The sequence below is a fragment of the Lampetra planeri genome, chromosome 2 (assembly GCF_965212315.1).
Source record: "Lampetra planeri chromosome 2, kcLamPlan1.2.h2, whole genome shotgun sequence".
NCBI lineage: Eukaryota > Metazoa > Chordata > Hyperoartia > Petromyzontiformes > Petromyzontidae > Lampetra > Lampetra planeri.
The window spans coordinates 3801319-3873407 of NC_136108.1; positions in this window are offsets into that span (position 1 = coordinate 3801319).

The window sequence follows — 72089 nt, forward strand, 5'->3', positions numbered from 1 at the left end:
TGTATTTCTTCTATGTCATTTGTAAGTGTTCGAATCAGTGGCATCTGCATTTTGAATCAAACTGCGTTGCTAAGCACTGACACTCTTTTAGCGACGGTGCGCTTTGAAGTCACATGACAATCACTTTGTATTCTGCAAGAAACGTGACATTCACAGAACCGGTGACTTCAAACCGAATGCTGATAGATGTGTTCTGCTCAGCCTCGCAGAGACTGCTTGGGGCATTAAGTCTGCAAAACAGCTATTACGCGGTGCGGTGTAATAAGGTTTGGACAGAATTTTACATCTACATCGCGTGTTATACACATTGCTTTGCTCGCCTCTCACAACAACACTGATCATTTCCACCGGGTCAGCTGAGCTCGGAAGAGGTCACTTCTGCCTCTGCTTAAGTGACAGAGTATTGTCAGCTCACACAATGAAGTCACAATTGATTAGAAATAGTCAATGGTCTAAGGTGCATTTCTCTGAATTCAATTTTAATTGTGTGTCTCTTACATTAATGTCGTAATTGTAATCTATTAGAATAGTATACACTATTGGTTAATACTCCAATAGTGCATGCATTACATTGATTCTATCTCCTTTCTTTTTCATTCATATCCTCAGCAGTGTTCCGCCACTTGGGGCCTCAGTAATGATCAACAATACATGGCGCTCTGGCTTTGCCGAAAAAACAATGAGCTAAAAAGCACATTTCTCTGCAAGAAGCATAATTTTGTTGTAAACAAGTCACATTTTTTTCTTTTAAAGGAAGCACATCTATGAAATACGAGAGCAGACACAGCGTTGTTAGTGTGGACACATCCCCGTTGCACTGGGGTCTACTTCCATGGTGTGATGGTAGCACACTGGTAGTCTGGAGGTCACCGGTTTGATTCGATCTCCTGGCGTCGCAGCTGATGCAATGGGGGCGATTTTTTTTGTTAATCCCGCAGCCCCTGTTCACTCGGCGGTATAAATGGGTCCACCAGTGTTTGGTCGATCGGCAGGTCGCGTGATGGTCCAACGTGCGGGAACGTCCACCTCTTCTCAGCTGTACGGCCAGTGTGAAAGGTGAAAGGGTAAGATAAATATTCTCCTGATCGATATCTGGAGCTCTATTTTGGCGGAGGTCTATCTGCCAGCAGCAGTGCCATGAGAAAGACATTTCAGGGCTGCACCTTTACATTGTTTTGACGATTACATTGAACGGTTACAAAAAAATATGTTGTGATACAACATTTTCCAGCGGAGAAACATTCTAATAAAGTCATTATTTAGAATGAATACGTCCAAGGAGCTTTGCTTTCATTTTAAATGTAGGTTTTTTTTGTATGATTTTTACTTGTGCTTGCAAAACAAGCACCATCAACATCGGCAATTGCGGTTGGTTTATTTTGCAATTTAGGCAGGGCAATACTGCTTACACAACGCAACCACTTTTCGTCCTAATTAACCTAAAAATAAATACGATTATGTCGGTCTGGGCTTCTTTAATTCCACTCCTGGCACCCCACCACTGTTCATGTAACAGTGTTTACAATCATCAGACGCATGACGATTGTAAACACTGATTCGCAGGTAAATTCGAGAGACTTGGGCCAACAAGGAAAGCCGCGATATGGCACGAATACTCCTAACCCCTGAAGAAGTCGTACATTTCACGTGGAACTTCAATATCTTCTCTGCCATTGCATGTCGTGTGAACGTCAGCCACCGACAATCGCACGCGCAAGAACGTCAGTTGATGTTCGGCAAAAACAGTGGCCACTCGCACCTCCGATTAGCACGGTTGGCTACAAAGTAGATTTTTTTCCTCCCTCCACGTTGGCGTGGAGAGAGACGTACGGCACAAGAGCGAAAAAAAGCCTCACCCTGGTTGAGGCACGTTTGTCCTCGCCGACTTCATTTGCTTGGCACGCGGGGTGATGTCGCGGGAAAACCGAAGAGCGAGCGAGCGAGCACCACCGCGCCGGCTGGAGGAGGCAAGGAGAGACGAACCGTCTTGCTTGGACTGGACGTCCACACGGATTAGATATGCAAGTTGCCTTCTCGCAATATTCAAATTGACAGTGAGGAAACGCTATCGAATTAAATAGCTCGATTCCATTTCACCGCATGCAATATGCTCTGTCGGTGGCCCTGAAGTGTAAAATCATGGCAGAAAAAAAGACATTGATGTCAAATGTTATTTTGCAAAACTAATATATATATTTTTTTTATTTACAAAGGTAACGATAATAGTGACATCGGAGACAATATTTGCGCGTCAATCCACCGACACAAATTAAAGAGATATTTGCCTTGAATTAAATATCGATGTTGTGTTTTTTTGCTGATGCAGACATTACGTATAACGATTTTGAATTGAAGGTTACCTCCCCAAGACATTTGTCTTTTCCATTGACTTTTCGTCCAGAGAACAATGGTGTACAGCCGTAGTTTGTGGGGAAACAACCACTGCACCAACTGTCTCTACGGCACTCGCATAGATTTATGGCGTAATGACAAATTGCTTTTTTCTGGAGTAAGTGCGGTTGTTGTGGGACTGATTGAAGCCCGCTCAGTTGTGCCAGGCAAAGCTTGAACATTATAAGATTGAATAAAAAGCACCCCCCTTAACCGGTTCATTTCGACTTGGTGACAACACTTTATCCGTGATAATTTTCTTTTTGGCACCATTTATTTACCCTTTTTAAGGGAAGGGGGTTTAGATGGAACATCACAGTGGGATATTTGTTATAAGAAAGCAGTGTACGGTAGTAGCTACACCTGCCCTCTGTGCCGGTTGCAAACACGTTTCATATTCACCGCAGCCAGAACACTGTGGCTTTGTACACGGCTGAGTTGAAATAAACTCCGAGCTGATATGATTGTTCTTTTTCTCCTGCTCAGGCAAGCAGTGACTGCTGAGCCAATGGCTGGATTTTTTTTTGTACGTAGAGTAAGAGAGGTGAATATACATTGCAGCGGTCTCAGTGTCCCGCATCTCTCGCCGCGTTATTGAATGCTGGTAGCTCAGGCTAATGGCGCGGGATTAATGCTGCGGCCTGCTCTTTGGAATAAACGACGACGTGTTAGCATCGTCTGCCTTCGTAGAAGTTCGCACAATGCCGGCGCACACTCAAGCCTCTCCGTCCATCTGTCATTCTAATGGGCACGAGTGTTCGCAGTTCCACGCAACAACCGTGCACGCATTGCCACGTGTTTTGCGCCACGCGCGTCTCTGTCCGTGCGCTGCCCGGGTGTTTAGTCAGGCTCCGGGATGAATAATTGCATTGCCCATTTCACTTGTGTCGTCTTGAAATAAAAAAAGGCTTGAAATGTAATTAAAATTATAGGTTACATTTGAAAACATTTTCTCTCAGGGCTGACAAGCTGCGCTGCAGCGGGGCACCATTGATTACTAATAACCCGCATGTGAAAAATAACCGTAATTGTGCATTAAATATTTTAAATCAAACGCGAGGACAACAAACCTTGATGCACAGCTGCAGTCGCTGAATGCAAAATCGGCGGTTTATTAACCGCAAGGAAATGTGTGTATTTTTGTTACTGGGGGCCGGACAGTTTTCCTCTTGAGGCAACCTCTTCAACCTTGTCACGTCACCGGAATGGTAAACACGCGACAATTTTCGTAAGTGACTGATGTGTGTGTGTGTATACAAAAAAATATAATGAAAACATGAATTGATCTGCACCCAGCTGCAATGCAATGCGCGGTGAAAGAGTGTCGGTGCTAAGGACAAATCTGTCCTTTACATCACCACCACACCTGACCTTTTGCGCAATGTCACACAGGCACTAAAATTTGCATTCAGCATGGGTGAAGGTTTGGTGGTGTGAACAGCTCATATTGCTCACATGAAAATACTCAAATTAGATGGCATCAACAGTGGCATGCTGCGCTCTGCACTCCATACAAAACAACGACGAACGATTCCACGATGCTTAAATACTGTGGTGTCTCTGAAAAGCTAGGTGTAATTGTATTAATTGGAATACACGTTATTGTTGTTTTTATGTTATAAAACGGCTTCATGAATTATTCATTTTAAAAAGCAGTGATGTGGATAAAAGAATGTTTATGTGCATGTTTACAAGAAGCCAGTCTAGCGTCACCTGATTCTCTTAGATGTTGCACAAAACTGAGGGAATGGATGTAAACACTTCACAACACTGGCTTCTGTTGGAGGCAAACATCTGATAGGAGGAAGGGCTAAAGAGATACGGAGCCCCGCACAGACTCACCCTGGGAATGACCTTCACAAGTTTCCAGGCCTTAGCTGTGCACACACACTATTGGCACTTAATCGCAAAAGCACCACTTTGAAAAATCAAATTGTGTGCTCACATGTTTTGGTGAGTTATTACAACCAACAAAAAGCTCGTAATTTAAATAAAATCCTTGTTATAGTCTTGCGTAGGTTTTCTTGGTTGCGCTGTTTAAGCTCTTTGCATGCGTTTTCGGGTTTTCCCATGCGTCGTTTGGCATGATGTCCGACGTTTCGTTCCACGTGCTGGAAGCTTTTTTGGAAGCTCTTTTAGAAACTGTCTGTGTGTAAATGCCAATGCAGAATGGCAAAAAATGACAAGGCATCTGGAATACCTTATATATGTCAGAATGTGCAGTGCGGTTATGTAAATACCGTCGTGCTAAAGGACAGAGAGATACCTGCAACGTAGCGGCGCGCGTGCATCGCACGGTCACAAACTAAGGCAGTGCAGAAAATAGTAATGGCAAAAGTGATCGAGCATCTTACAAGATACCATGGCCAACGGCGAAAGAATATAATGGCAGTAGAATGATCCGGTTGGTGGTTTCAAATTACAGTGCAACCCACAGAGTTTGTATGAAAGTAGATTACATGGGTTGGCTCTTTGAAGCCAGTTTTTTCGAGCAGCCAAGCCATTCACATTTTATGAGTATTGATTAGGATGAGCTCATCCTTCTGAAAAGGTATGCGTGTTCGGTTGGGAATGCGAGTTCCCGTATGTGCGCGACTTTCTCCAGGGCTTGCATACAAAGACAAAGATCCCCCATACAGCCTTAACAGATTGCTGGGGCAAGGGCTGTTGCCAGCAGCGCCTATGAAGGAGGCGGACTTACTCATGCCCACACACACACACGCACGTGGGTGTGTGTGTGTGTGCATGCACACACAGGCTTCTCCCTTAAGTAGTGGTTGCATTTGGCCCTCAGGCATGAAAGTTTGCTTTTGGCATGGACTAATTACTGCATATATACACACGCTTTAACCATACATGTGGAAACGTAGTATAACACGGTGGAAGAAAACAGAGGGGTCTTGTTTTTACATTTACAGTTGTTGAAGCACACTGCTAAATATTTATTGATGTCGCTGTGGGCTGTTATTTGAGCGCAGTAGTTATTTAACATCAACGAACACACATTTCACTCTGACAACTGCATTTTTTTAATTACGAATCTCCAACAAGGCAGAACATTGTTAGTATATGAGGTAGATCTATGACAATATCAATCTGCACGAACTGCAACACTGTGTATCTAGTACAAGTGGGTGTCTTATTTGCCAACGTCCATATGAGTAAGAATACAGACAAAAAGAGCTCACCTGAAAGAGACTCCAATTTTGGGTGCCTTGCGTTTTTAATGATGTCATTTTTTGATGCATGCTTTATTACTGAGAGGAAGCTATTTAAATATATTTTCAAAGTACACATGCAGAAAAACTTAAGCATAGCAATTTTAGATTTTAGAATGGTTTTTTTTCTCAAGAAGCAAACAATTAAGTGTGAGAAATGTATACCCTGCCAGGGAATTAGATTGTTTGAATACGATAATCTTGGGTGAATATTTGGTGTTCTCAATGCATGTTTACGACAATTATTTTTGCCACTTATTCACCCAGAAAAATGTCAATGAGTATTATAACCAATATTTTTTTCCCCTCAAGATGGTCCTCCATTTGCGATTTTTGGCCAACATCATTTACGAGTGGTTGGCTTCATGCCAGGTGAAACTGGAGTAGTTTAGAGAAAACCCATGTACATGAGGTGTTAAAACTTCGCACTGCCATCTCCTGGTCATCTTCTGATCATATTGACCGCCCCCACACCTCCACCACTGGACTTGACCCCTGCATGTGCTTTCCAGGCAAATTTCCCTGCTTAGATTTCTTACATAAGAAAAGATCGGGCACATTAAGTGTGATTTAGTTGTTCAAGATTTAATAACCAGCTATTTTACTGCACGGTCAATGTATTTGAATGTTCCCTTAGTGTGCCACGTGTGTATCCTTTTAAGATAATCAAAAACTGATGTTGAATGAATATCAAATGTTCACGTTGCGTGATCGATGACCATGAAAACATCTCAACAAAATTCTAGATTTGAAGTTTTCGTGACTGCAAGGATTCATACTCTTAGGTTTTTTCGGAAAAGTCACATAGGGGAAAATAAATTAGTTTAACACGTAGGCTTTCGCGACCAATATTGTTCATAATCAACGATTTTTGGGTTTAGATCGCGTTATTTATAAATGTGTCGTAACCCTCCACCACCCGACACGGCCACAACATTTACAAATTGTAAATGTTGTGGTTTCACGCTTCAACACACCGGTGGGCTAAAGCAGTGAACTATTTGTCTTTTGTCAACGTGACACTTTTTTTACTGATTGGCCGTGTCGGGTGGTGGAGGGTTACGACACATTTATAAATAACGCGATCTAAACCCAAAAATCGTTGATTGGGAAAATAAATTATAAAAATCTATAATAAAATGATAGAAATAATAAAATATGTATTATTTTATTTCTATTAAGATTTCTATCATTTTATAATTTATTTCAAGATGTATTATTTTATTTCTATTATTATTTCTATCATTCTATTACTTATTTTTATTATTTATTTTTACCTACGTGACTTTACCGAAAAAACCTAATCGTATCTCAACAAAAATACAGTCTGAGCTGAACACGTGTCTGTCAATTATTCTCGTGGTTGCGATGGCGTTGTGAAGGTGCTATTGGTGCTGTTGGTCACGATATCTCTGTACCGCCACCCTCACTTTTAACTCTCCAGACGGTGACATCGCAGCCCAACGGCAACACAAAGTCCGCTAGAGCGAGCACAACACAGCGATGGAAAACCGTGGATGGAAACCTACCATGTGCACTCGTGCAACGTAGACACTTTTAGAACTCGCGTTTTGTTGCATCGGTGCGAAATTGTAAATGCAGTGCCTGTGTGAAATAACGTTTGCGGCGAATCTCCACACACACAGCCGTGAATTACGTAAAAGCAGCATTTTGTGTACGTCAACAACAAATCACACCTTCGCACCAAGGCGTCTAGATTGTAAACTAATTTCTCGAGAACTGCCTCTTGTTGTGTTTAGTTTGTCATCCTGTCACCCCGCACCTCCGATTGGCACGGTTGGTTATGTACGGTGTGAAAGCGGTTCAACATACACACACGCGCATACGTTTCACTCTCTCATCCGGTGAATTACGGGCAATTCTCTATCATTTACATATCATACGTTTTAAAATGCCCCCGATGGAGCAGGTAGAAATTAGTAAATAATCGAAACTTTAAATTTCGATTTAAAGCTTTCGTGACTGCAGGGATTCATCTTCTTGGTTCTTTCGGTAAAGTCACGTAGAAGGGAAGTAATAAAATAATAAAAATAAAACATAATAAAATAATTCTCACGACGTTTCGGCCACAACGCAAGCAGCCGTCCTCAGGCGAAGACCAGGTCTGTCGGGGAGACAGCGTCTGAATGAAACACCACCACGCTTGGAGCGTATATTTAAGCTGGGTTGGAAGGGGGGAAGGGCGCCTTTACAAAATAATTTGCATATCAAGAGGAATTTAGCATATTTATGGGAAATGCAGATATGTGATTAATACTACTTGTGAAATGCGTAGGAGGTGTGCGGGGGGTTTTAAAGTCATATTATGCCCGTGCATTATGCAGGATTAGCAGCATCAAACTTTGTCCAAACGGCACTGACGTTACACACAAGGCCAATCTTGGCCCTAAGCAACAGCGTGTCTGCACGCAGTTACGGTAACGCAACCTGCGTGCAACCCAACCCACGTCTGTCTGGATGGCTGGCACATCCTGCAGAAGGGTCTAAGTACTCTAAGGAGTCCAGCGTCCTTCATGAAACGGGGTCGGCGGCTGGGGGGGAGGGGTCCTTTGAGATTGCCGGCTGAACGCATCCTGCAGTCGTCCTCACAAGAAAGAGAGAGAGAGGGCCCCATTGTGTGGTGGGGTGCGAGGGTAATCATTAATCATCCATGATGACAATTTAAGCATTTGTACATTTTGTCTGCGGCATTGATGCAGCTTGCGTCTCAAAATGAGCGGTCTGTTGACTGCTGCAGTATTTACTTTTTGTTGTTGTTGTTGATGTTGTTGTTGTTGATGTTGTTGTTGTTGATGTTGTTGTTGTTGATGTTGTTGTTGTTGATGTTGTTGTTGTTGATGTTGATGTTGTTGTTGATGTTGATGTTGTTGTTGTTGTTGATGTTGTTGTTGTTGTTGATGTTGTTGTTGTTGATGTTGTTGTTGTTGTTGATGTTGTTGTTGTATCCGCACCCGCACGTATTGAGCTTTGAGCGGAATGAAGAGGCGCAGACTGAAACTGAAAGGCTACACGTGGCAAGCTGTGCGCATTTGAGCAAAAATGCCAGAAACGGTTCAGGTGATTACATTAAACGTGTGCTTGTAATCTAAAAGTGTTGATAATTATTAAACATGCGGTGCAGTATCTTGTTCCGCGATGTGTACGTATACATTCGAGTGTCTCTGCATGCTATGACTACTGCTATTATTCTTATAATCCAAGTTTGATTCCTGTGCACGATGGACAATCCCAGCTGTAAATGGATATCTGAATCTTGCCTGGGTCTCCGCTAAGTAAAACTCAACCCAAGATGAGCAGCTGGTGGCCGCTTGAACATCACCAGTCATAACTGGGCATAGTATTGGCCACAATACACCTAGATGTACTAGCATATCTTTAACACGTGCCTGCTAACGGCAATTACCCCTCCAATCGTTATATGTGTGTGTGTGTATATGTACGTACATATGGGACATGCGTGCCTAACCTGAATATATGTGGAATATTTACATACATTTCTCGCGGCCAATGCGAAGTTAAACTGCAGCAAGGATTTGACGGGGCTTAGCATTTCACAAAAGTGGCACTTCTGTCTTTGAGGACTCCAGGAAAAAAACGTCCCAGTGGGTCGTGTCTGGTTACTATCTGCCGGTCTGTCCCGGTGCCTGCTATTTTCTGAGGAGTTGTGCTGCATTGAACTGCCTCTCTCTGTATTATTCATGCAGTCTGGGTTACAGTAACGCTAATTTAGCCTAATGGCTCTCAGTGTTTTAAAAGGGCCCCGAGTATTGATGTAAAGAGCAAATTAACTTTTCCAGATGCCTGTCTGTTTACTGATATTGATAATGACGCCATTGAACCCATTGTTGCGATGAATGCCACGAAGTTTTCAAGCGAAGCAAAACAACACGTAATGTAATTTATTATTGATTAACTTAGTCATGAATGCTTTATGAAAATTTGTTTAAATTATGCACCCTAATTAATATGCATCACACGAAATCCAATTAAGAGTTTGGAGGTTGTACTCGGTATGCTGCATGTTATGCTATTTCGGAGTCAAACACGACTATTGTCAATTACATTTCCATAAAAAAATATATTTGGGGTGGACAAACATTTTCAGGAATGGCCCATCTACGGTGCAGTGAGAGAACGTCAGTAGAGGATTGTGATTTGCGGATCTAAGGCGGTGTTTAATGATGATAGGGGTCAGAATGATAATTCGGCAAACCGCTCCCTTGTAGGCCCCTGACAATAAACATACATTGTTTACAGAGTAGTCTTTATACAATGAGCTTCAAATTAAATAAAATGGCTCAGCTACTTAATTCACTCTACATGCATGAGTGGCACTGAAAGGCTTTGCGAACGAGACCCAATAATAATCGCCCCCACTCCCTCATCCCCACCCACGCCTCTTCCCAAGTCTCCATGAGAGTGTTGGCTTTTTTTTTCGAGCATTCAACTCTCAAAATATTCCTCGTACGCAAGGTAAATAACAAACAGAAGAAATTGTGAAGCCTTCTGCTGTATTGCCTCGTTACCATGCCCTACCCTCGTGTAGCTTGTAAATTATTCTGCCAAGAAACATGGTATGCTGTCTCCTGAAATTTATAACGACGCAAAAATGTGCTTTCATTCCTATTTGCTTTGACATGCATATCAGGAGGCAATGCCTATGGGTAGCTTCAAGGATGTGCCTGACCCACCCGTCATGCCTTATACAAGCACGCCATTGATTTAGCTATCCATTTGTAAAATGCACGTGGTTGTGCAAGACTTTGCTCATAAATGACTGAATATAACCAATTATGGCCTGATTGGTACCAGAATGACCAACAGAAGGTTGCAGGACACTAAAATAGATTGAAATGTGCTGTCAGCCTTAGAACTATCAACCTGTAAAAAATAAATGTGAGAATGTTTGGAGTTAACCAACTTTGAACACTACAACAACACTCATTTTGCTCTCTATTACCAGCCTCATGGAACATTCTGCCTGCTCGTATCGTCGTAAAAGTCCTGGCAATGACAGCTGGTGTTGGGCATATCCCCTCGCTGAACATCATCTCGGAATGGAATGCATCCAAGAGGATGCGCACCCAGGCGATGGAGCGCTGAAATCATCAGCTTATGTGCAGGTGATAGATGCATGTTTTGCAACCTCGCATGGTTGTGATTTGAAGGTAACAGCTTGGGGAGACGTTCATCCAGCGGTGGATTGATCATGGCTGCTGCTGCTGATGATGATGATGTACATATTTGGTAAGCATCCGGAATGATGATCACCTCCGCTGTGATAATTGTCTAAGCTGCTCAGGTGATGACGCCGGGTCTTGTTTCGCTTTTTCAAACCATTCCAATGGAGGCGCGCTGCCTCAGATGTGTTCAGTTTAGAAGTACACTAATGTGAGAAAGACGAGCAAAATCAACCACGATTAAATATGTAATGTTGATAACTCGACATGGCAAAGTGGCACCTATTGCACAGGATTCTTATAACTTAATATTCTTTCACGTTCCAGAACACAATAAAATGTTGAGGTATGCTTATACTGTGTATTGAAAATAATGCATCAATAATGAAAACGTTTTTGAATGTACAGTATTTAAAAGTCTAAGCGATGTGGAATTCCCCTCTCCACACTGCCAAAATGCACAAGACATTTTGAATATGACTTTTCACGAAAGGGATGATCATCTCAGGTGAGTCATGGGATCCGGCCAATCGTAGATGTAACTTCCCCTTTCCAATTCAACAGTTATCGGCTCAATATGCACGCACAATTTAAGATAGTGTGCAGGACTAGGACTTGAAGAGGGAAATGTGTGTAAGAATTGAGCTTTCAGATGTATTGGCATGCATGTTTATGGTTGTTCTACCTGGCATGCCTCCATCCCTTTGTCGAGAAAGGCAATAGATTCGATTGCATGTTATTCTGTAAATGTCCATGTGTGCCTAAAGACGAAAATACGACAAAGTCTTATGACGACGACAATATCTTTCCAGCGTAGAGACAAATATTTGGGCCGGCGTGAAATTATTAACACGCGCAGGAATGCGCAGTAAATGTTCGAGCGATGTACAAAACCCCTATGAGAAGCAGAACCTATGAAGCGAGGCTATAAATAATGCGGGAATATGAATCCATAGTGTGTGCTGCGTCGTGATTAATGATAGTATAGCATAAATACTACAGTGCTTGTAATACACATTTTAATTAAATTTTTTAAAAATATAAATCATCATCGCAGATTAATTTACCTATTGAATAATAAATCAACTTTTATATATCTGTACACACTATATGACACGGATAGCAGAGGTAACTTCTTTGTAGAGGATGAAGGGTGCCTGGAAATGCTAAGAATGTGTTTTGGGCATATTCTGTTTGACAGAGATGGCCCTCGATTGAGGCGTTAAAATGCTGGTGGCAGAGTAAACTGATTGATATACTGTATTTAACAAAAATAGGGACCAGAAATAACTTCTGCACCCCTTCCGGGAAAAAACCAACCTACCATTTGGGTGACTCGGTCACAAATAAGGCACTGACGAAGAAGATGACTCCATTTGAGCTCTTATGGGCGACCGCCACTCAGTGTGCAAGGGACATTGTAGAAGGGGTCGCTTGGGAAATTCTAGTCTCCATGGGAAGAGCTAAGATTGTTTTTTTTTTAATGGGCCGTAAAAAGTCAAAAGTTCAGTGGCTTCTCGCCCCCAAAGGATGTTCTAGCCTGCTGCCCTGAACCTGTGGCGGAAATTCGACATTCCAATCTCAGAGGCACGGCTATTGACGCGAGAACCATTGTCAACTCCACACCAAGTGGTTCTGTACACACTTTACCCCTGACTGGATAGGAACAAATGTCCTGCATGGCAATAATGTGGGAAACCTTTGGTTTTTTTTCTTCTTTGAAACAGTTGCAAAGCACAACACGTGCGATGTACGTTGAACTTATTTCGCACCGTACGTAGACAACCGCCTTAATCGGAGGTTTGATGCGGCACGAGTACCAATGATGTGACTCCACCTGGCAGGTTGTTTGACCTTTTTCTTCATCGTAATAATAATGATGAGAATTATAGTAATATGGTAATTAATCATAAAATATTTTTGGGTTAGATCGCATAAGTAAAAATGTCTCGTAAGAATATTGGTCGTGAAAGCCTACGTTTCAAGATGATAACAATACTACTAATAATGACAATGTTCATAATGATACTAATATCGATTATAATAATGCAGACGAGAGGAATATATCGTGATAGGTAATAAGGAGAGTTAACATTTTTAGGCACCAATCGGTGTAAATCTCGGAACAAAGTGAAAAATTTTTTCTTCCAAAAACAAAAGTTAGTGCAGGAACTGGGCATTCGAAGCTTAAGTGGGGGTGAACAGGTCAGCTGGACAACGCAGAGAGAGAGCAGCTGGTGGTGTTTTTCTTCAACGCGTATGCATTCCAGCTTTTACAAAGCACACATTAGAAAGGAGATGTGTCGAGATTGCAAGTGGGTTCTTCGCCTGGTAATAAACGAATGTCACTACATTACGGTGCGGTGTGGCAGAGTTTAAATGGACGCCGCGTGCTAAATAACGGCGGCAGCGTCTCTGCTCGATACAACGGCACGAAAGTCAAAAGTGTTCGCAAGCGTGCTGACACTTGATGCAGCAAATCTGGCTGTGACGGTCCCACCTGATGACGGAGACTTGTGTTGCCTCCGAAACGTCATGATTTTATTATTTAATTTTTTAATTAATTTTAATTTCTTTTTTTACCTACGTGACTTTACCGAAAGAACTAAGAGTACGTGCTGACACACACACAGGCTCGACGCGCCCACGACTGGCACAAGGAATTTGCGACTGGCCATGCGGAGCAAAAGCCGCCTTCGTTGCGCTGTGCGGCGATGACGCTCGGCCAATGACATTCGCTCGGGGCGTCGCATGCAGACTGGGTGTCCAGTGGTGTCAGTTGAGGGCCGAGGCGGTATCATGGGAACAGGCTGCACCTCCACTCCCTCCCAAACCTTCCGTTTTTACCGATTCCCAGCCGCCTCTCTGACTGAGCAAATTGATCCACTGAGCTTTGGGTTCAATGGGCAATTTTCCACATGTGGCTATGAGAATGTCGGGTGACGATTGCGAGGTATTGTAGTCTGGGAACCGAGAGGTGGATCGTGTAGAAATAATAATCACAAGCAGAGTTTATAACACGCGCATTATTTCACAAATCGGACGCGATGCTCGACCGAGAACTTGGATCATGTCCACGAGGTCCCCAAGCCTGTAAGAGAAATGTGTGGTGCCTTTAGGATGTGGTACAGAAAATAGGTTGCAAGTCTATTTGTGTAGAGTTTTCGTGTTCTTCCTCATGCGTGTGAATTTTCTCCAGTTTTCCAGCTGTGAGAGCGCAGTACTCAAACAAGGAATGTGTCAAGTGTCTCTTGACAAAGTATCTTGAGCCTCAGAGATGCTTCAGTGAACTATGAATTGCTTTCATGGGAATAATACGTACTGCTTTGAATGTATTTATCTATCCTCGCGTATGGCAAAATGTTCAGGAGTTTGATACCTTTTGTAAGGGTTTCATAGAAAAAAAAACTAGTTTACATTAAATGTCACCACTTTTTAATACTGATCTCTACTCTCGTACATAGCGTGAGCTATTTTTTCGTTAGGTTTTGAAAATGACGTGTGAAAAACTCAAAGGGATTTGTTTTGACAATTTATCCCGTGAGATGTTAATGAATTATGGCATTGAATGCTTATTTTGACACACTACTATGGCATATGCCAAGTTTGCTGTTGTTGCTGTTGTTGTTTAAATATTGTCGTCTTAAGATGTGTTAATTTTTCATCAACTCCTGTTACAATGGCAATCGGTGTCTACTCATATAGCACGGCAAGACGCGCGATTGTAAAGGACAGTGTTTTTGAACTCCGAATGGGAATGTTCACTCTCTCCTGTTGTTTTATTCAAATTTATTTTGTCTTACGTGCTCATACGAAGCACCCGACCCTCAAGAGAGGGCGCCTAAAAAAATTTCCTCGCAAATGAAAACAACATACCGCAGCAGAAACATGAATTTTTCATTTCCCCCCTAGCTGCAGCATGCATTATTAATAAGCTATTTTCAAGTGAGATGGGCCACAGTTTTGTAAGGCACGTGATGAATAATGCCTCCGGTAACACTTTAAATAAAGCCCACTCGAAGCAGGAAACTTCTTAGAAAAAAAATCTGAAAACACTATGGTAATGATATTACACAATTGGGCAAAAAAAAATACCGTTAACATTTCACAAATAAAAATAAACGTTCATAAGTGCAGAGAATAAATACATAACCTTCCTGCTATTGATAATAAAACAATAGCACTTGATTGGGTGAGGTAACATTAAACCCACAGAGTTTGGGTGAGGTACGACACTGCCATTAAACCCACAGAGTTTGGGTGAGGTACTACACAGCCATTAAACCCACAGAGTTTGGGTGAGGTACTACACAGCCATTAAACCCACAGAGTTTGGGTGAGGTACTACACAGCCATTAAACCCACAGAGTTTGGGTGAGGTACTACACTGCCATTAAACCCACAGAGTTTGGGTGAGGTACTACACAGCCATTAAACCCACAGAGTTTGGGTGAGGTACTACACAGCCATTAAACCCACAGAGTTTGGGTGAGGTACTACACAGCCATTAAACCCACAGAGTTTGGGTGAGGTACTACACAGCCATTAAACCCACAGAGTTTGGGCGAGGCACTACACAGCCATTAAACCCACAGAGTTTGGGTGAGGTACTACACAGCCATTAAACCCACAGAGTTTGGGCGAGGCACTACACAGCCATTAAACCCACAGAGTTTGGGTGAGGTACTACACAGCCATTAAACCCACAGAGTTTGGGCGAGGCACTACACAGCCATTAAACCCACAGAGTTTGGGTGAGGTACTACACAGCCATTCAACCCACAGAGTTTGGATAAGGCACTACACACCCATTAAACCCACAGAGTTTGGGTGAGGTACTACACAGCCATTAAACCCACAGAGTTTGGATAAGGCACTACACGGCCATTAAACCCACAGAGTTTGGGTGAGGCACTACACGGCCATTAAACCCACAGAGTTTGGGTGAGGTACTACACGCCCATTAAACCCACAGAGTTTGGGTGAGGTACTACACACCCATTAAACCCACAGAGTTTGGATAAGGCACTACACACCCATTAAACCCACAGAGTTTGGATAAGGCACTACACAGCCATTAAACCCACAGAGTTTGGGTGAGGCACTACACGGCCATTAAACCCACAGAGTTTGGGTGAGGCACTACACAGCCATTAAACCCACAGAGTTTGGGTGAGGTACTACACAGCCATTAAACCCACAGAGTTTGGGTGAGGTACTACACAGCCATTAAACCCACAGAGTTTGGGCGAGGCACTACACAGCTATTAAACCCACAGAGTTTGGGTGAGGTACTACACAGCCATTAAACCCACAGAGTTTGGGTGAGGTACTACACAGCCATTAAACCCACAGAGTTTGGGTGAGGTACTACACAGCCATTAAACCCACAGAGTTTGGGTGAGGTACTACACAGCCATTAAACCCACAGAGTTTGGGCGAGGCACTACACAGCCATTAAACCCACAGAGTTTGGGTGAGGTACTACACAGCCATTAAACCCACAGAGTTTGGGCGAGGCACTACACAGCCATTAAACCCACAGAGTTTGGGTGAGGTACTACACAGCCATTCAACCCACAGAGTTTGGATAAGGCACTACACAGCCATTAAACCCACAGAGTTTGGGTGAGGTACTACACAGCCATTAAACCCACAGAGTTTGGATAAGGCACTACACGGCCATTAAACCCACAGAGTTTGGGTGAGGCACTACACGGCCATTAAACCCACAGAGTTTGGGTGAGGTACTACACGCCCATTAAACCCACAGAGTTTGGGTGAGGTACTACACACCCATTAAACCCACAGAGTTTGGATAAGGCACTACACACCCATTAAACCCACAGAGTTTGGATAAGGCACTACACAGCCATTAAACCCACAGAGTTTGGGTGAGGCACTACACGGCCATTAAACCCACAGAGTTTGGGTGAGGCACTACACAGCCATTAAACCCACAGAGTTTGGGTGAGGTACTACACAGCCATTAAACCCACAGAGTTTGGGTGAGGTACTACACAGCCATTAAACCCACAGAGTTTGGGCGAGGCACTACACAGCCATTAAACCCACAGAGTTTGGGTGAGGTACTACACAGCCATTAAACCCACAGAGTTTGGGTGAGGTACTACACAGCCATTAAACCCACAGAGTTTGGGTGAGGTACTACACAGCCATTAAACCCACAGAGTTTGGGTGAGGTACTACACAGCCATTAAACCCACAGAGTTTGGGCGAGGCACTACACAGCCATTAAACCCACAGAGTTTGGGTGAGGTACTACACAGCCATTAAACCCACAGAGTTTGGGCGAGGCACTACACAGCCATTAAACCCACGGAGTTTGGGTGAGGTACTACACAGCCATTCAACCCACAGAGTTTGGATAAGGCACTACACACCCATTAAACCCACAGAGTTTGGGTGAGGTACTACACAGCCATTAAACCCACAGAGTTTGGATAAGGCACTACACGGCCATTAAACCCACAGAGTTTGGGTGAGGCACTACACGGCCATTAAACCCACAGAGTTTGGGTGAGGTACTACACGCCCATTAAACCCACAGAGTTTGGGTGAGGTACTACACACCCATTAAACCCACAGAGTTTGGATAAGGCACTACACACCCATTAAACCCACAGAGTTTGGATAAGGCACTACACAGCCATTAAACCCACAGAGTTTGGGTGAGGCACTACACGGCCATTAAACCCACAGAGTTTGGGTGAGGCACTACACGGCCATTAAACCCACAGAGTTTGGGTGAGGTACTACACGCCCATTAAACCCACAGAGTTTGGGTGAGGTACTACACGGCCATTAAACCCACAGAGTTTGGGTGAGGTACTACACAGCCATTAAACCCACAGAGTTTGGGTGAGGTACTACACGGCCATTAAACCCACAGAGTTTGGGTGAGGTACTACACGGCCATTAAACCCACAGAGTTTGGGTGAGGTACTACACGCCCATTAAACCCACAGAGTTTGGGTGAGGTACTACACGGCCATTAAACCCACAGAGTTTGGGTGAGGTACTATACGGCCATTAAACCCACAGAGTTTGGGTGAGGTACTACACAGCCATTAAACCCACAGAGTTTGGGTGAGGTACTACACGCCCATTAAACCCACAGAGTTTGGGTGAGGTACTACACGCCCATTAAACCCACAGAGTTTGGGTGAGATACTACACGGCCATTAAACCCACAGAGTTTGGGTGAGGTACTACACGCCCATTAAACCCACAGAGTTTGGGTGAGGTACTACACAGCCATTAAACCCACAGAGTTTGGGTGAGGTACTACACGCCCATTAAACCCACAGAGTTTGGGTGAGGTACTACACGCCCATTAAACCCACAGAGTTTGGGTGAGGTACTACACGGCCATTAAACCCACAGAGTTTGGATAAGGCACTACACACCCATTAAACCCACAGAGTTTGGATAAGGCACTACACAGCCATTAAACCCACAGAGTTTGGATAAGGCACTACACGGCCATTAAACCCACAGAGTTTGGGTGAGGTACTACACGCCCATTAAACCCACAGAGTTTGGGTGAGGCACTACACGCCCATTAAACCCACAGAGTTTGGGTGAGGTACTACAAGCCCATTAAACCCACAGAGTTTGGGTGAGGCACTACACGCCCATTAAACCCACAGAGTTTGGGTGAGGCACTACACGGCCATTAAACCCACAGAGTTTGGGTGAAGTACTACACGCCCATTAAACCCACAGAGTTTGGGTGAGGCACTACACGTCCATTAAACCCACAGAGTTTGGGTGAGGTACTACACGGCCATTAAACCCACAGAGTTTGGGTGAGGCACTACACGGCCATTAATCCCACAGAGTTTGGGTGAAGTACTACACGCCCATTAAACCCACAGAGTTTGGGTGAGGTACTACACGCCCATTAAACCCACAGAGTTTGGGTGAGGTACTACAACACCATTAAACCCACAGAGTTGGGTGAGGTACTACACGGCCATTAAACTCACAGAGTTTGGGTGAGGTACTACAAGCCCATTAAACCCACAGAGTTTGGGTGAGGTACTACAACACCATTAAACCCACAGAGTTGGGTGAGGTACTACACGGCCATTAAACCCACAGAGTTTGGGTGAGGTACTACAAGCCCATTAAACCCACAGAGTTTGGGTGAGGTACTACACGCCCATTAAACCCACGGAGTTTGGGTGAGGCACTACACGGCCATTAAACCCACAGAGTTTGGGTGAGGTACTACACGGCCATTAAACCCACAGAGTTTGGGTGAGGCACTACACGCCCATTAAACCCACAGAGTTTGGGTGAGGTACTACACGGCCATTAAACCCACAGAGTTTGGGTGAGGCACTACACGCCCATTAAACCCACAGAGTTTGGGTGAGGCACTACACGGACATTAAACCCACAGAGTTTGGGTGAGGCACTACACGGACATTAAACCCACAGAGTTTGGGTGAGGTACTACAACACCATTAAACCCACAGAGTTGGGTGAGGTACTACACGGCCATTAAACCCACAGAGTTTGGGTGAGGTACTACAAGCCCATTAAACCCACAGAGTTTGGGTGAGGTACTACACGCCCATTAAACCCACAGAGTTTGGGTGAGGCACTACACGGCCATTAAACCCACAGAGTTTGGGTGAGGTACTACACGGCCATTAAACCCACAGAGTTTGGGTGAGGCACTACACGCCCATTAAACCCACAGAGTTTGGGTGAGGTACTACACGGCCATTAAACCCACAGAGTTTGGGTGAGGCACTACACGCCCATTAAACCCACAGAGTTTGGGTGAGGCACTACACGGACATTAAACCCACAGAGTTTGGGTGAGGCAATACACGGACATTAAACCCACAGAGTTTGGGTGAGGCACTACATGCCCATTAAACCCACAGAGTTTGGGTGAGGCACTACACGCCCATTAAACCCACAGAGTTTGGGTGAGGCACTACACGTACATTAAACCCACAGAGTTTGGGTGAGGCACTACACGCCCATTAAACCCACAGAGTTTGGGTGAGGCACTACACGCCCATTGAACTCACAGAGTTTGGGTGAGGTACTACACGCCCATTAAACCCACAGAGTTTGGGTGAAGTACTACACGCCCATTAAACCCACAGAGTTTGGGTGAGGCACTACACGCCCATTAAACCCACAGAGTTTGGGTGAGGCACTACACGCCCATTGAACCCACAGAGTTTGGGTGAGGTACTACACGCCCATTAAACCCACAGAGTTTGGGTGAAGTACTACACGCCCATTAAACCCACAGAGTTTGGGTGAGGCGCTACACGGCCATTAAACCCACAGAGTTTGGGTGAGGTACTACACAACCATTAAGCCCACAGAGTTTGGGTGAGGTACTACACAACCATTAAACCCACAGAGTTTGGGTGAGGTACTACACAACCATTAAACCCACAGAGTTTGGGTGAGGCGCTACACGGCCATTAAACCCACAGAGTTTGGGTGAGGTACTACACAACCATTAAACCCACAGAGTTTGGGTGAGGTACTACACAACCATTAAACCCACAGAGTTTGGGTGAGGCACTACACAACCATTAAACCCACAGAGTTTGGGTGAGGTACTACACAACCATTAAACCCACAGAGTTTGGGTGAGGCACTACACGGCCATTAAACCCACAGAGTTTGGGTGAGGCACTACACGTACATTAAACCCACAGAGTTTGGGTGAGGCACTACACGCCCATTAAACCCACAGAGTTTGGGTGAGGTACTACACGCCCATTAAACCCACAGAGTTTGGGTGAGGTACTACACGCCCATTAAACCCACAGAGTTTGGGTGAGGTACTACACGGCCATTAAACCCACAGAGTTTGGGTGAGGTACTACACAACCATTAAACCCACAGAGTGTGGGTGAGGCACTACAGCCCATTAAACCCACAGAGTTTGGGTGAGGCACTACACGCCCATTGAACCCACAGAGTTTGGTTGAGGTTCTACACGCCCATTAAACCCACAGAGTTTGGGTGAAGTACTACACGCCCATTAAACCCACAGAGTTTGGGTGAGGCGCTACACGGCCATTAAACCCACAGAGTTTGGGTGAGGTACTACACAACCATTAAACCCACAGAGTTTGGGTGAGGCGCTACAGCCCATTAAACCCACAGGGTTTGCGTGAGGCGCTACACAACCATTAAACCCACAGAGTTTGGGTGAGGCACTATGCGGCGGGGAGGACAGCAAGGGGGCTTTCGCAGTGGCAAGGCCACGCGGAGCCAATTAGGGACTGCTGCACAAAGCCAGGGAAATTGAGGATCTCTCAGTGACCAACAATTATAATTATCTGTCCATAATAGTTTATTTTTTCTTACAATTCGAGCAGTACTCGAAATGTTGTTGTTGGTCCTGCTCCCCCAACACAACGGTTCGCTCTACTAGTAACGAATTGGCATGTTTTCTTTACGTGACAAACCTGAATTAATTGTTTGTGTTGGGTGGTGGCGGGTTTAATGACACATTTATATTTACACGACGATCTAAACTCCCCCCCCCCCCCCCGGAAAAGCCCCTCTATTATGGCAAGCACAGGGCGAGAGGAACCCTCACAGCACCAAACGCTGCGAGGCTGCTGGAACCTGCTCATTATTTGTACTCTGTCGATGCCCTCCCCCCCGTCAGCTGTTGTGAGATGAGATGTGACCGAGCACTCTGAAACCGAATTGGCAGCAGAAACCTCTGAGCAGTGCTGTGTGTTGGCTCAGTTTGTGGTTTGGTTCCCCCCCACACCACCCAACAATGATATCGTTAAACTGATTAATATAATTGTAGACTTCACAATATTTTTTTCAATGACCTCATATATGCCTGTGCGCGTGCTAAAGTGGGCTAAGAAACACTGTAAATCTATTGTAGGGATTACATATAGAGCCAAGCGTAAGTGCAATATACCTTTAAGAAAATTTCGAAGATTGATGTTATCTAAAGACTTAAAAATGTAATCGGTATATATTTGCGTATGACTTCAGCAATAAATGTGACAGTTGGACCAAACATGCCTTTGCAAATTTGGATGCTAAGTAAATCAGAGCTTGATAATGTTTTATAAATGTGTAACTGTACGACAATGCACGCACACTGTGCTTTTTAAATCCTTTATATTAAGTTCGCTTGCTTGCTTGCTTGCGTGCTTGCTTGCTTGCGTGCTTGCTTGCTTGCGTGCTTGCTTGCGTGCTTGCTTGCTTGCGTGCTTGCTTGCTTGCTTACGACCGTGTAAATCTTTCGGTCGTTTTTTAACCCACTTCCCGTGATCCAATCGAGCTGACATTTTGCACACAGACTCGTTGTGCGAGACAATTAATGTTCGTGAAAAAAATTCCCAAAATTTTACACTTTTTAGGCAAAAAAAAATTATTTTACATATATTCAAATAGAACTCATTCATGGCTTTGGCTGAACGTCACAGTATAAGAGCCCAGAGCGTAACCCCTCCACAGGCCGTGGCGGAGTAGCGCAGTTGGTAGCGCCCTCGCTTCCCATGCCAAAGGTCGTGGGATCGATCCCCGCGTCCTCCACAGACGAATATATTTTTAAATCCTTTATATTAAGTTCGCTGCCACGCATATAAAGGATTTATAGTGAAAAACTTTGTTTTTACGGGTTATACTTATTCCTGAACTAGATATGTGTTCCACCAGCCTACAGATCCCATTCCAACTTTCTTGTTTTTTGTTTGTTCCATACGGCTCTGCCTTAGTTTGTCTTTTTAACCCTTAGGCTTGTAAAATGAGTCCTAAAATACGTAATAATTATACAGTATTATTAAACGAGAATTTCCTCCAAGTCACTTGACGAGTCTCAACTTGCAAACACGAGAGACATTATACATCACCAATGTCATCTGTTTAACAAGGTTATAGAGGACATTTTTTGTAGGATATGTTTTTTTTTGCCTAGACATGTAGATGATGACATCAGAATGCAAATACAACGACTTGCCGATTACATTCTCGCACGGTATTTGGTGTTTACCTGACGGCAATATTTGTAAATGCAAATTCTGTCACAACAAAACTGTGACCTCGTCATTGAGTTAGGTGTTACAGATGGGATTTCACGTGGCAGTATTTATTGCTTCTTACTATAAATAGCAAAAAATTGTATTCCTAATTACAGAAATACATATTATTCTCAGATGCATTCTGGTTTTATTAAATAATAAACAGTAATAATTAACCAATGCATATTTTATAGTACTTTGTAAATCCACTGCTGGATGAAGTCTTTCCCATGTTGTGTCGTTCTTGGGCATTGTTTTGACCATACTTCACCACACTGGTCATTATAGTTTGATGAAAGAGTAGGTGCGAGTCTAGAACCAGTTCGGTTATCACTCGCCACTGATGTTAACCGTGGCAAGGAATTGAACTTAGATTGCTGCGTTCACAGAAAAGTGGTCAAATCAATGCGCTAACCACGCCGCATCCAAGTTTTAGTACCACAAACAATTGCTAAGCATCTTCAGAACAGATACCACTCTCTTACGTGCACTAATGTAATACAAATAGTGCAGCGTTTGCTCAAACCTGCTGTGCATGCCGATTATCAATTTAGTCTGAAGGTATATTGAACCAGTGACCATTGGACCTACAGATGAACGCATCGCTCACCACACTCATCAAACAGTTTCCACAGTGATCGTTAATGATTGCGGATTAAAGTGTCATTGTCAAGTTAATCGTATTGACGAGTTAGGTATTCTGAGAGTGAGTGCACCTAAATGGTGGTCTAGATATCTTGTGACCACCTTCATTTAATTCTCTAAAACTTAATATTTTTTGTTAAGTAAGATTAATTTAAACAACGAAATGAATATTCAAAGGGAAAAAATGTTAGGGGGAATTAAATTTGGGGTCACAAGACATCTGGATCACCCCGCACAGTATAAATCGTGACACGTAGAGACGAAGGAAGGCAAAGTCACAACCCTGGAATTATCTGATGATGCCAAAGCGGGTGGACAGACGTCCAGTAGAGGGAGCTCCAGAGAGCACCCCCCCCCCATACCCCCCCCATACCCCCCCCATACCACCCCCCATACCCCCCCCAATACCCCCACCATACACCCCCCATACCCCCCCCATACCCCCCCAACTCCCCAAACCACCCCACCCCCATACCCTCCCACCCCCCATACCCCCCAACCCCCCCCATACCCTCCCACCCCCCATACCCCCCAACCCCCCCCAACAATCCCCCAATACCCCCCCATCCCCCCATAACCCCCAACCCCCCCCCCCATACCCCCCCAACCCCCATACCCCCCCCCCTTCCCCCAACCCCCATACCCCCCCCATACCCCCCCAACCCCCATATCCCCCCCCTTCCCCCAACCCCCATACCCCCCCCATACCCCCCCAACCCCCATACCCCCCCCCCTTCCCCCAACCCCCATACCCCGCCCCACCCCCCTGAACTGCCAATCGACGGATTGAGGTGTGACCCATTGGTGCTGCGGGGCTGACAAAGAGGCTGCGGATTTGTGAAACTTTGCCTCCGTTGTTTCAACTGCCGCTCCAGAGGAGATGCAATCGTATCGGCGACCTCTTACATTACAAACGCCGTAGTGCTCAATCAGCAGCAGCATCCAAAGTACGCTATAAAGCCACAGTGCATTTTTTGTTCAAACACAATATGTAGGTTATTTCTGCTCGAACGACAAATTACTTAAAATTCAACGCAACCATTCCGGTTTGTTTACAATTCTACTCCCACATAAACCTTGACCCCAAAGGTCTCCTTTGACCATGCTTGTATATTTGTCTGGGTTTGAAGGCATGCAAAGATTCCGGCTGCCACCATATGATTCACAAGCCATTCCTCTTGCTACTTATGTCATCTTTATCAACACAGTCGTGTGTAGCATTTTAAACGATGTGGATAAAGTACTATTATATTGGTTGTCGTGATTTCATATCGTTTTTCGTGTGTTTAGTTTGTTGTCCTTCGCCCCGGCACCTCCGATTAGCACGGTTGGCTATGTACGGTGCAAAAGAAGTTCAACATACTGTACATGGAGGAAGTTCAACGTACGTTTATATTTTAAAACTCTTGTGTTCTCCGCAAGCATTTTCTCTTCAGGAGTTTATCCCAATTATGAAACTTAAAAAAGAGACTTTCCCTCTGCAGCTCCGCACTTGGAATCACATTCCTTCAGAAATACAATGTGCCGAGAATATCGGCCGAGCAGCGAATTAAAAACGTGATTCAGTTGCAGCTGCCAACAGGCCAGCATGGCCCGTCATGTCCTTGATCAAACAAAATGGGTTGATCGTGAAGTCGATCGAGCTGCGATGGATGTTATATATCCGCCGTATGAATCTAATTGGTAATGTTTCTTCTGGATTGTAAAGGGACGCCTTAACAATTCCTACAAAGTTAAGGAGTATGTTAACATTGCTTGCTCGATTATGCCACGTTGAATTCAATGTTTCACCAACAACAGACTTTAGCAACGTGCTTTGAGTTTCAGTGGTTGTTGTCAGCATTTTTAGAAATGATGAATTGTCAAAAATGATGAATATATTATTTGGATCTTTCGGAAAAGTCACGTAGATAGAGAAATAATAATAAAAAATAAAGTGAATAAAAAACACTAATATAGACTGTAGCCTGGTTCTTAATTGGAATGTGTGTACTGGCAGTCTATAATGTCGACTGTAGCCTGGTTAAGTTTGATGAGTGTACTGGCATTCTATTTTTCTATCTATGTGACTTCATCAAAAGAGCCAAAGAATATGAATTCCTGCAATCACGACAGTTTTACGTCAAAATGATGATTATGTTTCTGTAATCTTCATCCATATGATGTGGGTCTCCATGCCCCAGTACTGCACACAGATGCCAGCTTAGAGGACCATTCGAGTCTTTTGATGTAGACCCACATCCTATTTCAGATATGCGTCACCCCTGGCATTGTGTCAATTGTCATCAAATAATTAATTTAGTTGTTTTTTCCCCCCTTTAACGATACAATTTTGTGTTAAAACATTGCAATTTGTATATTGTAAGTCTTAGGACTTGAGTAATGAGGTCCAATTCGCGTGAGCTATTTGCCTATCATCCTGCCATCTTTTGGTGGAATGACAGCCGAGTTCGCATGCAATTTTCCCTATTCCCCATTTCCCATTTTGTGAAGCCCATTTCCGTACATAAAAACACATATTCTGAAACTACACTAACTCATTCTCAAGAACCAGCGGGACCCGCAGTGAGTGGGTGGACTTCGGGGGGCCAGATCATTGTGGGCTTGAACATAAAAAACGAAGTCAGATTGTTCGGCAATGCAAGTGTACTACCATCATCATGCACGACCCTAATACCCTGGTACCCCCCCCCCCCCAACTATTGATTGGCTGCAAATCTTTATGCGGAATGGCGCTCCACCCATTCAACCCGACACCTGAATTCCGTGAAATTGATTTTGGCAACAACAACAAAACGTGGATCAAATGTCAGATCATCAGAATATGCCTGAACACAAATTCTACAATGAATTGGGCACCAACGTATCTCCATGCTCAAGTGTACAGAGGGCAGTTGCTCATTTCTGTTGGTGGGCACATGGCAGTGGTGGACAATCGTGGGGAGCGGTGGTGTAGTGGTTAGCACTACGCTGCGCTATGAACCCAGCGACCCCAGTTCGATTCTCGCTCACGGCTACCATCACCAGTGACGATTATCTGAACCGGTCCCGGGCCTCCCCTAGGCCGATTCGGCCTCAAATGAGTACCTGGTGCTGTGTGTATACATCCCCACTGGCGAGACAAAGGCGGCCGGGCGTGGTGTTGGCCACCCACCCCCTCGTGTACCGTGCTCGCTAACAGCACTTGCCCCAACAATCTGTGAAGGCTACACGGGGGATCCTTATCTTTATTTTTCTTCGTGGTGGACAATCTCCGTTTATGTGGCAGGAACCAACGTCTCCACGGGACAATCACAATTGATAATCGATAACAGTGATACATATCTATAGCATTCTCACAATCTGTCAAGAATCAGAACACTCCCCCTGTTTGCTTGTACAGATATTTTTTTCGTCACATGCCGTAGACAAAAACAATCGTATCACGGCACTGTTGAATAAATGAAAGCCAACAACCTAGTTATTTCCAATAGCATGAGTGAGATAAGTGGTTCAACAAAAGTGTGGACTGAGCCAATTCCGTTTTGTACAATGGCAAACTCATAACGAACCTCGTTCGATATCGAATTGTTTCATAATTACAACGCACGGCTGCATTTAACTTGGAAATCATCAAGCGGATGCTTTAGTGCCATGGTAGTTCGTAAAAAAGAAAAGCGCTTCCTTTCACTTTAAACACAAAACAGTTAAGTTGCTAATAAACACCGTTAATGTTTATCCTCCCGGAGCTATTATTTTCGACCGTCAATTGTTACAGCAGCGTCTCGCGAACAGAATGTCCGACCTCGACCGGTTAAGGTGCTGCAGTGGCAACGCTTTGCACCGCGCAGCGAGGAATTATTGGTCTCGATGCATGACTGGAGTTTGTATGCTCTTTCCCTGTTCCGCATGGGGGGTTTCCCTCCTCTGGGTTCTCCAGTCCCCTCCCAGAGCTAAAAACAGACCTCAATTGCAGGGTAAATCCTAATAAATGAAACTGAAAAAAAAACTGAAACTGAGTTGGCCAAACGTCACGATGCAGTATCCTCTTGAAAAGAGTCCACGGATTCATTTGTGACTGGAAAAAAAAACATCCATTTAGATCGCGGTAAAACTTTTGGTTTCACGTGGAGGTTGGAGAGACAAATCCTCACCGAGTTTTCGAAATGGCCACGTTACGTGCTATATATTTGGTTTAAACTGCATGACTCCGTCCCCCGTATATGTTTGAAGTTGACTTTTTCCTGCTCTAACCTCGTAAGCTTAGAACACTGACTGCAGACGCATACAGTACTATTGGGCACGACTATCCCTTGTCTTCCCGGAGAAAGAAGGTCTTGTCGCTGAAAGCTTCACAGCAGCTGTTTGTCAGGCTCGCTGTGTCTCTGAGCGCAACTTGCAGTCCGGCTGGATGCTGTCTTTCCTTGCCCCTTACTTCTTTTAGGGCTCCACGGTAGCCTTTGCGCGGCCTGGTGTGACAAGGTATTGAGGCTCCGCTGCTCAAATTCAAAGAATGTCTGACAAGAGGCCCACGTGCTCAGTGTGGAGAAACATCATCGCGCGCACTGCGCCCTCGACACATTTCACGCCGCAAGCACTCGGACAACCAACCAACCTTGTCGATGTGAATCAGTTGGCTGTAAATCGGCCGCCAATTATTTTTGTTTGTTCACTCATCATCAGCCTCAGTCAAGTTTTTTGAAGTTTTCAAGTTTAATTTATTAGGTAGAGCCCTGTGAGCCATGTGGCTCTTGAGTCGGGTGCAACCGCAACAAACAAAATATGAACACAGAACATCCCAAAGCGATTACGCGTAACATTGACATCCTGGAATAAACCAGCAAATATCCCCCCCCCCCCCCAAAAAAAAAAAGTATCAAAACGCTGTGTGAAAAAATCACAATGTGGTGCAAGCCAACAACAACAACCATAAGACAATTTAGATTAACCAAGTTTTCAAATCACAAAAATAAAGCTATAAAAACAATGTAACAACAGTAATCATAGGAACTGTGATTTAAATTGAACAACAAACGATATAAATTTCGATTTAAAGCTTTCGTGACTGCAGGGATTCATCTTCTTGGTTCTTTCGGTAAAGTCAGGTAGAATGGAAACTATAAAAATAATAAAATAAAACATAATAAAATAATTCTCACGACGTTTCGGCCACAACGCAAGCAGCCGTCATCAGGTGAAGACCAGGTCTGTCGGGGAGACAGAGAAGGAACCAAGAAAATAAACGATATACATAACACGTATGACCAAACTTGCAGCCAATCCGCTGCTGGATGAAGACCTCCTCCCAAGGAACTGGAGGACATGGGGGTGTTGTTGGCCAATGATGGGGGGGATTGACCATACTTCACCATGCTGTGTCAGTGCCGGTTTGGTGCAGGGAATGCCCTCTTGTTCCTCCTATCCAGCTTAGACCCACAGAGCACTCAAAGCTTCTCTGCGACCTCGATAAGTCGCCTCTTAGTCGTGCCCCTTTTTAATCTTTATTCATATCGCCCATCATTTAAGATCTTTCATATGAACATTTACAAAATGAGGCCAAGTCAAGGAGCTCGATCCAGCAAATACAACACAACTGCCCGTGCCGTGTCCGGTGGGCAAGCGGCTCGTGGAGGCTGCCCGTGTAATTAAAAACATTCGTCATGGTCAGTCTGTATCCTCAGAAAAAAAGTAGATTTAGACACATTAAAGGACAGCAAACCCGATAAGCAAAGTATTCGTTTCTTAACTATAAACAATAAAGCACATGAAACAATAAATACAACCCGCATTCCACAATGAAGCTTGCTGATAGACTATATGGACTGTTTATTGTGTTTTCCGTAATAGCAGAGGGTACGTATTTTGTCATCACAAAACCTGTTGTAATAACTAATGTAACAATGTACATGAAGTCTGCGATGCACTTGGTCAAGATTCAGGATTGTACATTAATGAGACCCACAGACGTGCTGCTTTCAAACTTTGGTAAATTGGAAAGAAAAAAACGTTTTGTCAGATTTAATTTTCAAGCGACGTTATTACTCATCTGGGCCGCAAACCTTGCATGGCAAAATGCAATTGAGAATCATCGCCTCCGCACATATTCCACCTCGAGAAGACCTAGAGGGCACTGGCCTCATCAAACTCATTGCTTGTGGCTCCTGACTGTTAATATGAGTGATGTGTTTTACTTTGGAGACTGTGCTTCCTTGCAAAGCTTAAACCCTTCCGTGTATTTTTTTTAGAGCATTACTATTTTGCCATGAGCACAATAACAGGAGCGTGCGTAGCTCTGCAAATCAAATACAGCAGAGCAATACTAAACACACAAGCTGCTTTTTTGTTTTTCGTTTGTTGTCCCTTGTCCCCGAAATGTCCGTACGGTGTGAAAGAAGTTCAACATACATACAGACATGTAGGCTTTCACGGTCGTGCGGTACAGCTGTCTGATGTGTTTTTGGGTTGTATGGCTCCGCGATGTGCCGCGTCTTGTTCGGCGCGATGTCTACAAGAAGCTCCCAACACGAGGAGTTAAATGCCGGACGTCATGAACAACAGCACATTGTACAACCCGAGAGCGCCTGGAACGATTCAGAATCGGGCTGGAGATAACTAGAGTTCATACTCTTGGTTTTTTCGGTAAAGTCACGTAGGTAGAAAATAATAAAATAAAATTATAATAAATGAAAATAAATCAATTAAATCACGTTTCGTTTCACTCACTTGATACAGTACATTTAGCTGTGACGGTCCCACCTGAAGACAGAGACTTGTGTTGCCTCCGAAACGTCGTGATTTAATTGATTTATTTTCATTCATTATTATTTTATTATTTTTTACCTACGTGACTTTACCGAAACAACCTAAGAGTATGAATCCTTGCAGTCACGAAAGCTTCAAATCTAGAAATAACTAGAGTTGAAATGACCTTACTCTGCCAAAGGATTGTAAACGTTCACATCAGCATACTCTTCTGTACGTATTTCTATTCATCTAAAACATAACAAAGGCACAACAAATAATTATTATCATTATATCAGAGTGTCTGTGTTCAAACAAGGTTCTTCTCCACTGGTGGCTCTTAGCCAGTTTTGGAAATTAAACGTTTCCATGACACGGGCCAGTCTGTTAATCAGATAATTACAGAACTGGTGACTTTCCACGTGGTGGTTACACATTTATTTAGCCTTGGAGGGATTCAGCGGTTAAGTTGTTCCTTCCCAGAATTAAAATTGACTACTTTTCATTTGCGAGTTGATTTGCGGAAACTTTGATTTTGATGAATGCATTTAAATATGTGCAGTAGTCATTTAAATAAACTAATACGTCCTTTTTTAAACTGTTAAGTATTCACTTAAAATATGAAACGTTTGATTATGCTGTTTAAAACAGAGAGAAAATGTTTTACTTGTATGTGTTTTGTGCGTATGTGCACTTCACATCTCAAAACATTTAAATTTCGATTTAAATTTCGATTTAAAGGTTTCGTAACTGCAGGGATTCATCTTCTTGGTTCTTTCGGTAAAGTCACGTAGAAGGGAAGTAATAAAATAATAAAAATAAAACAATAAAATAATTCTCACGACGTTTCGGCCACAACGCAAGCAGCCGTCCTCAGGTGAAGAACAGGTCTGTCGAGAAGACAGAGTCTGTCGAGAAGATAGAGCTTCAGACGCTGTCTTCTCGACAGACCTGTTCTTCACCTGAGGACGGCTGCTTGCGTTGTGGCCGAAACGTCGTGAGAATTATTTTATTATGTTTTATTTGTATTATTTTATTACTTCCCTTCTACGTGACTTTACCGAAAGAACCAAGAAGATGAATCTCAAAACAATGTCTAGAAACAGCAAAGCAACCGGACAATTTTGCACCCTGCATCATCACTGCCTCCTTTCTGGTGGGAGTCTTGGTGCACGGACAGTTGTTTTCGCGGGGCTGCGGGGAGCGGGGCTATAACTTGATCTCAAGATAGCCAAACAAAGACGACAACAGGGCACACAGGCAGCAGAGTTACACGAGTACAGGGCCACTGTGTGGATTGGCTGAAAGGCGCAAGTCACAGAGGTCGACACTCGTGGCATTCTCGTTCGATGTCAGGACATTGATTTGAGCCGAGTTGCATCCGGGCAGCTTCTCCCCACACTCCACCCACTGGAAAACCCAGTGGGGCTTCACAAGACCGAGCGTAGCGGGGGGGGGGGTGAAGGATATTGATGGAGGGCGCTCTCTTGCTTTCGCTTTTTTCTCTATTCTTCTTGGTTCGTGTTCATGATTTTTGTTCGTGGCTACAGGAGAAGCGTGTTTGTATAAAAGAAAAAGGCAACACGCGGTTGCCAGCATGGATGCCACAAGTCCCTGTTGGCAATTTCACTTAATCGTTATTAACGCTTTGGTTTTGTCCAGTTTTAAAAGCGTGTGCTTCTTAAAATACGAAACGCCGCGTTTTAATAATGCCAAACGATTATCAGGACCCATTATGTAAATTGTACAAGCAAAACATACTTTCCAGATAATATATTTACTTGTCTCTGTTTCCCACAGTCTATGAATGCAATTCCTTTTGTTGAGGCAATTATGTTCTTAACATTAACTTATTTTGTCCTCGTTTCAATGATCATATAATGCATTATTTACTCTGCAGAGTTTATCGTTGGGGATATGAATGAGTTACAGCACTTACTATTGCAAATTACATGTGCATCTCCACGTGTGATAATAATTGAAAATACCACACAAGTGAATAAAACGTCACATTGCGACTGCATACATAGGGATGGCCATGATTGCGAACAAGAATGCCAACATGCATTCATAACATGCACGTGAAATATCACATCGCGTATTTTAAAGCTATCAAGTTAACCCGCACGAAGGTTCATTGATTGCTTTTTGTATATTTTTAAAATAATTAACACTCTGTTGTGTAGTGTTAATTATGTTGACGGTAATCAGCCTTCTGTGTCTGTTATTCCAAACTGTCTTCTCGTCGTTGGCATCGCACCGCACAAGTGAGGCGTCTGTTGACGGCTCATCGTGAAAATTGAATTGCTCGCCCATCGCAGCCAACTTGCCGGCGTGGAAGTTAAAAAAAAAAGGGAAAAGAAAGGGTGAAAGGACCCCCCAAAGAGGTCATGTCATAATTGAAATGACAGCCAGTCATTGTGAGCTCTGAGATGCTGGGGGATGGCTACGGTGGAAGGGGTCAGGCAGCCTCAAAAGGCCAGGCTTGTGAGTGCGTGGCCCAAAAAAAAGGGAGAAAAGAGGGACAACAAAAGGAACAGGGAGAAAGGCTTGCCAGTTTTGGGGTAATAGAGGAAGGAAATCGGTAACAGCAGGGGGGGTCAAGCCACACAGACAGGAATGCAGGGGGACAGGCGTGACCTGCCGTCAACCCACAAGCTCAAGCCAATGCGAACGAGCGACTACTATGTTTAGAGGTATTTTTGTGTGTGTGTGCATAAACAGGATGGCGATTGTAGTTCAGAAGCAGGGATAATTTGTTTAACCTCCTGGCCACCATCGTTATCAATGTTGACGTTGGCAAGTTTTTCTGATCGCGTTTGCCGGAGCGTGATGTTTTGAGCTTCCCTCTTTAATAGGACCCTGCATGGTGTACCACCTCTCCACAGCCATGCGCTCGCCGTACACACAGTAATTGCTTATCTATCTTCTGCCAGCCGCATGCACTTCGCGTGCATTCGTTCCATCGCCAGCCGCAGCCGCGGTTTGGCTTCGATTAAAAAAGCAAATCCGTCACCATTTTTCTCGGTAGTTTGACAAATTTCACTGCGTGTGCCCTTGAGGTCAAAGCTCTATAACCTGAACCGTAAAACGCAAAACACGTTTTCTTTTAAAATATTGCCATGTTCAAATGTGCACGGGGTAGTGATCGTATCCATTGGCAGTTCAAAAATTTATTTGTGGCAGAAGGCAGCATCCATAGGACTAAACAATGTTTACTTCCCACAAAGTGGTCATAATTTTAGTGATCCCATTGAGTGAATTGGCTGAATCAACTCCTTTGAACTTGCAACCTTTAGATTGTGAATAAAAATAAACTCTAAACAAAGTTCCACATTGCTGGGAAATTCAGGTCCTAACTGACAATGACCCTGAATCCTGACCTTAACCATATTTCCTAAACCATGATGCTGACATGACACAAACTTAAAACTATAACCCCTGAACATAAACATAGCCCTCGCAATAGCGAATTTCCTCTAAACCCCTAACCCGTACCTTAACCCGAAACCCTAACCTCGAACCTAAATATGAATCCTCTAATTTGCAATATGTTTTTATCCATCTTAAGGTGATGTTTCGTTTACATTTCAAACAACACAGAGCAATGTGTAAAAAAGCACACATCCTTTGCGCTTAAAAAAAAAACTGTTTCGCATTTCCTGAAGAAGTGCATTGTGGGACTATTGTCAGGGGTGACTCAAAATTAATTTCAACAAATCGGACCGACTGACAGCAGCAGTGATACAGTGACGGACAACTGTGAACTTTTTGTCCTCAGGTGAGAGGACCACAATGCCCTGATGGTTTCTGGTTTTCCAGCCTGCACGATTATTATTATTATTATTCTGTTATGATGGGTTTTCTCTCGTCATTCGAGTTTGGTTACATGCAGTTTTTGCATTTCAAACAGCACTTTAAATACCCAATGGAGCAGCTCTTTTAAGAGGCAGCACTGTGCATATGTATTTTACCGACTCAAAGGACATACACACTTTCATAATTGCAGACACGGATGTACACGCTGTACATGCATGCACACATACACAAGAGTATTGCCGATATGGGCTTGCAACATTTGGGTCTTCGCAAAGAGTTCGAATGTTGTCCTCGTGGCAGGATAGGGTAAGTAACTTTGAAGTTTGAAATAGGAGCAAACAAGTATTGTGGATGCAATCATAAAGAAGAGATTGCAATGGGGAAGGACACGCGTGTAGGATGGAGGAGAGCAGATTACCTAGGCAGAGATTGAAGTGGTCCCCAGAGGTCACCCACCAAAGATTCTGTAAAATAATACTTTGGAGGTCAGATACCGACTGTGCGCAGTAGAATGAGAATCACAATATCTATTTATACGGGAGGAATCTGATGATCTATGAAGCTCTTTTTCACAGATGTCCAGTAGTTTAGGGTATCAAGCAGAAGTAAGTGGTGGCGAGGTGTGTTGCGCAAGTGCTATAAGCAAGGAACTATGATGGCCTATTTATTTAGATGATTAACCGGAAATTATACCTCGTGTTCTGAAATCATAATGCAATGTGGGAATTAAGCACCACACATGCACAATTACATAATTACGTATTGTAATGTTCACATAACATACTATCCACTGCAATACATGGATTATTTTGTATGGGAGGGAGGTTACTGCTGAATAGGTTAACTGGTTTGTTGTTTAGAACGTGCTTTGACACACGTTTATGTTAAGTGCTGCTTCATATTTAACAATATATAAATAGCGCAACAAACCCAGTGACCAGCTGCCTAGCTCATTGCTTCGTGATAAAACGGCGGATTACACGAACCCACATTTAAGTTCAGCATTGCGCCTAAACAACTTTTGTAAATGGCAAATAGGCTGCGGCTTTTGTTGAGGATGAACGACTAAAATGCAAATTGGTTGTGCGGTGAAAATGTAATCAGCAGTGAGAAACAAACACAAAGCCGGAGGTGCATGTGGGTCCATCATCTACAGCGGCTTGAGTTGTAATAAAAGTGACATATCTTCTTGGTTCTTTCGGTAAAGTCACGTAGAAGGGAAATAATACAATAATAAAAATAAAACATAATAAAATAATATAATATAACAATATCATATTATTTTTACGAAAGCTTTAAATCGAAAAAAAGTGACATAATGCATTGGTTGGAAGGTCCAGTTTAAATATAAGCCGTGTTTTTTTTTTGCAAAACATTCTGAAATCTGCGTAGGGCATCAGCACAATTATAAGGAAATACTGCTGCTGCACACGTCAAATGTTCATTGCTAAGATGATGAATTATTACATTGCCATCATTAATCACTCGTCCTGCACCTCTCCAATATATTGTGCTCTACAGTATTTGCTGTTTGCTAGAAGTGAGACTTGCAGATGAGTGTAAATGTGGAATCCCACTCGAACCTCGATTCTCTAGAGTACATATACAAACTTATTTACTTGTATGTGTACTAATTTTTAAATGCCGCCATTAAGCAATGTCAAGATGGATATACGAATAAACACTTGGATATTTTCCTTTATAAATAAATAAAGGAAGATATCCTTTATATATTATAAATAGATATATTATAAATAAAGGAAGATGGAGTGGTGGCGGAGTGGTTAACGCACTGCGCTATGAATTCTGCTCCTGAGTTTGACTCCGGGCCACGGCTAACAACAGCGGCAAAGTGATGTCTGAAACTGAACCGGTCCTACCGCCACCCTCTTCACTGCCGCGGTGGCGAAATGTTAACTCCCTCGCCTGGTACACAGGAGGTCGTTGGTTCGATCCCAACTCTGACGCCTGTATATTTGGGGTTTGCATGTTTTCCCTGTGGTTGCGTGGAATTTTCTCTGGGTCTTCTGGTTTCACCCTCCACACTCTTAGGTTTTTCGGTAAAGTCACGTAGGCAAAAATTAAAATAATAGAAATATTATTTTTATTATTTATAATAATATTTCTATTATTATTTATATTATTTATAATTTTTTTACTTTTTCTGTTATAATAAAAATAATGTAAATAATAATATAAATATTATTATTTTAATATTAATATAAATAATTATATAAATAATTTTTTCATTTCTGTTATTTTTATTATTTCTTTTTATTTCTACCTACGTGACTTTACCGAAAAAACCTAAGAGTATGAATCATTGCAGTCACGAAAGCTTCAAATCTAGAATTTACCCTCCACATAAAAAAAAAATATTCCTTTAGATGTCCACATGATAAGCCACTTCACTAAGCTATCATTTGTGGCCAGGTCACTTCTGTAAAATAAAAGAAATAGTTTTTTTTTTAATTAATGCACACTAGCTAGCATGGTGAAGTATGGTCAAACAACCCATATGACACACACAGCATGGGAGATTCTTAAATGACAAAGAAGAAAAAGTAAATAATGTATAGGTATACATTATTGACGTTTTTATGGAATCGTGCTGAGCTTCTCGGAGATAGAAGTGTTGTCTGGGAATTGACTTTGATTGACAGTGAGAGGAAGGTTTTTAGTAGCCTTGGCATTAGCACGTCTTATTTTCTCTCTATCCTTCTTTACTGGACACCAGCCATAGACTAAGTGTCAACAAATGCTGCACATGCACAAGCACGCTCACACGAATGTGCACATGAACAGAGACCCACTAAAGCTTGGACACAAATGCATGAACCACACCAAATCACTCACACACACACACTCACGAAGACAAAGATTCCAGATATCGCCATACAGAATGTTTGAGAACGTGCTATTAGCAAGGAACTATTAAGGCCGGCATGGGACATGAAAGGGTGGTGTAGTGAGTACCGTTCTTGGTGAACTTTGTCTATCCAAAGCAATTAACCGAATGAACGCTGAGTTGAACTATAGGTGGCTTGGAACAGGTTCAGATAACACGATATATCGCCAGCATTTAAGGAATCAAACCTAGGTCACTAAGTTTATAACACAGTGGGATAACCAGCACACCACATATATCCACCACCCTCACACACAAACACAGTTTTGCTTTTTCACTTGCTAAAAGAACAGGGAAGTAAACTGGAGATCACCCCTCACTCCATTTTCTCGGTAAACTATAATCATGAATGGCAGAGACACTGAGACCCTGTCTCCGCCCAGCTGCTGGGCCGATTGTTGCTGAGTGAGATTGCAGCAGCAAAAAAAAAACTTTCTTGTGCATTCTTGCGGATCGCATGGCCCTTTCGATAGCCGTTCAGACGCGAGGCAAGTTCACCGCGTTGATCAATGTTTGTAAATAATGAGCAACCATTTCGCTGACATTAACACTGTGTAGAAACATTAGAACAATCTAAAATCTCCCTCTTCTTTTGAGTATAATGTGTGGTGTTTTGAATCGCGCATGATTTGATGCACGCATAAATGTTGGTAAACATGTTCATGATACAATGTTTGGTTGTTTTTTTCTTGGAGGGCTGCAGAAGAAGGGGGTTATGAGAGGGGTGGTGAAGGTTCATATTCTTAGGTTTTTTCGGTAAAGTCACGTAGGTAAAAAATTAAAATTAAAATTACTTGATCGTACTGTGACGGTTCCACCTCAAGACGGAAGCTTGTGTTGTCTCCGAAACGTCGTGATTTTATTTTTATTTTACTTTTATTAATTTAAATTTAATTTTTACCTACGTGACTTTACCGAAAAAACCTAAGAATATGAATACTTGCAGTCACGAAAGCTTCACATCTAGAAGTGGTGAAGGTTCTTGAATCAATTGTCGTGGGACCCCCCCCACCACCACCACCCCCTGCTCAAACAATTTTCAGTGAAGGTTTCGTGTTTCTGTTAACGCTTGCGGATTTACTGGTGTATGCTGCAGGCATACTTCAGAGTCCACTTTCTATTGTAAACTATATTTAGCCTCGATCCACCTCGCTCCGATTGTGCCCAACTGCCGTTCCGAAGTTTTTTTGTTGCAAGGTTGAAATTCTCTCGCAGAATAAGGTCGTCGACAACCATGGGACCACTTTTGTGAATGATTGCAGTGGCCACAGATCACATGGGGAATGTCATCCGATATAACCAGCTTTTATGGTTTTCTAATGCATTTCAGGCCCTCCCAATGAGTTGTAAATTTAAAACCAAATGTCAACCACGCCTCCGACTCTCGCCTTTGCTCGCGCAGGAATCCTGCACAAGTATGGCAACAGATACACGTTGAAGACCCTCGGTGTGACATATGGTCCCGCACTTATGAGAGAGAAAAAAACGCGTTTTGTCTTCAAATGTGTAAAACGTGGTAATGGTGTCTGAAATAGTTGTTTTAACGATGCTGAAATTATACATGTTGTTTCTGTGTATCAAATACAAAAAATCACACCCTCCCCCATACCACTTCCCCTCCTATTGCATCATTACACCTCCACTTGTTTGCGCATGCAGGTTCTGTGTGTGGCTTTCAGCATACATGTGATGCAGACGTGGGTGTAGGTGTTCGTCTGCGTGTATAATGCATGGCAGTCGCACCCTATACACAAAGACAAAAATCCCCCGTATAGCCTTAACAGACTGTTGGGTCAAGTGCTGTTAGCGAGCACCTATGAAGGCTGGCACGGGACACGAGGGGGTGGGTGGCCCACACCACGCCCGGCCGCCTTTGTCTCGCCAGTGGGGACGTTTTCACACACCGCACTAGGTACTCATTCGAGGCTGAGTCGACCTAGGGGAGGCCCAGGACCGTTTCAGATAATCGTCACTGGTGTTGGCCCGCGAGCGGGAATCGAACTCGGGCCGCTGGATTCGTAGCGCAGCGTAGCGCTAACCACTACACCACCGCTTCCCACTATGCATTCTGCCTACACGGTGCCAAACACTGCTACATACTACACACATGCACACGTGCGCGTGTGTGTTGTGCTTGAGCGGTGTGAGTGTTTGTTGTTCTTCTGTGGGTCTGGCGAGACACAAGTAATAATGTAGCTATTTTGGCAAACATAGGAAGCAGTTGAGCTTGGGGGGGAAAGGTGGCTTGTGGTTCGAGTGAGTGTGTGGCCCCCGGTGCAGCGTGAGAGTGACAGCATGAAGCACACCCATCCGCCTTCCCACAATCGGCATGTGTCACGCACTGCAGCTGCCAGGGCCCTTTAAACCCAAAACCCCGTGGCGCTTAATGGGAACAAATCCCCATCCTAAACCTACAGGATGGCCGCGGCATTACACACTTCATAGCGCGGATTCTTGCTGCGAAATATATATTTTTTTTTGTATCTCCTCTTCATTCCTTTTCTACCTAATGTCTTCTCCATACAGGATTTGGATGAGTTTCACATACTGTTTGCTGGATTCTCTTATTGAGAGTCTATTCTTCTTTTTTTTATACTGAGATCGACTGAAACTGAGCGGGTTGTGGTAACGAGTGAACAATGCATGTCTATGCTTTTTTTTCATGTTCAAGCGTGTTCGTGGGGAGAGGTGGTGTAGTAGCGGTTAGCGCGCTGCGCTACGAACCCGGCCACCCGAGTTCGATTCCCGCTCGCGGCTAACACCAGGGACGATTATCTGAACCGGTATGGGCCTCCCCTAGGTTGACTCAGCCTCAAACTATTACCTAATGCAGTCGGGTCTGGTGCTGGCCACCCACCCCCTCGTGTGCCGTTCCGGCCTTCATTAGGTGCTCGCTAACAGCACTTGCCCCAACAGTGTTTAAGGCTATACGGGGGATCTTTGTCTTTGTTTGGTGAGGTGGCCACAGCGGTTAGTGTATTGTCGTATGAATCCAACGACACGAGTTCAAGTGCCAACCGCGGGTAACATTGGTGTTAATTGGTAGTAGAACCTCCCCTCGGTCAACTCAGTCTTAAAAGAGTAGCAGGTGAAGTGTGCACGTATGAGGCAGCGAGGAGACAAAGGCTGGCAAGCCTGATGCCTTACCAGGCGCTCACCAACATCACTTGAAACAACAGAGTCTAGAGGGGGAAATGTTCAGTGCTCTTGCAAACACGTTCATGTATATTGTGCAGTGAGTCAGACGCTAATAGTAGGAGGCACTCTATATATTATAGTCTTCACTGGCACAAGGAATAACTACACTCTGGCCAGGACAGTTAACAGGCTGACGAAGACTCCTGCAGCACGACGAGTTCCACTCCAAACAACAGCCGCGAGCCTTGCTCGGGGTCCCCCTTTTATCCACCCAGCGTGGCCTCGCTCCGCCCTCGGCCACGCCCCCCTTCCAGGACCTACTCGAAGGCTCTCGGCTCTACCCCACGTGCCCCCTCTGCCATCTTTGCCCCACTTCCCTCTCCTCCGGCTTATCACGTGACCCGCTGGCAGACAGGGCTGCTACAACAGCAGATTCTCTTCTCTGCCAGCAACCAGCGCTACGCGCCGTAGTGGCCCATTCCATGTCACTACACATGTACAATTGCATGCGGATGTGTAAAGGGTGGCATCACGGTGGTGACTGTACTGCATTGCAATTACAGCAATCTTGGGTTGATTCTGAGCCATGCGCATAAATTGACAATTGGCATGATAGCATCCGATCTTACAGGCTTCCCGTGGGGTCAGCTTAACCTAAACTGAGAACCCGCTGCAGTGTGTGAACAACATATCGTCACTGAGGAAAATAAAGGTGATGAGGCATGAAGTTAGGAACGCCGTACCTTTGTGTTCATTGCTGGCCTCAGAAGGTTCTCATCAAGGCCACTTGTCCTGACAGATTATACAGATAACCGGGATATGTACACATGCTTTGTGTGTGTGTGCGTTCCAATATAGCAGAAAGCAAGATGAACAATGTGCAAATACTTATCGTAAATATATCAATAGATGATTAATTTACATGATTTCCTAATGAACATCACAAACCTGGCTTATCAAGCATAACGAAAACTGAAAATGCAAATGTTATTTAACAACCACAATAATGGCAATCATATGAGAGTAAGCAAGATCATATAGCTTCAGATTAGATTTTTTATTTACATAAACACCTACCCACCACAGGCAGGTCTTAACACACGCGAAAAAAGAAAAAAAAGTTATCTGTTTTGGCGGTGTAATTAGTCATTCGCTTGGAAAAATGTTTTAGATGATGAAATGAAGTTCACTGAGACAGAGTCAAGTGGGACATCTGCAGAACAACAACTCCGCTCTGCGCGCGAGCGCTTCAAGCGTTGGCATGCATCACGAAGCACCAAAACACCGCCGCGGCTACATTTTTTTTGTTCGCCTGTTGCCACAACACTTGTGGTCACGTACGGTTTTTTTTCTTCCTCCCTCAACCCAATATGCTCACAATTGGAAAGATGTGAACAACAGGCTACGCAGTAGGCTATACGTATTGTTCCCAGCCACTGTGTAATGTGGTTAGCCAGGGCTTCATTTATCATGGAATATGTTGGAGCGCGTCCCTAAGCATTGGAGATAACCTCAAAGCTCATTGCATGTTTACGGGTCAAATGTCTGTGGACCTTTCTGCGGTGGCGAGATGTTAACTACCTTGCTTGCCTGGTATACAGGAGGTCGTGGGGTTCGATCCCATCCCAGACGCTTGCTGCTGTATATTTGGAGTTTGCGTGTCTCTCTCCCCGTGGTCACGTGGATTTTTCTCCGGGTCCTCCGGTTTTCCCTTCACGTTAATAAACATGCCTTTAGAGTGTTTGGCTGCTATAGATTTCCACATGCTAAGCCACTTCGTTGAGCTATAATTTGTGGCCAGGTCGCTTCTTAAAAAATATCTACATAGCTCAGTGCGCCTTACCTGGTAAAATAAAAAAAAATAGTTTAGTTTTAAAATTGAAGAACAGTAAAGCGATCATATAGTGCAAAAGGTACAAAATTCCATAGAAATCCACATAAACACTTTGCAAAGCATAGCAGATTTGTGCATTTCCCAACAATGTGGCACCACCAACTAAATGTAAAACATAGCGTCTGCGTGTCTATTTTGTTATTTACTTTCTCCATACTGACGTCAGTTATCATTTCGAGGTGACTTAAGGTAGCATGGTGCGTGCGTCGTACGCGGCACAGTGATACTTCCTTAACAATCCCGGATAATTAGCGAGACAAGCACGTGTCCGGTGTTACACAAAAGCAATTGCTGTAAATGTAATTCACACTAAAAAGCAGATCAAGGAGGCACTCCAATCAGCATAACTTACAATTACTGCTGCACTCACGAACACAAAGGCACCTGGTGGCTATCGGCAGTACTGCATTGTTCATTTTTCGAGTGGGGTTAATGTATTGTGCACACATCTCTTCCTAGAGCCACTCCTCGACTAAGGCATCTCCCCTCTGTGGGTCATAGGGGGCTTGTCTGGCCATACATTACCGCGCTGGTCAGGGCGAGTTTTTTAACATAAAGCATTATGCAATCGCAATGCTGGAATCAATGTATATATAATTATTGAATTGGTCTGGTCTATGACAGCGTCTATGAAGTGAGTTTGCTTATTTATGAATATCTATACCCTACATTGACGACAGCTTAGGGAGGTCTTTAGCCAGCAGTGGCTTGATCATGGCTGACGATGATGATGCCATGCCGAAAGTACCGCCACAGTTTATGGGAAATGTAGACAAATCAACGAATACAAAACGGAAATATATTGATAACGGTAGCCAAGTGTACGTGTAAAGAGACGCCAAGTGAAATGTATTTATTCGTGTCTGCTGGTAGTGTTTATAAAACATCGTGCCGATATTATATAGCCTCATTGAAATGTGTTACCAGTCTATTTAGGCAGTACAGTCCCCGTCCCTTTGTAAGCACGTCACGTCTATAAAGCTCGCTGGCTTAATTGTGTGAGAGTTAATGTCTACCGGAATAATATATCTCAAATCAAACAAGCTGAGGCCTAGCACCGCTGATGCTCGGCTCAGTTGTGTACATTAATTGCACACTCATGTTACAGGTATTTAAATTGGCGAGCTTTAAAATGTTCTGGCAGACCCGTGCGTTTATACAATGCACCACGTGTGCAGTGCTGATGGACAGAGATCACGCCGTGACGCGGTGCTGAAGTCACATTCCTCTTTGGCTGAGTCTCCAGAGGGTAATGCTTGCTTTAACTCTTTTTTTTCCATCCACAAAGTCCATGTTTAGACAAAAAAATATATATATACGACAGTGTTCTTTGTTTCTGCTGGACTTTTAAAATATATTGAAGCACAATTCATTCTTGTTCTCCAGAAAGGTTAACACACTCCAGTGACAAGTACCACTCTGACAAAAAATAAAATAAAATATTTTATTTTTTTATTAATTTTGATTTTTTACCTACGTGACTTTACCGAAAAAACCTAAGAATATGAATCCTTGCAGTCACGAAAGCTTCAAATCTAGAATTACCGCTCTGACGTTCATGGCTCACCGCAACATACATTGGCACTGTCCACCAAATATAATTGATTTCTCCACTTCGATAGATCCACATGCAGCAGCAGATGAAACTTGTTTTTTTTGGACGTTGAACTTAAAAAAAGCATTTAAAGTCAAATAGCGGGTTGACAGCATTCAAAAGCCCGCCCTTGTGCCAGTCACAATGTGGATGGCTCAGAATTGGCAATTTTAGTTCTTAGGAGAGAATTCTAAGCCTCAATGATCCGTTCATTTGCGTGTTATATGACCACACGAGCCTTCTTTGCAGAAACGCTCTATTGTGCGCAAGAGTCAAGGCGCAATCGCCCACTGGTTATATGTTACATATTTGACCTGTTCAGAGTTGTAAAATAACTATTTTAATTTAGGGACAAATCACTTCCCTACTGCTTTTAAAATAAATGCCGTTTAGCACTATTTGGCATATTTCAGAGCACCAGGTGAGCACATAAAATAAAATAACACGTAAAATCACCGGATTAAATGTTTATTGCCATCGTTTATACAAGTGATAACAGAACGCGTTGTGCCACAGGAATTGCTGCTGGGACTCCTGCATCTGCTTTGAACCATTTCCTCGCTGTCATGGTGAAATATTTTATTACTCCCACGTAAACTGTACACAAGTTACATTGTGACCGCGGCTCCAAATGGTACGGATTATTCATTGCACCAAGTCCACTCTGGATTATGGAGTGGAAGATGGCAGTCTTAACGCGAGCCCCATTGTTCGGTGAGAAATCACGACGAATTCCGTCAACGTGGCGACCAAAACATCGATCGTCGATCTCCTGGTCTCTCCAGAAACAACAACACTGTGGCTTATATCCCAGCCTCTCTAATGCCTTGTTTCCACGGCCAGTGGGAAGTGTGCTGACTTGGCTCACACACCTAGCCGAGCCCATGGGACCGCGTTCGTATGGCGATTCTCCTCCCAGACCGCGCGCTCGTCTCACTCAAGTTTGGGGGCCGCTTATCAACCAGTGGGTGCCAGTCGTGAATTCAATGTGGGTTAACACCAATGCACACGTGTGCTGCATTACTTTACTTCACTCAATAAGCGTGTAAGCCACGTATAAAAAAAATAAGCATTGCAAGATTGGATGAATAGGTTTTTGAGGTGTTTTTTGTTAGATCGCGTAAATATGTAAATGTGTATAAACCCGACACAGCCAATTAGTAAGGTTTGTCACATAAACAGAACATGCCAATTAGTTACTAGTACAGCACACCGGTGTGTTGAAGAGCAAAGCCACAACAAACCTTACTAATTAGCTGTCGAGTGGTGATGGGTTTAGCAACACGTTTATATATTTACGTGATCTCACCTAAAAAAAACCTGTATTATAGATATTGGTCGCGAAAGCCTACGTGTTAAACAAAGTTTTTTTTTATATTTCAAATGAACTCATGCCAAAATATACATTTTATTAAGGGTAGTTAGGGATAGAATGTGCGGACCCATGGCCAGGGCCATGAGGCTGCTTTTGAACCAGAATGAAGTTCTTCTTAGTTCTTTCGGTAAAGTCACGTAGAAGGGAAATAATAAAATAATAAAAATAAAACATAATACAATAATACAAATAAAACATAATTAAATAATTCTCACGACGTTTCGGCCACAACGCAAGCAGCCGTCCTCAGGTGACTTTACCGAAAGAACCAAGAAGATGAATCCCTGCAGTCACGAAAGCTTTAAATCGAAACAGAATGGAGTTGTTCCGTGACCAGCAGGGTCCGTGTCCGAGTGGTCTTGGCAACGACAGTCCATAGGAGGACACTTTCAGAATCGTCTCTACCGCTGCTCTCCACAACGTGCCCCAAAGTTCCGTACGTTCGAGACCTTAATGAGCCATATTTATCACGGTCTCCTCACATAGCAGCTTGATGCCTAATTCCGCGTGGAAATGTCCATGAAGCATTACCAACTACCACCGTGAAATGTACGTTAAAATATACATTTCAAGAAACCTCTTTTGGTTTAACACGTAGGCTTTCGCTTGTGCCATATGAAAAGGTAATATTTAAATAAGAATACTCTCTTCAATAAAATATAATCAAACATTTAATTTGTATGATCTAGATTCTTACATGTCCTTGGTATTTCGTCTTATTTCCCTCTTTAATAAGTTCATGAGCAAACTTGACTTGTAATCTTCTCATAATATACAAAATCATTCATACAAATTAACGAAAACCTGTAATTTAAACAAATAATAACTATGAAAAACAAAGATGGAAATAAAAAGTGAACACTTCCTAAAATGTCACACTGATCCTAAATCATGAAATGGAAATTTTAAATAACGTAGACATGTCTTTAAAACAAGACATTATAAACTTACGCCCATAGTTGTGCCAAGAAAGTGGTGCAATTTCACTCTACCAACGTGTGTGCAATTTTCAAAATGCACCTCCCTACACAAGGGTTAATTAAAATACAATATACATTCAGCGAATGTGCGGTGTTTTCTAAGCTCTATCAATGCTATCCCAACACTTTCTCCTTGGCACCGCGATCGCATGGAAAGTGGAGTCATGAAAACAGCGTGGCGTTTTGAGAGATCCCCCCCACCCACCTTTCCCAACTCACAAGCTGCCCTCCCATGACAAAATAGTCGTATGTCACGGCCATGTGGCAGGATGGCCGCTATCTGCCAGCGAAATCGGATCCGGTACAACAAAAAAATGGCGCGGGTGAAACTCCCTGGTTAGGCAACGGGCGTCTGGGTTTGGCACTGGGCCAAGGGAGCCAGGTGGTAGGTAATTATCCTTTCTATCCATATCCCCAAGCCTGGGACGAACCCACCACGACTCTGGTCACTTTGCATAATGCAGTGTTTCATTTAGTCCCCTCCCCCAACTCTAAAGCACTTGCAAAAAGTGGGTTGGGTGGGGGGGTGCAAATCTTTTTGTGGTCATTTCTTTATCTGTCCTCTATCTGGGTTTATCAGGCGAAGAGCTGCATATGTCAGAGGCTGGGGTCACTTAATACCTCTCCCCACAATCGTTCTTTAACATTTCAAATCAAATTGATATCTTTGGCGTGCATTAAAATGTTCCGTTCGGCTGATGTCGTAAGTTATATGGGCAAAAAATCGTAGTTTATAGTACAGAAATGAGGATTTTTGGCGGATGATATTGCATTTTTCTACTTGAATATCTTTCTATAAATGTTGAGAAAGATTTTAAGAATATTGATATGAAAGTCCCATTACTATATATTGAAGAAAATAGGTTTCAGAAATGTCCCAATGGGATTCAATTTATAATACAAACATTCTAATTAAGGTTCTTTGTTTTTCTTCGATAATCAGCATTTATTAAGGCCATTTAGGTGATACTTAGCTTCCTATAGATCACACATTACAAGCCATACATCAATTAATACTTATGCATTGCCAATTACAGTAATTTTTCGATTTAAAGCTTTCGTGACTGCAGGGATTCATCTTCTTGGTTCTTTCGGTAAAGTCACGTAGAAGGGAAGTAATAAAATAATAAAAAAATAATAAAAATAAAACATAATAAAATGAAATAATTCTCACTATTATTTCATTTTATTATGTTTTATTTTTATTATTTTATTACTTCCCTTCTACGTGACTTTACCGAAAGAACCAAGAAGAATTACAGTAATGACAAGTTATTAACCCAAGACACCAAAATTGCCCAATATGCAATTAGTGGAATGTTGATATGGTGAGGTAAAGGATAAGTCCTGGAGTTTTAGATTAATTGGTAAATAATGCACCATCATGTCCACATATAAAGAAAGAGGAAGCGCTATTATGTACAAAGAAAATTAGTGATTATTATACAATAGTGAACATTGAGGGCGTTATTAACGCAGAAAAAATGATGTAATTAACATGTATTTACGTATGTAATTGCGCCATTAATTTTATACATCATCTCCCAGCAAAAGGACATCTAAAATGTTTCCTACGTGTACCACATCGCCGTGTGTCTTTTCCAAGTTGCTAAATATACATTTGAGACAATGTGAAAAGGACAAAAGGCCATGCAATAAAGCCCAATGAAGTACATCTACACGAGTCTGGCATTAAATACAGTCGTCAGAGCCACGTGCTGTGCGAGTGGTAATTGATCTCCGCAGGCAACGCCTGTAAATCTTGGAAATGTTTATTAATTAATCTATAGTTAAGTATTCCACACCCAAACCCCTATGGCAGGGTATCATATGCACCGTCTTGGTAATGTAGTCAAAGTGCAAATGTGTTTTGAGTGCTTTTACTGATTCGTCGATGCAGAAATCTCGATGGTTGTAGGCAGTACTGCTTTGAGTTTGGAACCTCTGTCTAAAGATGGCCCGTAATTCCATGGCTTGACTGAGCCACTGAAATTAACCACTTAATTGGCCTTTAAGGGACTGTTTCCTTCACGGATATTCCTATTTGCAGTCCTCTCTCCAATTATCTCTGCCCATCGCTGCTACGTCTATCAAGTGAGAAAGCTTCCATCGTGATTTGAAGCTTTCGTGACTGCAGGAATTACTCTTTGGTTCTTTCGGTAAAGTCACGTAGAAAGAAAATAAATTAGATACATAATACGACGTTTCGATTGCAACACAAGCAATCGTCATCAGGTAGAACTAAATTTGAGAAAGAGACAAAACACAAACACGGAGACAGACAGACAGACACAAGCAGAGAGACACACAACATAGACACACAGAGACCCAATGCCTCTGTGTCGAGGCCTTAAATAGAGAGAGAGAGGGGGTGGGGCAGAGAGAGAGGTGGATCTGTTGGAGCAGAGAAATTAGCATGTCAATGAGAGAGCTGTGTGGAAATCCACCCCTCTATCTGTGTCTGTGTTGTCTCTCTCTGCTTGTGTGGCTGTCTGTGTCTCCGTGTCTGTGTTTTGTCTCTCTCTCAAATTTACTTCTACCTGATGACGATTGCTTATGTTGCAATCGAAACGTCGTATTCTATTATTTTATTTATTTTATTTCCACGTGACTTTACCGAAAGAACCAAAGAGACGCTTCCATAATGTGTAATATTTGATGTTCCACAACTGGTCAGTTCGTGGTCTAATCAACCACTAAGCTCCACGTGGTTGGAAGTTTCTTCAGTGATGGAATGCGGGTCCTCCAGGTGATCCGAGTCAGGCATCGTGCCCCACATCACTCGGTACACATCGCCAGGCTTTTTATGCGATGTCATCAACATACGAAAGAAGGACAGAATACGTATACATACGTACACAGTACTCTGGTTGGACGACCCAACTCAATGCCCAGTCCAGCGAGAGAATCGCTGTGAAATCGCGTAGGTGTAGAAGCAACTTTGTAGCAAATGTCAGCATCCACAGCATATCGCTCCACGTGTTTGCACTGAAGGCAAAACCTCCCTATTCACAAAGGCCCTGTATCCTCACATTAATAGCAAAAATAAACAGATATACACTGCAAAATCCCTTGCACACGCTTTTTTATGAACATCGCTGGCCACCCATTTAATTTCCTGTGCCGGTATAAACCATCATGCGTTCAGCTTGTTTTTTTTTCAATTGATAAGAGCGTAAAAAAAAGTGCGTGGGCTATAGGTCCAGTGACTACGGGGTTTGTGTGGGCAGAGAATGTGAAAGTTGCGTTGCTTTTGAAATATTGTCGTTTCCATTGGCGCTGTGTCTCTCCTTTTACAAAGGACTGTGCGCCTCGATTTAAACACGCATGACCGTAGGGCCGTTCGAGTAAACAGCATTTTTTGTGTGTGTAGGACAGTGCCATAAAACCTGACTGAGAAGCCACTTTCGCAGTCTGAAATAACAACGTGTGCGTTACTTTTCAAAAGATAAAACACACTTTCGGCTTCTTGAGCGTCGTGGTGCCAGTGACTTTTCCACAAAAAAAATCACCGTCAGATTTTGGATTAAATTGGTTCCCCATTGTTTTATAATCGGTTTAAATATTTTGCTGGTGACTAAATACTGCCTTGGAAGCAGTACACATCTTTGTAGCTCCCCCCCCCCATGCCAGGTTTTCATCGGATATACACACTCAGAACATACATTCATATCTCGGTCAACATTTCTCGATATTAAAGCTTAGGGTTCATGTACGGTATTATAACTACAGTTGTTCACCCATGAAAGTCTCATTACTCTTTTTTTCAGGACAGTCCTGCCAATGTTTTAGAGAAGGTGGTGATGACTGCTGTCCAATTGAGTGATGTGTGGATGATAAAAAAAATGCAAATTGGGAAGATGACGTCGGCACTCATTGCCAATTGATGTCACGGGGTCCTAAACATCCACTGTGAAGCAGATGGCACACGTGATTTTACGGTTAATACGCCTGCAGCATTAACCAGGGTGGCCTTTGGTATCGAACCATGAACCTCTGCAACAAGTGGGGAATGTTCTACCCCTATGTCATGTCACTGGCCCAAACATGCAAACATTTGTATTTACTTACTAATTCAGCTTTGAGTGTGCTGTTCTTTGAGGGTATCGAATATTAAGTGTGCAGTGTGTGTGTGCATGTGCGTGTAACATGCATATTGTAAATATAGACCATGCTTTAAATGCAAAATAAAAACATATACAACATACACAAATGAAATACTATATGTATAAAAGATTGAATGTGTAAATTGTGCAGAACAATATAATTGAATGTATGCAATATCTGGCACAGCATATAATCCAGTATCGATATACACAGTAATCATCATGAGTTATCTATCCACTGCTCGATGAAGTCCTCCTCGTGCCACCGTCATTCTTCAGAGTTCTGTGACGCTACAATCTTACTCCCGTGGGTGAATGGATCTCATGGCTCCATCTCCTTCGCCTGCCAATCTGTTACATACCTTCTCGCAATGTGTCCTGTCCAAGCTCAATTCACTTTCTCGACAGTCAAACAATTTACCCAGCATACACTGAGGGCTCTAGTGGCTTGCGACTAATCAATGCATTTCGTGAAAGCTCTCATTTCTCTCTGATACGCCAATACATTGATATATTGACGGTGTGATGGGCGCAGTGAGCAGTGCACTTTCTGCATTGATTTATTTATCGCCATGGATTTCTTTCCCTGTGTAAATCTAACAGGACACCCACAAATTGGAGTGCCAATTTTCCTTACCTAACCTGAAACAAAAAAAAAATCACTGCTGCTTAATGAAGATCAAAACTGTGACTTAGATAACACAGCGTACATAATATGAAAAATAAGAATAGGTCTTACCCTTTCTGGCAATACAACAGGTGCTAAGATTTTCAAACACCAAATAGACACCTTTTGCAAAAAATCAAGTCTGCATTAACGTACTTGTGGTGAACATGCAAACAAACATGCTCTGATAATTATTATGCAGGCTTTGGAACTGATTGGCCTACACCAGAGATAGCCTACTTCATAGCCGGTCTCACCAATTTCAGACCAAAGAACAGCAAAAGGAAAACAGGACAAAGGCATATTCTTGGTTCTTTCGGTGACTTTACCGAAAGAACCAAGAAGATGAATCCCTGCAGTCACGAAAGCTTTAAATCGAAAGGACAAAGGCAATTCACGTATCAGAGCATTTATAGCTCGGGGTGAAAAGAAGTTCAACATACATGTACATGTATCTAAAGTACCCTTTGGATTAACCGCCGATGCAAATCACTGCACTCATAAACGAAACTATTAAACTAAAAGCTAAACTACACTATTTTCGCCGATAAGGCCCACTGGACTTTATAGCTCTTTTTCAGAAGCGATGGCTTATCGTGTGGACATTTATAATGCACGTTTATTCTACGTGTGGAGGGAAAAGGCGGAGGACCCGGAGAAAAATCCACGCGTCAAGGTGTAAATGTCAAGGTGGAAAGTGTGCAGCTCTCATCCTAAAAGGTGGATAAACTTCGATTTAAAGCTTTCGTGACTGCAGGGATTCATCTTCTTGGTTCTATCGGTAAAGTCACGTAGAAGGGAAATAATAAAATAATAAAAATAAAACATAATAAAATAATTCTCACGACGTTTCGGCCACAACGCAAGCAGCCGTCTTCAGGTGAAGAAGTCAGGAAGACAGTGTCTGATTCAGACACTGTCTTCCCGACAGACCTGTTCTTCACCTGAGGACGGCTGCTTGCGTTGTGGCCGAAACGTCGTGAGAATTATTTTATTATGTTTTATTTTTATTATTTTATTATTTACCTTCTACGTGACTTTACCGAAAGAACCAAGAAGGTGAATAAACGTAAACAAGAGAAAACAAGAGAAGGACACATTTACCATCGCCGCCTCTTTACCACACACACACACCCCACACCCCCCATGCTCATTAGCCTAAACCATCAAATACTTCTTCCCTCTGCATGAAAACAACGACCACGCCTCTCATTGCCACTACTTCTCACGTGATGCCTAAATCAGTGATGCAGAACATCTTTTTTTTCTCTCTCTCTCTCTCCAAACAATGTAAAAAAAAATTTACGTGAAATTTCTCTCTCCCGCACGTTTCCTCTGCAGTCGAGATCCTCCACAGATGTTTCCTGCCCTCGCGGCGTTGCACGATTTGCCTGTTGCGTGCGCTCTCTCGCGCAGCAAGAGCTCTTCCCTCGTGCTGGGCGCACGCACGCGCGCGCGCGCCCGTCGTGGCATCGTGTGGCCAACGCCCAACGAGGGGCTACCAACCGGTGGTGTGCGATCTGTTCAACAGAACGCGGCGGCGAGTGAAGCGCCATCATAATTGTCTCATTATCGGATCTTATTTGGTTGTTTATTAATCAGATCGGAACAGCAATAGCGGGAGGTGTATGATGTGATTCGCCCGCTTTGCACACTTTTATGGGAGGGCGGGGGGGGCAGTTATTTTTTTAAGGATGGTCTCCTTATACATGTACATTTTGTTTCAAAGTTTATAAATGCAACTTTTACGTCGCATTTTTTTTTACAATTTACAATGTACGATGCGTGCTGCAATGGGACGAAGGTGGACTGAATAAACATCCGCCCGTGGTAACTAAATGTGGAAGGCAGTGTCATGTGACATTGGCTAGAGACCCAGGAAGACGCCAATAAACTACTTCCTCTGTGTCTACACTACTTCTACTTTTCTGGAGTTCACTGGTGACATGTAAAACCTAAGAGTATGTAAAGAACGGTTTGCCAAATCTATGTCATTTTGTAATCGGGCTTATGTGCCGTGAAAATGCAGCAATTGCCACTGCGTTAGGCAACATTGTCTAGTCACTGGTGACAAGGCTGAAGCCATTAAACCTGATAAATCTTAATTTTAGAACTTTCGTGACTGCAGGAATTATTATTTGGTTCTTTCGGTTAAGTCACGTCTAAAGATAAAATAATAAATTAAATTAAATAATAGAATACGACGTTTCGATTGCAACACAAGCAATCATCATCAGGTATAATGAAATAGCGACATAATATCTAACCAGAAAACTATAGACAGACATATTAGCAGACAGATATCACAAGATACATACATAGCGAGAGCAACACAGGTGACAGAGAGGGGTGATCGTCTCTGTGGGGTGACCTTAAATAGACAGAGGGGGGGCGGAGGCAGAGAGAGGGAGGGGGGTTAGAAAAAATTAGCATATCAATGAGTGGTCCAAAAGAAAACGTGGTGCTGCGAGTACGATGGCACAGCAAGCAAGCCTGAAAATCAGGAGAAAGACACACTAAAATTAAATAACCTAGTAAAATATCGAAATGTAATGTAATACAACACAGAGGGTCGGTCAACACACAATTAACGCATAGCCTGGTTGATTACGTATTTCAAAGATTGCTAAGTTAGAATTTAAGTGTGAACATTCTAAAGAGGACACAGGCAGAGAAAACAAGTCGCCAGAGAGAGAGAAAAAAGATAAGCTTAAAACTTCCCCGTAGAAGTGGTTCAATCTTAATTTTAGAACTTTTGTGACTGCATGAATTATTATTTGGTTCTTTCGGTTAAGTCACGTCTAAAGATAAAATAATAAATTAAATTAAATAATAGAATACGACGTTTCGATGGCAACACAAGCAATCATCATCAGGTATAATGAAATATTATTCTATAATTTAATTTATTATTTTATCTTTAGACGTGACTTAACCGAAAGAACCAAATAATAATTCCTGCAGTCACGAAAGTTCTAAAATTAAGATTGAACCACTTCTACGGGGAAGTTTTAAGCTTATCTTTTTTCTCTCTCTCTGGCGACTTGTTTTCTCTGCCTGTGTCCTCTTTAGAATGTTCACACTTAAATTCTAACTTAGCAATCTTTGAAATACGTAATCAACCAGGCTATGCGTTAATTGTGTGTTGACCGACCCTCTGTGTTGTATTACATTACATTTCGATATTTTACTAGGTTATTTAATTTTAGTGTGTCTTTCTCCTGATTTTCAGGCTTGCTTGCTGTGCCATCGTACTCGCAGCACCACGTTTTCTTTTGGACCACTCATTGATATGCTAATTTTTTCTAACCCCCCTCCCTCACTCTGCCTCCGCCCCCCCTCTGTCTATTTAAGGCCACCCCACAGAGACGATCACCCCTCTCTGTCACCTGTGTTGCTCTCGCTATGTATGTATCTTGTGATATCTGTCTGCTAATATGTCTGTCTATAGTTTTCTGGTTAGATATGTCGCTATTTCATTATACCTGATGATGATTGCTTGTGTTGCAATCGAAACGTCGTATTCTATTATTTAATTTAATTTATTATTTTATCTTTAGACGTGACTTAACCGAAAGAACCAAATAATAAACCTGATAAATTGGAACACGTGTTTAAATTTGTTGTTGCAAAGCAGGATTGAAACCCATGAACTCGGCAATCGCTGTCTTAGTACTCTTACACAACAGACATTACAGAGTGACCCCTGTAATGCCTGTGGGAATGCAATACTTCCTTTTAGCGGTCAAGCCGATCACAGCACTGGGACACAGTGACATGCAATGGTGCAGTGCGCTATCACCTTACACACCTCCAATGTGGACTATGAGGCACAATGTCATTCAAATCTTAATGACGGGAAAAAAAAACTCCCATCCGCTAACGTAAAAATGTCAGCTACGCAGCACACTGTCAGCGATGCAACTCACGGTCGGGATTGTGTCCTGAGCAAGCACACTTTGAACTCGCGGGCACACATACCGAAGCCTTGCGCTTGAAAACATTCCTCCGTAACATCTGCGAAATATGGTTTTGGCAAGGAAAAAAAAAGACCCGTGACAGCGATACTTAGAAATGTTTAGCCAAAAGCGCGGAGCCACATTATAAACCAAAGCCACGTACCAGTCACCAGAAGGGCTTGGTGTTTGTTCTGACGGAAAACAACCCGTCAGAGATCGCAGTCATCTGATACCCTTAATGTCCTGTGCGGTTTTCCTCTTTTAGTGTCAATATGTGGAAACTAAAATGATAAGAGGAAGGCGTCTCCGCAAATCAGATAGTGTGCGGAATAAAACGTCATTGCACCAAATGTAGTTCTGGCAATCATGCGAATGCTGTGCATTTCTCTACATTTTAGCATCCTCAAATTTAATGTGGTGAAACTTATCTGTTGCCGACATTGGGAGCACAATGAGCAAACTCTGGTATCCAAAAATGTTACTTCTCTTATCTGCAAAAAAGAAGCATGGCCAAATGTGGACAATCGGATTAATGTCCCACCATCTCCTGGTTACTTATTATCTGTTGGAGAGCTAAAAATATTACGGATGACGTACATTTTGGGTTAGGTAAAAGCAGCAGATAATTGCAGATATTAAGATGACTTTTGTCAAGGTGTCTGAGTCACCAATCATATCCACACAAAAATTATATGGATAACAAGAAGGGCAGCGGATTGATTCGGTGGCACAGGTAATAGGGGAGTGAGGCTAATGGGGTAGGGGGGGGGGTTTAATCTGAACGTAATTTTTCACTCAGCACGACCAGACCCAGCCTTGAGGGCGGGCGGTCAAGAATGCAAACGTGCTAATGACAACTGCTAAATGTTAAGATGGAACCACTGCAAATTTGAATACACTGCAAGAAAGAAACACAGAGAAAGGCATACAAGACAAAGATCCCCTGTATAGCCTTAACAGACTATAGGGGCAAGTGCTGTTAGCGAGCACCTATGAAGGCCGGAACGGTACACGAGGGGGTGGGTGGCCAGCACCACGCCCGACCGCCTTTGTCTCCCTAGTGGCAATGTTTACACACTGCACCAGGTACTCATTTGAGGCTGAGTCGACCTAGGCGAGGCCCGGGACCGGTTCAGATAATTGTCACTGATGTTGGCAGTGAGCGGGAATCAAACCCATGTCGCCGGGTTCATAGCGCAGCATGCTAACCGCTACACTACCGCTCCCCACTACAAGCACAGAGACACAAACACACATATTGAGAAAATGCATACAAAATCAGAAATATAAAACACTTTTAATTTAAAGCTTTCGTGACTGCAGGGATTCATCTTCTTGGTTCTTTCGGTAGAGTCACGTAGAAGGGAAGTAATAAAATAATAAAAATAAAACATAATAAAATGAAATAATTCTCACGACGTTTCGGCTACAACGCAAGCAGCCATCTTCACCTGAAGACTTCACCTGAAGACGGCTGCTTGCGTTGTAGCCGAAACGTCGTGAGAATTATTTCATTTTATTATGTTTTATTTTTATTATTTTATTACTTCCCTTCTACGTGACTTTACCGAAAGAACCAAGAAGAAAAAAACACTTTTAGTTTGGCTGTGGCGAATTACATGTTTAATATATTATGTTTGGCTGTGATGGGGAAAAAAACTTCATTTTAAAATGTAAGAAAGACAAATGGATACTGTGTATTGCGGTGGGCTGTTAATGGAAAATAATGTTAAACGTAAAAAAATGTCTTAACCAAGACATATTTAGCAATTTGAAATGAAGTTGTAGAGACCAATTGTCCCACCATTAAGATGAGCTGCAGTGCTTTCATATAATCCAGGGTGGCCGCTTGGGGATGCCTTCATCCAGCAGTTGATTGAGCATGGCTGCTGATGACTGTGGTGATGAAGTGCTTACTGGTTTCACTCCGACGCAATTGCACACGGTAAATAGCAGAGGTGTGGACTCGAGTCATGTGACTTGGACTCGAGTCAGACTCGAGTCATGAATTTGATGACTTGCGACTCGACTTGGACTTGCATAACAATGACTTTGTCCCACCTATGAGATGTGGACTCGAGTCATGTGACTTGGACTCGAGTCAGACTCGAGTCATGAATTTGATGACTTGCGACTCGACTTGGACTTGCATAACAATGACTTTGTCCCACCTCTGGTAAATAGTCACAAGTGTGGGAAATAATTAGGTGCGCAGTTTAAAATACACTACATATGAGAAGTTGTATGTTGTCGACAAAAAGTATCATTCTCATATGTTTATGTGATTTTGGTACGGTAGTGTTTAAATTTAACACGTAAGCTTTCGCGATCAACATTATCCATAATAGAGGTGTTTGGGTTAGATCGCGTAAATATATAAATGTGTCGTTAAAACCCGCCACCACCCGACACAGCCAACTAGTAAGGGTTGTCATGTAAACAGAACGTGGCCAATTCGTCACTAGTACAACACTAACCGGTGTGTTGGAGAGCCAAGCCACAACATTTACAATCTGAGTACGACGTTTCGCCTGTAGTTACAACTAGCTTTATCAGGCGACAGCGAGATTTGTGGAAAAGTCTTACTGTTTCGTTCCTTATATAGAGGCGTAAATGAGTTGACCACCCTTCAGCGCTCTTGCACAATGTGGGGGGGGAGGGATTAGGCAACGTATATTAAGCATGCGCATTATGCGAGCCCTTTGAACTTGTCCTTCCTGTCTATTGTGTTTATTAAAATAGCCCTACCAACGGTAATCCCTATTGAAGTACGCTGCCCTTTGTAGGCATGCATTTAAATAATGTATTATTTGATGATTCGCTTCCACGCAGCACTAAGACGGTAGCTATCCGAACGGTTATTTTGATTTCTTACCATTTCGATAGAGTCTCTAATTAGTCTTGGCCAGTAGTAGCTAGTTTTGCACAAAACTTTAACGTTATCAAAATCAATTTAGTATCCTTGTTGGCACGCGTGTTCTGCTACTGCTGACAGTTGTATTTGGGTGAATTTAATATTTCTCTAATGTTCTTTTAGTCTCGTGTTGATCATTCGTCCTGTTTGCCCAACATAACATTTACCGCACGTGCAGTTAATCCTGTACACACCTTCTGTTGATAGCTTCGGTAATACATGTTTTGAACCAGATATTAAATTCTGTATGTTATGTACCGTGCCAAATCTGACTCGGATGTTTTGTTTTTCCAAACATCTGGCTAGTTTATCAGTTACTCCCGCAATGTACGGTATTTTGATCGTTTAAATTACTTGGGCAGTTTCAATGCTTTTGTTATTTGATTTGGTTTTGGTAATCAATGCCCTGTTGATTTGTGCATCATTGAATGCAGAGTCACACCACCATCACCCCGCAACAGAAATCTGCTCTTATCAAGACACTCATTCATCGAGCTAAGAAAGTGTCGGATGGTGACAGTCGTGAGAAGTGAAATTCAACATATTATAGAAGCGCTGCAAATGAACGGTTTTAACGACGCATTTATATATTTACGCGATCTAACCCAAACACCTATATTATGAGTGTCTAAATTGTAACGAACAAAAAACTTACATTACAGATTATTACATTTGCAGTTAAAGTGACTCCGAACCACGCACGCAGTGCTGGGGTGCACAAGCCATCATCGTCAGGTCGTGAGTTTGTATTCTTATTAAGGTGTCAATTCTGCCCATCATCCCTCTGGGGTCAATAAAATTAGTACCACTTTGTAGACAGATTGATGACGACCAAAACAATGCGCAATGCCATATCTGCCACTGGCTTAAGACTGGCGAATAGAGATGATCATCTCCAAGAGCTCCTTTGAGTCTAAGAATACACTTAAGACTTTATTTCAGCAACTATAAACAACACACTGCATTATTACTTGTTCACGATTGTGCTGTACAGCGCTTCAAAGTGTTTTTTTGGGTTTGTACCGCGTGTTTTTCAGCATGATGTCCGACGTTTCGCTCCAAGTGCTGGGATCTTCTACAATTGAAATGAGCTCAATGCCGAACAACACACCGTGCAGCTTGAAGACTCACCAGAAAGCTGTAAACAATAGTTTTACTTCGTGTCAAATACAATGGAAATCTTCCATATGCCTCCATTAAGTATCAATGCAAACATTTAATCCAGATGATTTGTACACGTTTCAGCACTCCAGTGCACTTCAGTGCTGAAACGTGTACAAATCATCCGAATTAAATGTTACAACTTGTCATATATTCTATATGAAACTGTGCACCAACGTATTTCCCACGTTTGCGAATAGTTACTATGTGCAATTGCATCGGAGTGAAACTAGTAAGCGACATCGTCATCAGCCATGCTCAATCAACTGCTGGATGAAGGCATCCCCCAAGCGGCCACTCTGCAATGTATAAAAGCACTGCAGCTCATCTTGATGCTGGGATAATTGGTCTCTGCTACTCCATTTAAAGTGCTGAACCGCGTGGTTCTCCAACCTTCCCTTCCTCTTGTGTAAAGCCAATTACCTCTGTCTGTTCCACCGCTGCTGGTTTTCAGCGCAGTGTTTTGTTTGTTGGTCTAGAAAGAGGCTGTGGCCTCTCCAACTTTTGGCCACCCCCTTTCACACAACAGCCCCCTGCTAAATGTAAATTCGTATACGAGACACAATTACTGTGTCCATCAGTGTCTTTTAGTTGCAAATCTATATTTACATTCTCCCTCTGCATCGACGTCACACTATGATTTTGTATTACTCGTGGATTACATGTCTGTATCAGTTTTTACAAAATGCCTTTATGAGCATCAAGTTGGTGTAAAAAAGGCCAGCAAATAATGACTGTGCTCAACGAGATTATCTGTAAACAATTGATATATTTTTTTTACTGAATTGAGCAAAAAAAGTATCACCTCCTGAAGATGCTACAAGCATGTGCAACAAAACGTCAGACATGAGGCCGATTACATGCAATATAACTCAAAAGCACATCAGAGAGCTAAAAGTGACACAGTGGGCAGCTGCCTGCCTGCAGTCAGGGGCTGGATAGATGACGCACACTGCCTGAGCAATATGCTGGTACGTTTCAGTCAACTTCTTTGTACATAAACCTTTGCCGCAGTAGACAAGTAACTGAAAAGATAAATATTGTTGTGAATTCCTATAGGCGGGTTAAAAACATGACCGTAATGTGATTCTTCTAAAAATAAATAACCTTGAGCGATTTTAAAACCTTAAAAAAAATGTGCGCAGAAGGAACGATCACGTGTGGCAGCTGCTGCTGACAAGTTGTGCCACCGATGCATGCGTGTGTGTATGTATGATGCACAGCGTGTCAAATCGTGTTAGATTAAATAAGCCTACCATCCCTTTTCTGTGTCAATCCCACAGTTTGCTGAACGGGTAAGGTTGGCAAAGTATTAATGTCACCAAAGTTTTTTTTTTATCTTTAAACTCCGGAGATGTTTTTTTGTTAAAGCCATATGCCACGTTAAAAAACAATGGTGTGTTTCACATGGTTTACAACGAGACTATTTGTGGGTAAACAGAACTGGGTTGTTTTTCATCCACAGACCGAATCCAAACGCAGGTGTTTTACATCTCAGAAGCTAATAATGTCACGGCGTTCTGGTATTCAGAGACAGTTATCACTGACATTGAAATAAACACATTTACAGCTTTAATTACATTAATTACATTACTTCGAGGTAATGCAATAGCTACCAACAGCAAAATTAAGATGGGAAAACTGAGAAAAAAGGAGACTTCAGATATGGGGGATATTAAAATGAGGATATTCTTAGTCTATCATAAGTACATATGTATGTAGTTTAAACTTATTTTGCACCGTACGTAGCTAACCGTGCTAATCGAGTGGGGCCCTTCCAACAGCAATGGCGTGAGCAGGCAATTCCAGGGCTGCACCTTTATTTCGATCTTCCTGGCAATTTTGGTTTGGAATGGGATAAAACAGTTATTTTTTGCAATTAAAATAGGAATTGGACGCATAATCACATTGACCGAGCACGGATGTAAATTTGATCCTAATAACATCAGTTCGCATCCTGATTGGCAAATCTTTTTTTCGGAATACAATTTTGAAGAATCGATATTGGCTGCAGGAGTCACAGTTCAATTCATGAATCAATTATTCCTTGGCCATTGTGCACCATTAGAATTAATATAGCCTGCATAGATCACAATTCGATTCACAAATAAATTATGTTTTTTTTTTATGTGGCTGATGTAGAATCTATATAATGGTGGCAGTGGTTACAATTCGATTCGTGATTTATTTTTTTGCACCACGGCAGACCATGTAGAATCCACAATGTATTGTAGAGCAGCAGCAGCGTATTCCCGTAATCTAATAATTGAAGATGGGGAGGGTTGGTAATCGCATAGTTTTTTGTGATATTCCGCAAGTTCATTTTCTGAGAGGTGGCGAGTAAGGAATTGTCTGGACAGTATTGCAACTGGGTCCATAAACTTCAGAATCAGAATCGGAATATTTTTTTTATACTGGGAGGAATCCGATGAGCTACGAAGCTCTTTTTCACCTTGTGTGCCTCAGTTTTCTACGGGTGCTATGCTTCCTTTCCACATAAAAAAAAACACTCATGAATGGGATTGGTAAAATATTAAGATTGCATGAAATCGTTGCATAAGTATTTTGAGATTCAAGTGAGACTTTTTTGGAGAAGTAAATGATTACCTGGTCATTAAATACAAAACAAATTGTGAAACCACTTGCTGTGGTCATGTCTTACAATATTTTAAAAAGTTTACATTTTATTTGTAGCTTCAACGTAAAAAAATTTGTAAAATGTTAACCGGTTGATTGGCTTTAATTATACGTAAAACCGATGTAATCAGTTGCTGGGTATTGTTTAGCACATATTAAAATATGATTACGTATTCTCAGAAGATAGCAGTACATTTGGAAGGGCAGTATTTGCGAATTGAGCCTGAATAAACATTGCATTAAATGTATAACGTACCATTAATGCCCCTCTTGTGTTTGCATATATTATTAAAGGCACTTTATAAACTGACATAAACAAAAACAAGATTACATTTAAATTAAGGGAGAGAATCAAGAGGCCAATTCTCAACAACAAAGCATGTGCAGGCACCCCTTGAGTGTGACGTGAATGTAATTTTTCAACTTAATTTGCCCCTCGTGAATCGGCGGATGGACTTGTGTTGTCTGCGGATCAATGCGCAGATTCCCAATGCAAACAATTTCTTCCGTCGCCGCTGACAAACACCGATGCCCCATGCTGACCCCGCTCCACTTTCCAGGCACTTAAAAACAGCCTCGTCAGAGAATGTCCTTCGGGCCGGTGTGAGACGAATGGTAATGCGATGTCAGAGCCGCGGGGCACGTGGGACACGCTCCTGCTGTTCTGCGGCTCGTGCACTTGCATGTGAGGGTTGCCACCTCTGAGGTTCCAAAACAAAAACAAACAAAAAAGCCGGAACACTTCACGGGGAAAATAATATCTCGCAAGACCCGGAGAAGGGGAGAACTACGTGTGAATTATTTGTCTTGAGTGGTGCATTCAAATACGCAACTGACGAAAACAAAGATTATTTTTAATGTCCTGGCAGGGCGAACAGACATCCCAAGATGCCTACCTGAAAAAGATGACGTTCTGGGAAAAAACAGGACAGGTTGGCAACCCTACGCATCTGATGTTGATCCCAGGTGCCGTCACCTCTGCTGATTCCCAACGCTGGCTGTTTTTGGGGTCACGGATTGTGAGCGGTTGATTAATGTTTTAAAATAATGTATTGATGCTATACTGACACAAATGCAAACAAAGGCTGAAAAGTAAGCAAATAAACACATAGAGACGCATTCCTTGGAAATCGCTGAGCTACAAAGAGGACACTCATAAACCAGATAACAGATACAACGAGAGGCATATTATAGACTATTGCGAAGGTGTAAGTGGACTCTGACTATGACACATTTCCATAAAGTAGAAAGTAAGATGACCAACGGATGAGACTTATGATGGAATGGCAGCGAAAGGAGGCTAAATTCTCAAGAGGACGACCACTGCCGCGGAGATGGAACACAGACCTCAGCTCGTGTGCGGGAGCAAGATGAGCATGTCATTGCGACATCATTAAGGTCCAGCAGTGGATAGATCATGGCTGGTGATAACGATTATGATGAGAGAATATTGACATTGAGTACATCATTCTGTTCGTGAGAGACCTAAGGACATCGTTAAGGAACACGACCCAAGGCTACACATACACGTCACGTGCATGCGCATTTGCTGAGCACAAACCAAAACCAACGAGCATGTATTTGTTTCTCCTGCGACACGTTTTCTATGCGATTTCCATACCACTGGAATGATGAGGTTTGATTAGCCGTGAAGTTTGTCCTTAACATCACTATTTTACTGAATGACACTCACGGATAGGGTTGAACGTGGCAGGGTATACAAGTACATAACTCGTACACGTTACGGTTCTGGTTATTTAAAAAAAAGCTCCTAACTCTAGGAAGAGGGTAAGTGATCTAAAACAGTTATATATAGTGAAAACACGAGCTCTCATGAAGCCTTGTATGTGGAAAGGCCTGTCATATTTTTGTATTCGACGATACAATAATACAATTAATTACGGCGGTCTAAGGTAGGTCCTAATTTGCAAACACCGCCGTGTTAATCATCCAACAAAACATAAACGTTTCACGTTATGGTTGTAGCACAATCCACAAGCAACATTTACACCAGTCTCTACTCAAAACTTAAAGGCTAGCCAAATTTACAGCCGATCTGATCATTTACTCTCTATTAAATGTGCTTAAGAGAACATCATCTGAGAGGACACATTTGCTGACTCAAATTTGTACATAGTACAGTACTGCGTTAGGTTCTGTGTGTGAACATATTGGGGTTGCAAATATCGCACTGTACAGTAGTTAAAACATGTTTTACTATTAAGAGCCACCGATCAATTATTCCACTACGTCAGTTGAGCTCCTCTTGAAATAAGGGGGGGTGGGTCACATGGGAGTCTCTGTTATGATTTTCTCCAAACGCCACATGGCCATGCCCACGGTGTGGGATAATTTCCTGAGTACTGATACGCCTTCATTTATGTTGCCGTTATATTTGAAGGGAAAATTGTGCTCGCAATTCCCCGCCCACCCAAAAAAAAATTGTGTATTTCATTTTGCTCCTCTCTAAGCATTCACAAAGCCTCAATGAACCGTGAGTATTTTGTAAAAAGGTGATTTATAATGAATACAATCGTTTATGGCGCCAATCTGAAACTACTTAACAGCGCAAAATAATGGGATCGAGGATTTGCGGAGACCTGCAAATAACTGCATACATGTCCCTGTGAGCGTTCACTCTTGTATGCTGTGACTGTCTCAATTTGATTTATTGCATTTTGCTGTGTACATATGCAGCTTTACTCGTGCACAGTCAACAACACTGTCTGTAGCCTAATCATACAGACACATGTGCTCAAGCGGGTCACGGATGACAGTCTAAAATTACAGCTCAGTGGAAGTGCGGGAGTTAAAATGACACATTTACGGCTACTGGCCGGCCTCCCGCTGCAACTGTTCATTTCCAAACAACACCATTGCAGCTCGGCGTTTAGAAGGACGACTCGTCTTTGCGCTCTGCTGTATCAATCGGTTTCCTTAACAACAGCGAGATGCCACTGTGCAAGTTTTCCTTCTTCCGTTCTCGTTCATTCCTATAATTCACACCGCACTCATTTAACAGCACCGCAAGTTGGCGTTTGTGAATTGCCAGTCGTGCGTCGAGTTTCTCGTGCCAGTGGCAACAGGAGGCTCCGGTGGTGGTGGTGTCGCTGTTTGTGACAGAAACCGAGGCACGTGGGGAAGATTGTAGTAAGACGTTAAAGTCAGCAATGTCGACAAGGAAAGGAGAAAATATACAAGGCCCGTCCGTGTACGTTGTTGTGCTTAACCTTTACGTAGACTAAGTGATTTATTGAGGCTGGTTACTGAATTCGAGCCCATTTTTGATGGATGTTAAAGGGCAAAAATAAAAAAAAATGTTGCAAACGTGCGTGGTAGCGCATCAATTGCAAGCACCATGGTTTGGTGCAAAGAATGTTAAAATGTCGCTTGTCAGTGCAGACACGTGTGGTAATGCTATCCACAAAAGAGCAAACCGATACCAGAAAAAAAAATCATTACACACATCTGTATTAAAGCACAACAGGCCTGAAATAAAAAAAAACGCTCCATTCTGTGAGTCTCACAGACCTCTTTCATTTATACCATTGTGTATCTCTGTCAACCCGTAACCAATAAGAAATACATTTTCCCAGAGTTAATAAGATGTCCTTTCCATGTGATTGCAGTGGCACATTGTTCAATTTGAGTGTTCCTTCTCACAGAGTGCATATTAGGATTTAAAAAAGACCTGGAAACGTGTTTTTTAAATTAAGAGTTTTTTTTTACCATACTGTAACTCCGTGTGCATACAAAGCTATACAGTTTAACACGTGTGAGGCTTTCGCGACCAATATTATTCATAATAAACGTTTTTGGGTTAGATCGCGTTATTTAGAAATGTGTCGTAACCCTCCACCACCCGACACGGCCAATCAGCAAAAAAGTGTCACGTTGACAAAAGACAAATAGTTCACTACTTTAGCCCACCGATGTGTTGAAGAGTGAAACCACAAAAAAAATTGTAAATGTTGAAATGAAACCACAAAAAAAAATGTAAATGTTGTGGTTTCACTCTTCAACACACCGGTGGGCTAAAGTAGTGAACTATTTGTCTTTTGTCAACGTGACACTTTTTTGCTGATTGGCCGTGTCGGGTGGTGGAGGGTTACGACACATTTATAAATAACGCGATCTAACCCTAAAAAACTTTATTACGAAAGCTATACACGTACACAGAAAATAGAACACGTGTGCAATACAAACAAATGAGGCCTTTCTAGATGGTTAAACTGGTAGAATAAATGTCGTCGTTGACTCCAAACAGCCCGCGCAGCACACGAGGAGGGGAACCCGTGTGCCATGCACCGATGGTTTCGTCTGGCAGCCTTCGGAGTGTTCGACTGGATAACAACCATCCTCCCCAGCGCTGTCCGTGCAGAGACTCACACACACTGCAGAAATATATTTTCTAAATCCCCTGCTGGACGAAGATCACCCCGCACACTACATGTAGTATTTGACTGCTAGAAATGCCCACGTGATGATAAGCCACTTTCGTTGAGCTATCACTTGCATAGTCTTTGTTTTTTTCGGTAAAGTCACATAGGTAAAAACAATTGCTGTGACGGTTCCACCTGAAGACGGGAGCTTGTGTTGCCTCCGAAACGTCGTGATTTAATGTATTTTAATTTTTTACCTACGTGACTTTACCGAAAAAAACAAAGAGTATGAATCCTTGCAGTCACGAAAACTTCAAATCTAGAACTATCACTTGCTGCCAGGTCGCGACTTAAAAAAATAGCAATATAGCTCAGTGGGCCCTTACCTGGTAAAATAAACATAGTTTAGCATAGTTGTTGTAGGTCACGAGGGATGTTTGATAATTATACATGGCCGTGTTGGTCAGTGCCTGCCATCGAGTTCTGAACGCAGTTTGACAACCACTGAAAAATCGTTCTAACTCCACACGCTGCAGTCTGCTACACTGTAATGTATAGTGACCCCCCCACTCTCCCTCGCCCCCCTCTCCAGTAATTTGGTGAGTTTTTGCACTTAAGGGTTGTAATTTCATTCAAGAATGTACTCCTTTGTTAACATTGCGGGGAATGGTAGTGCCTCCATCAGCCACAGGGGTGGTGATGGAAAACCATTGCATACAACGTAGACAAATCCAAAAGAATGTATTCTGATGTAATTTGATGCTTGTATTGTGAGATTCATCACCATGCATGATCAATCCACTGCTGGATGAAAGCCTCCACAAACTGCCGCCTCCTCTCACGATCCTGTGATATGACAATCCATCCTACAACTCCACAGTAACTGACCTCACCGCTCCATCTCCTTGGTGGAAGTCTTTTTGGATGTGTTCCACTCCTCGAATGACACTAAATAATCACGCTCATCTATTAAAATAAAAATCACGTACATAAAACATTTAATGTTATAACAGCTACATACAAAAAATTATAATTCAACGCGCGACGTGATAATGCGAATTTGAACCAGACTGAATAGTAAATTGTGCAAAAGATAGTCAAGATAAAATCAGACTACTACTCTTGGCATATGTAGAGTTTGGTCAAAAACTGCTCACAACCACATCCCAATTTAGTTTTACATAAACCTATGAGGGTTATTTTTAAGCATTGGTTTATACATACTGTATACGAAATGTACAAATAGAATTGGGTGAAATGACGTTGGCAGTTGCTACTTTTGACAAATACAACTATCAAACATATTTTGACAACACCTCATTAAAATTATTTTTCAAAAGACGGTTTCGCAACAACCAAAAGCCATGCAATTAACCTATCAGCATGTTAGAACAAGATTTACACAGCATTTGCATTACACCTTGGAACATCTTGGATGGCTGCCAACTTGAGAAGGCTGGTACGGCTTTGCTTCTCTGCTCAGCAGCTACGCACGCATATGGGGAGCAACCGTTAATTGTGTTGGCACTTAGCATCGGGCAATGTTCCATTCGTAAAAGTGTCGCATGTGGCAGAATTGTAATCGTAACAGCAGGAGTGGTGGCAGGGAAAAGAGTTGTCGTGCCGTGTTCAGCTTTCGGGGCAGCTGCAGAGAAACCGCATGTACCCGGTGTGCCTCACTGAATGGCCTCTCCCACGTTTGTTATCATTGACAGCACAGGAGCCCTCCCGCATCACGGGTTGCCAGCATCCTTGCCAATTTATAACAGCAGCCCTTCCCGCACGACAGGCCGAATTTTTTTTATGTGAACCTCGCCAGCACTTTAGGTTTTGTTTCTTTTGTATCGTTTTTTTTAATACTTCAGAGGCCCTTCTGCAAAAAAACATCACACGATGTGGCATACGCAAGTACACATTTTATATACGCGCCATGTTATTTACAAACAAGGGGGAAATGCAATAAAATAATAACCACTCATGCATCTGCGGACTTCCTCGGCAGACATGTTGGGTGATATTTGCATGGGAAGCCATGTGTTCACACACGTGCAAAGATCAATTTCAGTCACAGACAGTGGTATTAACAAGTGTTCCAGAGAGTTCACCTATTGGATATCATAGTTGTAGTTTCACCAAAAGACTAAAGCATCGCTCGTAAACATCTGATGCTCAGCACCGTTTGTTTGCTTTGTGCCATTCATAGAACATCCATAATAACGTGCATTTTCATGTAGTGAGGAGGTTACGGTTGCTGCTATTAATGCTTCTTTTCAGAATACAAAACTATTGTGCATTTATTAAGGTATCCAATGTACCTGAGCATATGTGAAATGAAACAGATGGTTTGGTGAAACTTGCGCTGGCAGTGGTACCCAAGCAAAAGACCCAATGCATGAACTGATAACACGGCCTTCAAATGAAAAATATATAATTGGCAACATTTCAGGAAATGGCTCTTCTTCAAAGCAGGGTCACCCATAATGCAATGTGCAGTAATACATTTTTTTTTATTACTGAAAGGTTTTTCTGTTTTTCAATATCTGCTAATAGGTAACTGCATGCCAATTAAAAAAAACTATTATTGAGGAAGCATTTCTTCAATGTAATTCTCCTCAAGCCCCGTGGTGTATGGTGCAGTCTCCGACTCTTATTCATCTTAATCCGCTTGCCTCTCTCTATTTATGCGCATGAAATGTCGCCGATTATATATTTGTTTTCCTTTTCAGGCCACGGTATTATTGACGAATGTGTTGAGTTGTTTCTTGTTGCTATGTCTCAATGGAGAAATGCTGCAGGTATAATACTGTCCCATTGTCCCTCAAATTACTGTTCCATAGCCCCACATGCCATATGTGCAAATAAGCCACAACGTAAACACATGTAAATGCTCACATCACACCATATACACCGCATCCTCTAATAATCTTACCGTTTTTGAAACTGTAGCCTGCATTGATCATCCGATAAATTATATCCCGAGCTCCTTCCCATTTCATGACCCTAATCTGTGACTCTGCCAAATCAAACTACATCAGGGACCCTGCGAGGCACCCAAGCGGCCCACGCATTTCCAATGCAATGTGAGGGGCATTTTGTATCGCGCGTTGCGCGGTGCATGACACGATGCGCATCCCACGTTTCGAATGTGAGCTCTCTGATGACAAAACCCACGACCCGTATCAAAGGTCTGTTAGCACAGTCAATTTGGGCCTTTTAGTGCCCACAACAATCGGGCAACGCCCGCCAATCAAATAGCGGCGAAGGCAGGGTGATGTTTTGACAAGCCAGCGAGGCAGAATCAGAATTCACTAATGTGGATTGGAATGATATGTATTCTTAGGTTTTTTCGGTAAAGTCACGTAGGTAAAACATCAAAATTAATAAAAAATAAAATAAAAATCACGACGTTTCGGAGGCAACACAAGTCTCCGTCATCAGGTGGGACCGTCACAGCCAGATTAGCTGCATCAAGTGAGGCAATGATTCAAGATGTAATCCCTTAAAAGCAAGTTGAGGGATTACATCTTGAATCATTGCCTCACTTGATGCAGCTAATCTGGCTGTGACGGTCCCACCTGATGACGGAGACTTGTGTTGCCTCCGAAACGTCGTGATTTTTATTTTATTTTTATTAATTTTGATGTTTTACCTACGTGACTTTACCGAAAAAACCTAAGAATATGAATCCTTGCAGTCACGAAAGCTTCAAATCTAGAATGGAATGATATGGTTTACCCACGACAAAATGTATGAAGGCATTTGTTATATTATACAGCGATGTTATTGATTTAATTAACTTTTGTACTATGGATTTTTCTTCTTCTACTCGTGCAAGAGGGGTAGCAATATATCTGCGACGATAGTCATGGTGATGTGTGCAAAGTGCTACAGTACATCTACAACCTTTTCATTCATTTGGGGGTAAGACTTGGCCCAAAGGGTCTGAAGGTAGTTTCCATATGTGCCATTACCATGCACTGTTGAACTCAACTACCACATTCAATAACACCTTCATGACTGCAAGTTGAAAGGTCGAACTAAAGTGTTCTGTTGGCAAAACGTTTATATTTTTATTAGGTTTTAGCAAGGAATTGTATTACTTTTGTGTGCACAGCTATTACGAGCTGGGAAAGCAGATGCACTGAATCGTAGCCTCTGCTTCGTAAAAGGAGATACAAGCAGAACTACATTCTGTCACTCCATATCATACAGATGTAATGACAGGGTGCCACCTGTCGGTCTGGAAGGGTAATCACGGGTATGGGTAAGGTTATGTAACAACTAATCAGAAGGGGGGCGTAACTGGGTTAAAGGTAAAAGGTGGGGGGAATTTTGCTTCGCTGTGAAGGCAAGGGTGGAGTATCACCAAGCCACGGTGCACTCGCAGTGCACCATCGATGCAACGCTGCACAATTATTGGTCATTCATTCGAGCAGCCAAACATGAGAAGTGTACGGTTAAGGGTGCGATTCGGAGTTAATGTTTGGCAGGTTCAGTCGCTGCGTGGAGTTCAACGTATGAAGGGCTATGACCTTCCAAAGCCGTTCTGTTTACGTGGGATCAAGGTGCGCCGTGTGGGTCTTTGTGTGCGCTCCACTTTCTGTGTTATTGTATGCACGTGGGACCTCGCGTTTACTGTTTCACCGTGGGGAGCGGTGGCTGCAGCAGTCCGCGCGCTGCGCTGCGAACCCGGCGACCCGAGTTCAATTCCTACTCACGGCAACCAACACCCAGCGACCATTATCTGGCACTCTCCTAGGTTGACTCAGCCTCAAACGAGCACCTGGTGCTGTGTTTAAACATCGCTACTGGGGAGACAAAGGCGGCCGGGCGTGGTGCTGGCCATCCACCTCCTGGTCATCCACCTCCTCGTGTGCTCATTAACAAGCACTTGCCCCAACAGTACGTTAAGGCTATACATGGGATCTTTGTCTTTGGTTTATTGTTTCCCCCACCTCTGTAACTGAAAACAGAGGTGCAAAGCTCCCATTTCCTGCATAACCTCCAGGTTTTACACCCATGCCAAACATTACAAATAGCTGTCATTTGAGGTCAGGAGCTACACCTATAAAACCTCCACCCCGTGCACCTTCACCCACCCACCCACGATTTCGCAGACCCAGTGCCGGATTATCGTAGTAGCACAAGTAGCTACATATGCTATGGGCTCTCCACTTTCGAGGGCACCGCGCTAAATGATTTCAAGCTGTCAATTCCGCTTCAGTGATTCTGCACTTGCTCTATTACTATAGTACTATACTGCCTTCAACTTTTATAAACGACTGGGTGTTTAAGGTTTGCGATTTGTCGCATTACCTGGCTGTATAGAAAATGAAAAAGTATCATTACTTTACTATGCAAGTAAAAAATGTGTTTTAATATTTGTGTTTTTTTTAAATAACATATGCTACAGGCCCCGCACTAGCTTACTCCGGCACTGCCTACACACTATATACGCCGTGCTATTCTAAAGGTCGAAAGGTGCGTTTAACACGACACATATATTTAGGCATCTCAATGCGTGACCGATCACAGTTGAGGTGGCATTCACGTGAGACAATACAATGCAGTACGCATAAAGAACACCATTTAAACACGTATGTTTATAAATTACCTAACTTTACCATTTGTTTCAAAATAAAATAATTGTATCCAATGTACATATATATTTTTTTACTGCAAATGTTATATATATTTTTTTACAATGCCATATTGACCGACAATACACACTGTATATAAAATATACCTTGTATGAATAAGTAGACCATTTTGCGTGGAACAGAGGCACGCACAATGGTTAGTGCACTACTACTATGAACTCCCGCAACCTGAGTTCAATTACTGGCCATGGCTAACCTCATTGGTGAGTGACATCTGGAACAGTCCTGCCACCCCCCTCTCCACCACATCACCACCCCCCTTCACCGACCCACACTGACAAGCTGAGTGAAGTTCGAACACACAACCCCCATGACCGACAAGCCATGAGAATGCCCCTCATCCAGGAGTGCGTTCACAAATGGCTGTACATTATCATTGTTATATTGGTGAAACGCTTCGTTGAAGGAGGCACTTTTAGTACACCTTGCAGCATTGATAAATAGAGTACTATCAACAAAAAGTGTTTTTGTGCGATGAATATTTTAGGAGCAAATGTGGATGTAAAGTGTGTAAGAAGATGCTTCATATGCATAACATAGTCGCGTCCGATGAATTATTAATCACACGGGCGTTTTAAATGTTTCTTTTGTATGAAATGTGGTGAAATCTCCGATATCGTCAATGGGGAAAATCGGTAACACGGTGCGTATCGTC